This window comes from Diplotaxodon limnothrissa, linkage group LG14 (assembly GCF_057381915.1).
Source record: "Diplotaxodon limnothrissa isolate DT_005_m linkage group LG14, D_limnothrissa_male_GT1.1, whole genome shotgun sequence".
NCBI lineage: Eukaryota > Metazoa > Chordata > Actinopteri > Cichliformes > Cichlidae > Diplotaxodon > Diplotaxodon limnothrissa.
The window spans coordinates 40,257,124-40,329,212 of record NC_140609.1 but is presented as its reverse complement, the minus strand read 5'-3'; the positions used below and the strand labels follow the sequence as shown (position 1 = coordinate 40,329,212).

The following is a 72,089-nucleotide window of genomic DNA, read 5'->3' as shown; positions in this document are numbered from 1 at the left end:
CATACTACTGAAAACTATGAATGAAGAGAAACCTGTCTGTACTCATGTAGTGTCAGGCTTGGAGGTCAGTAGTTTATCTGGTGACGACTTTATTGATCTGCCAGATGTCTTCACACAAAGGACAATACCTGTAGGAAAAGAAAACATACCCCTACAGAAAGATCTCGAAAAGTGGCCTTACCTTAAAGAAGTAAAACTGCCTCGAATTGAGACTGACATTGGATTGCTTATAGGAGCAAATGTACCTAAAGCAATGGAGCCATGGGAGGTTGTAAGCAGTGTAGGTAATGGACCGTATGCTGTAAGAACCAAGCTAGGTTGGACTGTGAATGGACCTTTGAGAGAAACTGGCTGTCATGCGGACAAGAGAAACCCAGCCAAGGCTAATGCAAACCGCATATCAGTGAGCCGTTTAGAGAACCTGTGGCTTCAACAGTTCATGGTGGATTTTCCAGAGGGAAGAAAACATGATGAAGTGGAAATGTCAAGAGAGGACCATCAGTTTATGGACATGGCCATGGAATCTGCAAAACTGATGGATGGCCACTATACAATATGTCTACCTCTGAAGAACAGATTGGTCAACATGCCAAATAATCGCTCAGTCGCTGAACAACGAGCACGTAACTTGAGGCTTAAATTTCTCAGGAATGACTGCTTCCGACAAGAGTACACAGACTTCATGGAAGACCTTCTTAAAAAGGGCTATGCAGTACAACTGTCAAATGATGAACTGGCGCACAAAGAAGGAAAAGTGTGGTATATACCCCATCACGCCGTGTACCACCCTGTGAAGCAGAAATTAAGAGTTGTGTTCGACTGTGCAGCATCCTATCAGGGCACATCCCTGAATGATCAACTTCTTCAGGGTCCAGATTTGACCAGCAGTCTCATTGGTGTTGTCATACGATTTAGACAGGAACCTGTTGCAATTATGGCAGACGTTGAAGCAATGTTTCACCAGGTGAAGGTGCCTGACGGTGACTCTGACTTACTTAGGTTCCTCTGGTGGACAGGTGGCGACTGCAATCAAGCTTTGACTGAGCACAAGATGACTGTGCATTTGTTTGGGGCCACATCCTCACCCAGTTGTGCCAATTTCGCTTTGAGGAAGTGTGCTGAAGACCAGAGTAGGCAGTTCAGAGCTGAAGTTGTTCAAACAGTATTGCAGAACTTTTACGTTGATGACTGTCTCAAGTCTGTCGCTACGGAGGAGGCAGCTATATCAATGTGTCAAGATCTAATGAAAATCTGTGCCAACGGAGGTTTCCGTCTCAACAAATGGGTGAGCAACCGAAGGAAGGTGCTTGACTCCATCCCAAAGTCTGAACTGGCAGCAGAAATGAAAAGCCTGGACCTGGATCATGGCAAACTTCCACTTGAGAGGGCCCTTGGTCTCAATTGGTGTGTTGAGTCAGACACATTCAGATTTAAGATCAACATCAAAGATCGCCCATTCACAAGAAGAGGACTTCTTTCTGTCATTGGATCAGTGTATGACCCATTAGGCATTTTGGCGCCAGCAGTCTTGCCAGCAAAGATTATCCTGCAGGAATTGTGCAGATTGAAGATCGGGTGGGATGACGACTTACCTGAGCACATAAAGAGGCGGTGGACTGACTGGTTAACCAGCCTTCCTGCTTTGGAACACTTCTCAGTTGCAAGATGTTTCAAGCCCAAAGATTTTGGAAATGATGTATTTGCACAACTACATCACTTTGCAGATGCAAGTGAGGATGCATATGGCTCAGTCAGCTACCTACTCATGCGTAACACGAGCAATGAGACACAATGTGCATTTATGATGGGCAAGTCCAGAGTGGCACCTCTCAGGCCTCCTACCATACCCCGTCTGGAATTGACTGCTGCTACAGTAGCCATTAGGATGGATAGTGTCCTGAGAAGAGAGCTACAACTGAACCTTGCAGAATCAGTTTTTTGGACAGACAGTACGGTGGTGCTCCAGTATCTCCGGAATGAGACCACGCGTTTTCGTACGTTTGTGGCAAACAGAGTTGCAGCTATTCTGAAAGGCTCTGATGTGGAACAGTGGAAACACATCAGCACAGACAAGAATCCTGCTGACTGCGCCTCAAGAGGGCAAAGAGTAGATGAATTTATGAAGAACAGAACGTGGGTGTCTGGGCCAGATTTTCTTCGCAGTCCAGTAGAGTTTTGGCCTAACACTCCATTGAATTGTCCGGAAATCACTTCTGGTGATCCTGAGATCAAGAAGGCCACAGTAAACAAAATAGAGGTGGAAGAAAATGTTGCCCCATTCAAGAGACTGATAAATTACTTCTCATCATGGACAAAGTTGAAAAGAGCGGTGGCGTGGTTCCTGAAACTTAAAGCCTTACTTTGGAGTCTCTGTCAAAAACGTAAAGAGCTATGCGTAACCAGCGTGGAGAATAGCTTTGACAATGATCGACAGCTGAGGCAAAGTCAGATTGACAGTTTCAGGACAAGCTTTAAGCCTACACAAATTTCAGTGGAAGACCTGAATCAAGCAGAGCTCGATATAATCAGATTTTGCCAAAAGGAGAAATTCTCGGAAGAGGTTTCAGCTCTTCACAAGGGACAAAGTGTGAAGCGCAACAGCCATTTATACAAACTGAACCCTGTACTACAGGAAGATCTGTTGAGAGTTGGTGGAAGATTGAGCTGGGCAGCTATGCCGGAAATCGCTAAGCAGCCTATTATCCTGTCTAGAGACTTTCACATTTCTGACTTAGTCCTCCAACAGATACATGAAGAAACTGGGCATGGAGGGCGCAATCACATGCTCTCTGAATTGCGACAGAAGTTTTGGATCCCAAGTGCCAACACAGCCATTAGAAAGATCATCGCAAAGTGTGTGACATGTCGTCGCCTGCATGGGAGAGTTGGGAAACAACTGATGGCTGATCTTCCACAAGAGCGAGTGTTGCCAGATGATCCACCCTTCACCCGGGTTGGTGTAGACTACTTTGGCCCATTCGAAGTAAGACGTGGAAGAACCATCTTAAAAAGATACGGTGTTATATTCACTTGTTTAGCGGTTCGTGCAGTACACATAGAGCTGGCCTCATCATTAGACACAGATTCATGCATAAATGCAATCCGGCGCTTCATAGCACGGAGAGGACAAGTGAAGGCGATTCGCTCAGATAATGGGACAAATTTTGTTGCTGCCAATCGTGAGCTGAAGGAAGCAATCGCTGACTGGAACACTTCACCGTTTCAGCATCTATTTCAACAGCATGGAATTAAGTGGACATTTAACCCTCCCACTGCTTCACATCATGGCGGAGCATGGGAGAGGTTGATAAGATCAATACGAAAAGTGCTGAATTCTACTGTGAGAGAACAAGTTCTGGAAGAAGAATGCCTTCATACAGTCTTATGCGAGGCAGAGTCGATCATCAACAGCCGACCAATCACCAGGGCATCAAGCGACCCAAATGATTTGGAGGCTCTGACACCTAATCATCTTTTGTTGTTGAAAACAAAATCTTCATTGCCTCCAGGATTGTTTGACCAGAATGACCTCTACTCACGACGTAGATGGAAACAGGTGCAATATATGTCCAATCTATTTTGGAAGAGATGGACTAAAGAATACCTACCTCAACTTCAGGAACGTCAGCGGTGGGCCACAGCATCAAGAAACTTTGCAGAAGGAGATGTTGTTCTTCTTGTGGACGACTGTGCACCACGAAATTCATGGATTATGGGAAAGATCATCAAAACAGTTCCAGACAAGAAGGGTCTCGTTCGCCGAGTACGGATAAAGACAAAGACTAATGTTTTGGACAGACCCATCACCAAGATTTGTCTGCTTGTGGAATCTGAATGGGCTAGTGGTAAAGACTAAGCCCCTACGATGAGCCATGTGCTAGCAACCTCTGGCTCTTTCCTTCTTTCTCTCTTTCCTTCTTTTCTTTCTTATTCTTTTTCACCTGTTCTTTTGGAAATGGACAGAAACCAGCCTTAATATACTTTGCAAAGCTGATTGGCAAAGTATTGGACAATTCATTTGTCTATAAATAATATTTTGTCATGTGTTTAAACATTGGATATGTCTAAACGTGGTTCATATTAAGTTTGTAAAGTTAAAAAATGTGGTAATTGTTCTAAGGCAATACATTATTAGAACAATTAGGGGCCGGTAATGTAGGCGCCAGACGTCTGCTTTGTATTTTATTTACGATTGAGTTCATGTTTGTTTTATTATTCATAGATTCATTACATAAGTGCAGTAGTAGCATGAAACCCTGTGTGAGAGGGAAGGGGAGGAGCATGGACAGAGAGGTTAGGAGTCTCACGGTTTTCTGACCGTGTACACAGCTAGTATTGGATAACTGCTATTTTTTGGAATTTTCATGCCTTTTTTTTGGAAGGAGTTCATTGTTACATGCTCAGTTTGTAATAAATAAAACAGTCTTCAAACCATAATGCAACTGGAAGCATTTCTTTGGGAAACCAGGAACACGCGTCAGCCATAGACTCCCCTTTTTTGAACTTGGTTTATTGGAAATTACCCTACAAAATGGCCAAATGACCTCCTCAACATGTCTTGAAGTTCTCCAGAGGCCTGGTAATGAACTAATCATTTGATTCAGGTATTTTGACCCAGGATCTAAAACCTGCAGGACACCGGGCCTGGAGTTTCCCACTTTTGGTGTAAGCCATTCCCTCCAGCTTATAAACCTCTGTAGCCCGACTCATCATTGGCGCTAACCACAACCGTTAACTATAACAGGCAAAAACAACAATAGTATGAGTGGGTTTTTTTGTTTTGTTTGTTTGTTTTTGTTTGTTTGTTTCCTGACTGCCAAGATTCAGGAGAAGAATTTAATAAAGAATAAAATGACACATTCTGAGTGCTCAGTGTTAGTTTAGGGTTGGGTCTCACAAGGTTAATGAAGAATGGTATTATATTTCTAAGATAGAGCGAGCCTTGAATACCTGTACAGATGTGCCTTTAACCTGCTAACAGCAGGCAGGTTCTGACCTGTCCAGGGTTAGCCAAATGCTGAAATGGCAGTTTTTATACAGCTGAAGATGTGACCATTTAAATAAAGTCACGCACATTAACTTTGGCCTTACAGTTGACTTTAGATTTCAGTGTTTGAAACAGGCAGAAATAATATTAAAAGGGGGAGGAGCTTAACTTGGTTCAATCCAGAACCTTTCCTGGGTGGCTGTTGGTCAGGTTAAAGGTGAGCTCAGTCATCCATCAAAAGGGACGTGTCTTCTTTCTTTATTCACAGCTCATGACCAAAGGTAGGGAGTGAAACTGTAGACTTAAATGTCCTTTTTTTCTTATTAGACCCACTTTCACATCGGGTCAAAGGTCAAGATCTTTGGTAGTAGTAGCCTTCTGATTTCCATTTGTAGTCTGAGTGGAGTCCAAGTCCACCAAAGCAGAGTGGGCTTTGGTTTCATGTTTGAGTTTGGAGAGCAAGCGAAGGACTGAGTTACAGCAGATTACCTACATTCATAAACAATAACTGGAACCCGGACTTGAGGTCTTGGTGTGGATCTTTGTCATGTTGCTGCAGTTAAGCAAACACACATACATGATGTTCATGGCTGTTTTTCTTTCATACAAACATGAAATATGAAGTTATTTTCTTCCTTTCTGTTGAAATTATGCTTCTCTATCAGGATAATATACCCAGTCTCCAACTGTGAAGCAGTCATAACTGTAATGAGATTAAAGTGATAATGCAGCACATTCCTACCAAAATTAAACCCAAGACAAGAACACATCACTATAAAAATGATTGCCAGGTTTCTTAATATTCTGCACAAAACCCAAATATGAGTTTCTGCTATTTTATTATGCTTGCAGCATAAGAATTTTCCAGACAAAACAAGAAAAGGGCAAACTAAATAAACTCAGTTCTTATTTTCTGTCTGCAGCCGTCCTGACCCTGTTTGTCCTCCTGCTGCTGCTGAGGTTTCAGGGCTGTTTGGGGATGTGACCCAAAGAGGTGAAAGACAGCAGACAGCACTAGTCAGCACAGATAACACTCACACACACACGGGCTGAGCAGCCAGTAGGACTTGTGTTTGAGTGCTACCAGCCTGACTGTCATGTCAGCCCCTGCAGCTCTGCCATGAATCAGCAACACAGAGACAGACGGAAACAGGCCACCGAGACACAGAGAAGGACAAACGCTTCATGGGGGGTAAATTTTGTACCAAATCTGGTATTTAACCCTTTATAAGATTTATTTTCATGTTCAAATTCTATTTAAAAATCCATCCATCTATTCAACCATCATCCATCTTTTCATCCATCCATCATGCATCCATCCACCCATCTATTCAACCATCATCCATCCATCCATGCATCCATTATGCATCCATCCATCTATTCAACCATCAATTTATATAGCACTTACAGAAAACTCCCAACTGAAAACAAAGTGCCATACACTGCGATACATTTAATACATGCATCCATGCATGCATCCATCCATACTTACGCTTATCCAATTCAGGGTCCTGGGGGGGGCCTACCCCCCGTGCCACAGGTTGAGAGGCAGGGTTCGCCCTGAACAGGTTGCTAGTCTGACACAGGACTTGGTTAAAAAGTGAAATGTTTTGAAGACATAAACATCGGCATCAGCTGCAGGTATTGAGCTCATTAGCACACTGATACAGCAAACTACAGCTGTGTCTAAAATCATGTACATACTCACATGCTAACTATTCTGAGGGCATGCGTGTCTTCACACCATCGACTACTACCTCATAAAGGGCTCTAAGAGTATGTGACAGGTCAAAAAGCTGGATGCTCACCATCTTGGCTTCGGAGAGGAAACAGAAAGATCACAAAACATTTTTCAGCCAGTGGAAGCAAGAAATGAGGATGTCAAAGAATCCAGCGTGAATGGGGCTCTGTGAAATGTAGACTTTGTGGGGAAAACACTTTTCTTCTGGAAATTTTCATCACATTTTTGACAGAAGGGGCTGAGATAACAGATATAGTGGAATTTTTAGATTGTTTTCGACTGGTTTCTGTTATAGTAAAATACCTTTCTGTGAGTATCAGGAATGTTTGAGCACCACGAGCCGAAGCATTTGGTGAGCAGCAGAAGATTTTTAGCTGCAGCCTCCTGATGGTATCCTCTCCAACCACCACGACCAGCTGCTTCTACACACATGGAAGCTCCTGCTGGGCTTTAATTGCACCTTAACGTGTTCTGGTTATTAAAGTAAAACCTTACCTGGTCAGTACTTATTTTTCACAAAGTTGTCTAATAATTTTTAACTATGGTTTGTTCAGAAGTTGGCATCAACTCATAAACATATAAAAGATGGACCAATCCACTTTGACATCACCCACTGGTGAGTGAATTCACAATGATCCACCTTTCTAACACAATGGCCAAAATGTATTTTAAAAAAATGCTTCATGTTTCATTCAGTAAGACCTGAAACTCGTGACTGAGACCATGAACCCATCAGGGAGGTGTTGACAGGCGTCACGGCTCATGGTTGTTTGTCACACACACGTCTATAGGACTGGAAATCTTTTGCAGCCACAGCTGGTAGTTTCACTTATTTGATTCTGCAGTTTTATGCTGGATGCTCTTCCTCACACAAACCCAAAGGAGATTTAAAAATGTTTAGTAGACATCAAGATCAAACCTCGCCTTTGTTTCAGAAGGTCAAAATAATACCACATTTGACTGACATCTGGGGAGATACGCCGAAATTCGATGTTCTTGTGATGAGTACACACACACACGTATGTAAAACTTTGAACTTTGTGTGTTCACCATTGGTGTGCTTGTGCTCGGGTCAGTTAGGTAAAAATAGGCCAAACGTTGTGCTGAGCTGCAAACTTGATGTTGAATCAAGTGACACTAATCTCAAACTCACTCCTTTATCCAGGTTAAGGCTTAAGTAGAGGTTATTTGATGCCTCCAGCAAGCAGCTGGTGGCTCCTTACTCCTTTCATCTCAGCTCCACCTGGACTGAACTTTGGGTTTTTTTGTAAAGATGATAGAGCGAACAAACCCGAATTCCAGGATTCACGGCATCCCCTCAGCTTTTCCCTACAGTCTGCAGGATTTAGAGATGTTACAGATAAACAGCTCTCTGCTTCTACTTACAACAGCACAAGCTGATGCATTTATGGAGGCCAATAAGCAGATACTCACATGGAGGATTTTCCTCATCCCTTCATATTTTCCACTATTATGGTAAAATAACAGTACAATGTCACTAAGCTTGGTGTGAGCATCTCTATTCTTCAGCATAGCTTGAAGTCTCTTCTTGTTCTGGTCCCTGTCCGGATGATCCCACACCGCTCCAGTAATGTTGAGGTTCGGGCTCCAGGGACACCGATTCATGACTGATAGTGATCACCTTGTGAAAACTGCCACCTGAGCATACCCGAGACCATTTCTGATGAGTGAACAGTAGATGGATCAGATGCATCTCTCAGGTCCTGTGTCAGGTCTTTGCTGGATGTTTTCCTGGTTCTTAACGACGTGACTTTCAGATCCTGTTTATCTGCTGTGGATAGTTTTTTAGGCCCTACACTTTGGTCCTCCACTCGTCCAGTTTCCTCAGCTCCTGCACACCACGCTGAGATATGTTTTCAGATAACAAGTCTTTAAGAATGGTGCAGAAATGCTATTTTATGTCTGTCAAACGGTCTTATCCTCGATAAAGGAAATGTGACAGGCCATTAGTAACAAAGCGCCTAAATGTAGGCAATTTGTTAAATGATGTGTTATGTGTGAGTCTCTTTTTCATGCCTGAATGATTCATAGGTCAGTATTAAGTGGCTCAACAAACAAATGACTCCTCTGAAAGCAGTCAGATACAACGACTGGAGTGAAAAAGCAGCCAATGTCAAAAGAAAAAGGAGAACTGTTGCTCAAGACTACTTTAAAACATCGCAAGAAAGCCTTTGATTCAAGATCAGCACTAGACTTCAACCAGAACATGGCTTATCAGGTAACTTCCTGCTGACTTATTCAGTTAACCCTCTTGGATGCCCGGCCACACTGATTGGTTATCACAGCTGAAAGAATTTGGACTGTTTTTAACTCTCAGGGGAGCCTGGACGTTTGTCTGAGGGAGCGTTTGGACCTGGTAATGGATAATGACGTCAGACTTAACGAGCAGATAGGTAGCGCATTGGTTTGTCATTATCATGTTAGCAAGGTGACATTAGTGTTCGACCCAGTGCAGCTTTGTAGAGCTGTGACTGCGGGCTTGTAGTCTTGTTCCTTGTTTCTATCCACCATGAATAATTAAACTCAGTCCTTCCAGGTTCTGTGTGAACGGGGCTCCAGAGATTTAGCCAGGAAAAAGAGAAGCTGGAGTTTGTAGAAAAGCGGAGGAAAAAGGAAGCGAATGATGCAGACAGAAAAACAAGAGAAGATACAGAGAGGGAACGAATGAGTAGGAAAGGTAATGGAGTAAAATTAAGAGAGAAGAGGAGGAAATGTAGAGGAAGAAGAAAAGGAAACAGAAGAGGAAGGCCAAGGAAAAAGATAAGAGGAGGAAAGGAGGTAAAACAAGCTTCGAACCTAATTACACAGATTAATGTGGCGTGGAGAGAGCAGTTACCCAAATGGACTAAAAAGACAGAATGAGAGAGAGAGAGCGGGTGAGAGAGAGAGACTATTAGACTCCATGATGCTCCAGACTCTAATGTTAATAGATGACTTCCCAGCTCGCTCGCTCTCTCCGCTTCCTATACCTTTCACCCTCTCTCGCTCGTTCTCGTTAGACAGCATGTGTCAGCACTATACTTTATAATCTCCCTCACTTTTTCTAATTTCTCCTCTCCCTCTTTGTCACTTCACTTCAATTCGATGGGTTTAGTGAAATAAAGCGCAGTTCAGCGTGTGGCATGGCCGAACAAAATAACACCTCGTGGAAATGACTGAGCCCGTCCCGAGTGGGCAGATTTTCAGTGGCTTTTAAGGACAGATTAACACGTTTCCATTACACCGTTTCTGAAACAAATCACTGACATCACCAAGAATTGGAACTAATGAAATTCGAGATCCAGAGAGTCCCGTTTGATGGATTGATGTGTGAGTTTGAAGGCTGCACAGAAACAGTTTTACAACTCCGGAGAGTTATCACAGCGACGGCTGCTTTATCGTCTGTCTCACTAATTCTGAGGTAAACAGTAAATTTGGGAGGTTTCCGCCTCCGCTGCTGCAATTTTCACCATTCTTTTACAATCCCTCAACTTTATGTTTATATAAAGTGCAACATTAAATCATTGCAGAACTTTCTGAAAAAACTTTTTCCAGTATTTTCTTATTGTTGACAGACAGCAAACACTGAGGAGGGGCTCCACAGACAGAACAGCTGTTCTTTCAACATCAGTAAACTTACAACGTCTGCACAATATGATCATCTTATTAACCTGTTGGCCTGAACACATCATTTATAGTGCATCAACAGGTTATAGTGCAGAACTGGAAACTGCTTATTTTCTGGCACCTTTCCTAACTATATGGTTAAGGAAAGGTGAAGGCGGTTACCCAGGCAACTTATTTCAGGTAGTACATTTGGACTGGGCTAACACCTCATAGAAATAGTCCTGAGTGGCCTGATTTATGGACAGATTAACTCACTTCTATTACCCTCTATATTAAACATTTTTTTCTGTTTAAGTTTATTTATATAATGCCAATTTACAACAATATTCACTTTAAAAAAAGGGCTTTATGGTGTGAGGTACAGTATTGGAGAAAACCTCCTTCCAACATTCAGACAACCCCCTGTGGGCAAGCACTTTTAGATGGTGGGAAGAGAAAACTCCCTTTTAACAGGAAGACACCTCTGATAGCACAAAGCTCAGGAGGGAGGAGCATCCATCTGTCATGACCAGCTGGACGTGAGGGGAAATTACAGACATTAAGAACTGGAACTAAAACCTCCTCGGTTATGTTTAAGTAACAAAACTATTTGATGAGCTTTAGATCAGTGATGGAATATTCCAGATTACTTTGGTTGTGATGATGTGAATTCGTGGTTCTAAAACATCAGGTGGAGTTGTGACCATCATAGCATAAAAAATGTAGCCTGATCTTTTTGAAATCCTATCCGATGAGTCAAAGCCAAACGTCAGGGTGAACCAGAGTGTCCTGGGTAAAACTCTTAACCAATGAGTTTCATTCTTTGTTTGGTGTTACTGTACACTTCCGTCATGGTGTTTTTCACTGTATGGTTGAGTTTAGGCACCAAAGCTGCAGAGTTAGTTTTACAATAGCAAGTGTTTCAAATCCTGGTCAACTAAATCCCAGAAAGATGATTCTGTTTGTCTAGATGGAGAAAAGACTCCGCTGGCTGAAGGGTTCCCCAACCCTATGAAAGTACATCTGTATGATGACCTGCAATCCGTTTATAAGTGATGACGTATGAACAGTGTTGGGAAGGTTACTTTTAAAATGTATTCCACTACAGGTAACAGATTACATGCCCCAAAATGTATTTTGTAACGTATTCCGTTACGTTACTCAATGAGAGTAACGTATTCTGAATACTTTGGATTACTTAATATATTATCATGCTTTTTACAACTACATGAATGTGATTTATTACTATTACTGAAGGTCCGCGGCACAGAACCGTACTAAAGGGACCTCTGGCTAATACGTCGGGTTCGTGTTGGCTCGTAGCCGAAAATTAGCTTTACTTTGTTGTCTGGGTCAACTTTGAGACAGAGAGAGGCGTTGAAAGGCTGCTCCAACGGAACTTATTGTTTCAGAGGGAAACACGAACACTGTACAGTCGAGTCTTAATAGCTTACTTACAACTGGGCTCATCAGGCTCTCTTCTTGGCTGCAGTGGTTATTATTATGTTTAGACCTTAGTGCAGCATTCGATACTGTCGACCATAATATCCTATTAGAGCGATTAGAACATGCTGTAGGTATTACAGGTACTGCACTGCAGTGGTTTGTATCATATCTATCTAATAGACTCCAATTTGTTCATGTAAATGGAGAGTCCTCTTCACACACTGAGGTTAATTATGGAGTTCCACAGGGTTCAGTGCTAGGACCAATTCTGTTTACATTATACATGCTTCCCTTAGGCAGCATCATTAGTGCCCGTGGCACTGACCTCCCACATCATGAAGACCCTGGAAAGGCTCATCCTGGACCAGCTGCGACCCATAGTAAGACCACATCTGGATCCCCTTCAGTTCGCTTATCAGCCTCGTCTCGGAACAGAGGACGCCATCATCTACCTGCTCAATCGTGTCTACACCCATCTGGACCAGCCGGCGAGCACTGTGAGGGTCATGTTTTTTGACTTTTCCAGTGCTTTCAACACCATCAGGCCGACCCTCCTGGGTGATAAGTTAGCAGCGATGCAGGTGGATGCTTCTCTGGTGTCCTGGATTGTTGATTATCTGACAGGAAGACCACAATATGTACGTCTCCCACAGTGTGTGTCTGACAAGGTGATTAGCAACACAGGGGCACCACAGGGGACTGTCCTCTCCCCCTTCCTCTTCACCCTCTACACCACAGACTTCAGCCACTGCACAGAGACCTGCCATCTTCAGAAGTTTTCTGATGACTCTGCAGTGGTTGGATGCATCAGCAGGGATGATGAGACAGAGTACCGGGCTGTGGTCGACTCCTTTGTCACGTGGTGTGAGCAGAATCATCTGCAGCTCAACGTGGCAAAGACCAAGGAACTGATCGTGGACTTCAGGAAGACCAGGAAACACTTGACCCCTGTTTCAATCCAGGGGGTCAGTGTTGACATTGTGGAGGACTATAAATACCTTGGAGTACACATTGACAATAAACTGGACTGGGCTAAAAACACCACAGCACTTTACAGGAAGGGCCAGAGTCGTCTCTATTTTTTGAGGCGACTGAGGTCCTTCAACATCTGCCAGAAAATGCTGAGGATTTTCTATGAGTCTGTTGTGGCCAGTGCGATCCTCTATGCTGTTGCATGCTGGGGGAGCAGGCTGAGGGTCGCAGATGCCAACAGACTTAATAAACTGATCCGTAAGGCCAGCAATGTTGTGGGGATGGAGCTGGACTCCCTCAAGGTGGTGTCAGAGAGGCGGATGCTGTCCAAGATAAAGACAATGTTGGATAACACCTCCCACCCACTCCATGACATGTTGGTCAGTCACAGGAGCTCGTTCAGTGAGAGACTGAGATTACCGAAAAGCACCACTGAACGACACAGGAAATCATTCCTGCCTGTGGCCATCTCCCTGTACAACGCATCCACTTAACACACTGTTTGCTGCTACAGCTACACATGTTTCTTTTCCAACTATTTATTTATAAGTGACTTATGTATGTATGTATGTATATATATGTATATATTGTACTATTCTTAGTTAGCGTATTGTCTGTCTTGTCTTAATGTTGGTTTAAAATGGAGCACTGTAACAAAAAATAATTTCCCCCAGGGATCAATAAAGTATTCTGATTCTGATTCTGATAGAAGACATAGCATACATTTTCACTGCTATGCTGATGACACCCAGCTCTATCTGTCCATGAAGCCAGATAACACACACCAATGAGTTAAACTGCAGGAATGTCTTAAAGACATAAAGACCTGGATGGCCGCTAACTTTCTGCTTCTTAATTCAGATCAAACTGAGGTTATTGTACTCGGCCCTGAAGAGCCTAGAAATATGGTATCTAACCAGATTCTTACTCTGGATGGCATTACCTTGGCCTCCAGTAACGCTGTGAGGAACCTTGGAGTCATTTTTGACCAGGACATGTGCTTCAACGCACATATTAAAAAAATATGTAAGACTGCGTTCTTCCATTTGTGCAACATCTCTAAAATTAGAAATATCCTGTCTCAGAGTGACGCTGAAAAACTAGTTCATGCATTTATTACTTCCAGGCTGGACGACTGTAATTCATTATTATCAGGAAGTCCTAAAAACTCCCTGAAAAGCCTTCAGCTAATCCAAAATGCTGCAGCAAGAGTCCTGACAGGGACTAGAAAGAGAGAGCAGATTTCTCCTGTTTTGGCTTCCTGTTAAATCCAGAATCAAATTCAAAATCCTGCTCCTCACATACAAGGTCTTAAATAATCAGGCCCCATCTTATCTTAATGACCTTGTAGTACCATATCACCCTATTAGAGCACTTCGCTCTCGCTCTGCAGGCCTACTTGTTGTTCCTAGAGTATTTAAAAGTAGAATGGGAGGCAGAGCCTTCAGTTTTCAGGCCCCTCTTCTGTGGAACCAGCTTCCAGTTTGGATTCAGGAGACAGACACTATCTCTACTTTCAAGATTAGGCTTCAAACTTTCCTTTTTGCTAAAGCATATAGTTAGGGCTGGACCAGGTGACCCTGAATCCTCCCTTAGTTATGCTGCAATAGATGTAGGCTGCCGGGGGATTCCCATGATGCATTGAGTTTTTCCTTTCCAGTCACCTTTCTCGCTCACTATGTATTAACAGACCTCTCTGCACTGAATCATATCTGTTATTAACCTCTGTCTCTCTTCCACAGCATGTCTTTTATCCTGCCTTCCTTCTCTCACCCCAACCGGTCGCAGCAGATGGCCCCGCCCCTCCCTGAGCCTGGTTCTGCTGGAGGTTTCTTCCTGTTAAAAGGGAGTTTTTCCTTCCCACTGTTGCCAAAGTGCTTGCTCATAGGGGGTCATATGATTGTTGGGTTTTTCTCTGTATCTATGAAGCGCCTTGAGGCGACTTATGTTGTGATTTGGCGCTATATAAATAAAATTGAATTGAATTGAATTGAATTTACATGCTTCCAGCTCCCGTTTTTGCTCGATGACAGCTCGTACTTTTCCACTCTCATTTTTCTACCTCCTCGCGCTCACAGACACATAACGGGTATGGCAGTCCATTCTCCCTGCAGCACGGACTACACTGCCCATGAGGCTACATTCTTTAGTGTTATGCCTGTAGCATTCTGCCTATTAGCTTAGCACAACAACAACAACAAAAAGGCGCTCTCTCACCCAGGAAACACACAGTCGCAGTTTGTTCCGTTTACAGCATCCTGCCATACGACTGCATTTGTCCGTAACCATCAGGAACCCTCACGTTAACTTTTATCAAGTGGAAAAAAAGTTCGCGTTCATCCTCCAGCTTTACTGTGTTTATGCTACGCTAACATAGCTGTGTAGCTAGCCACCACATAGCACATCATTATATACCAGCTAGCCCAACTTCAGTAACCCTACAAACATCACTGCTGTTTAGTTTTCTGCTGTTTAGTTTTTCTGTCTTCATTTATGATTTATGATAGCAGAGCTGTACGTTTGAATTTTTCATGAATCCCTCAATCTTTAGATGGAAACTAGCGAGCTAACTTCCTGCTAACTTCTAATGCCGTTAAATTTAATAAATTCTGTTTTCATGGATGCCTGGATGTTAAACTTAATTGTTACACCTGGTAGAGCAGAACGCTGATCATTTTATTAAAGATGAAAGAATTTAGACAGTTTGTAGCTCTCAGACTTTGACTTTGGGACCTAAAGCGGAGTTTGGAACGGAAAACGGCTAATGACATCAGACTTAAAGAGCGGACGGTTGCAGCAATTCCCCAGCTCTCTGTGAATGCAGTCATGGTCATTGATGAGTCTTCACTACAGTTTGCATGTTAATGATCATGAAACTGACCTCACAGCTGAAGGTTACTCAGTGGTGCCAGTTTTGAATCAACTTTTTGAGACTTTCCTTACCTGGATCATTGAGTGCGATCAAAACACAGACCGACTAAACTTATTCCATGTTGTGCCGTGAGATGCGGTAAGTCTTAAGTGATAACTCTATAGTGCACGTTGTGTGGAGCTAACAGTTCAAAAACTGGTTTACTGCACTATCAGCAAAAACACTCACACTTTACATTTAGCACCTACACATTTGTGCACACAATTTCACACACAGTTAATGAAGCCTTGAGAAAAATGGTTTTATTTTTCACGGTTTTACTAATATCACAAGTTCACAAAGCCCTCTCCATCTGCTGTTCCAGCCCCCAGCCTCTCATTCATTTCATTTTGCTGCCATTACCTCACCTCTGTGTGAGCGTGTGTGTGTGATGAGTCATACTTTTATTTTGTGGCGGTCTTTAGTTCCAGCCGATGGCTTGGACCGCTCAGGGTGACAATGACACACACACACAGCCTTTAATTCATGTGAATGGGGGGGTTGTGGGATATTTGGGGGCGGAGGACGCTGACATGCATCAACGCACAGCCACTGAAAGGAGACCAGCTCCTCCTCATTTTCTTCCTTCGTACCCCCTTCTCTTCTACTCCCTTTCCCATGTCCTCCACCTCTTCCCCCTTCCTGCTTCCCTCTTCTTCTCACTGTTATGCTACCAGTCAACATTGATTAGATATTGAAGTTAATCTCGGCTAAACTCCTACACTTACAGCCTGCACGTTTCAACCAGTCAGAGACCAGCTTGCTGCTGACTGGAAATCTAAACTGCATCCGTATTGGTCCGCAACAGCTGCATCCTGCTGCACGTGCGCGCCGCATATCTGAAAATAAGCGAGCATGATAAGCGAGCGGGAAATTAATTTGACGGGTAGCACAAAGAGCTTGATGACACACACACACCCCAACCCTCGACGTATACATGAGCTCACTGATGAGTGCACAGACATGTAGCCGAGCGTGAAGAGGCCATAGGTTTATAATGTACGCTCTCACCGACAGCTCGGTCTCACAGCTGAAAACCTGTTTGCTCATCTCCACAAACACAAATTAAGTGTAACAATGTTTCCGTTACTTTTTCTTAGGACGCATCACCACACCAAGCCAGAAAATACAAAGGTCTGAAAAAGTTTCTGTTATATTTTCACCTAAACTGTGATCTCTGTCTATCGCTGAACTTAGTTTTGATTGATTAACCTGACAGGGAAGTTTTTATTGTCTAAAGCTTCTTCTTCTTGTTTCGGCTGCTCCCTTTAGGGTTCACTACAGCGGATCATGCTCCTCCATTTCACCCTATCCTCTTTGGTCACATCGACCCTTTCCGTGTCCTCCTTCACTTTGAGGTCTTCCTCTTTTCCTCCTGCCTGGCAGCCCCTCTCCCTCCTCTGTCCAAACCATCTCAGCCTTGTCCTTCTAACTTTGTCTCCACACCGCTCAGCCTGAGCTGTTCCTCTGGTGTCCTCATCTCTAGTCCTGTCCATCACTCAGGGTAAAGATCTTCAGTTCAGCTTCCTCCCCTTTTGTTGGTTCCTGTTATGGAAATCTGAAATAGTAGTCCACGCATAGAAAATCCAGAAAGGGTCAACCCTCTTGTCTCTCAACGGTGTGAGATTAGAGGCTGGAAAGCCAGCCTTCCAGGACGATCAGTCACCACCATGTAACCTCTCTTCTACCTGCTTCCTGCTCTCACTGGTCAAGCAAATAGTTTATCTGCCTAAACTTAACTAAGTAGTTATTACCTAAAGCTAACCAATAGCTGGTATCTATTAATGCAACAAGAACCAGACTTTCTCATGAGGTCTCTGTGGTCTTCCTCTTAGTCCCAGTGTTTAAAGTTCCTCCTCTCACTTCCACACTCTGGTGTTCCTTCTCTCTCGTTGCCTCCTAACACACCTTCCTCTTCTCCTCTTCCTTTGTCTTTGGTCATCAGCAGCACAGTTTCCACCCTGCTGGCCACCAGTGAACCCGGGCGGGTGGTTCTGGAATGGAAATCTCACTCTTGATGATCCACATCATTGAACTGGCAAAGATTTTATGCATTTCGCCCTCTCTGACCCAATCCTAGGTTCACCTTGCTTCGTGCCCCCTCTTTTAGTTTGGGACGTGGCGTGTCAGTGCACCTTAAATCTTTTAGATAAACATCAGTGAACAAATCTTGAAACCAAATGTCACTGAAATCACGCCAAAGTGCAGAATTATATCCATCAAAAGATTTGAAGGTTTGCAAGATACTGCATAACTGTTGCTTTTTGCCACCAGTTCAGCTCCACCCACATGACGTGTCATCTCAGCTTGTAAACATAAAAAAGCTCTACGCCAGAACAGTGTGGTGGGAGGGGCTTATCCAATTACTTTTCCTAACAGTTTGCCATCCCTAGGACCACTGACCGTCCCTAACACCGTTTATCAAGCCTGTCTGTCTCTGTGTCTGTCTGTCTGTCTCTCTGCTGTATCCATTTCTTTCCTGACATCCCAATGACTGTTATTTATTACCCGGCAGTGTCGGCTTTACCCGAGCATGCCAAAGCTGGTCGCTCTGTCCTCAGGCAAACTCTCTCCCTCTTTCATTACCCATCTTTCTCACTTTATCGATGCCTCCCTCTCTCCCTCTCTCTCGTTTTATGCCACTGTCTGGCACATTCTGCATCTCATTTCTTCTTCCTCTGTCTTGCCGTCTGTCTGTTGTTATTCGCCTGTCGTGCTCCATCCTCTGTTTGTGTTTTTTCCCCCTCCATTGGCATCACTGTTTGCACACATACAGACACAGACTGCTGTCACCAGAGGCAGGAGGCTCTCTCCAGACACCTCTCTGTCTGGTGACATCCAGACGACATTGGATTGTGTGTGTTTGCTACGGGTGTGTGTTCACCCCCCTCTCTTTATTGAGATAGATAGATAGATAGATAGATAGATAGATAGATAGATAGATAGATAGATAGATAGATAGATAGATAGATAGATAGATAGATAGATAGATAGATAGATAGATAGATAGATAGATAGATAGATAGAGATGGTATGTGGTGATGAAGAAATCAAAGAATGGAGTCAGGAGGTGGTGAGTGAGGGGAAGCGAGATGAAGTTCATGAAAGGGGGGATGAATGTGGAGGTGTGTGTAGAGGGGGGGATGAGGGCAAGTAAAAGAGAGAGAGAGAGACTTGAGATGGAATTAAAGATGAAACCATGTTGGCATGTTTGTCAACTTTACCCTAAAGCTGTGTATGAGTGTGTGTACAATTACAGCCACTTACAGCTGTGCAGCCCTAATTAGCCCTCAACACACACTCATTAGTCTACAGTGGAAGACCAAAAGAAGGATAATGTGGGCCAAAGTGGGATGGTCCCCTCACAATCACAAGGTCAAAGTGGGAAAGTCTATTCTCCTCTAGAGGGGAACATCCTAACGAATGTAGCTTCAATTAGGGAGACTTTCAGTTACGGTGTGCCAACCAATCCAGACACATCAAACATCATCCAGAGGCTTCAGGCTTGACCAAAGGGAAGCTGAATTATTAGGATAACAAGACACTTTTTCCTAAAATCATCTGTTACAACACCAAAATCAGACAACTGCTTGAGGATGACATGAAAAGGACCAAAAGCATCAGCCTTTCAGCCAAAAACCAAAAACTGGTTTCAGTCATTATGCAAATGTACTGTTTATAAGGTTGAAACCTGCAGTCAGCTGAGACTGAAGACGTCACCTGGATGAGTGACGAAACGTTTCTCTCACAAAACGCTACGTCCAGATGAACAGAATCAACTTTTGGAAAAACCGCAGTTCCTCTAATGTCCACATGAGGCTCCATAAATGTCATTCATCATTGCAAATATTCACCACAGTTTTAATCTTCGTTTGTAAGTTGTTCTCCTTCCAGCCCACAATAATACAAGCCCAAACCTCAACAAACCAACTTCATTACAAATACATAAACACCTCGGGGACTTTCTTCGCCCTGAAGTCATTTTCTCAAACACAGTGGAGTGCCAGACTGTGTGTCTCCTCCAGCAAGTTCCAATTTAGCTCTCACCTTATTTACTTTTCTTACCGAACCCCTTTATCGATTGATTTGGCTTCTTGGGAGCCAAAGCATGAAACCACCCAAAAATGTTGATTATTTAAAGTCATTATTTAAGAAATAATCTAATTCTATTTTTTTTCTTTTGCTTTGACATACACTTGAAATCTTCCTGCCGCTACTATAATTGTAAGAACCTTACCTGCGCACCAGTGAGCTTGTTGTGATCATAGACATAATGTACTTTACACAGTAAAGGATTCCCTGTTTTTTTTGTCTATTTAAACACTAATGGAGACCATAACTGAAAACAAAAACATCATGTTGTATTTAATAGGGCTTTAAAATATACACATACCCATGAAGGAAGTGTTTGCTAATGGAATAAATCAGATGAGTTGTTGGGTAATATTTTTTACAGGCTCCTATACATTTTTTTAAACAAGCAGAGGAGTCACCCCCTATTAAAACTCTTAAGAGTAGTTTTAGTTTACTAGTTTTAATACTTAAACTTAAAACCACAGTAGAACAAAAGGCAAAGTCAAAAACAAGAGCAATTAAAAATTCAAATAAGTAAAAAGAAGTGGTCCAGGTGAGAGCTTGAATTCATGCGATTGTGAATTCTTCCACCCAACTTATCTTTTAGTGCTGACACTTTTAGATTATTGTTGTTCCTCACAATTAAAAATCAGCGATGAAAAGACACAAACGCACTTTTTGAAACCAAAGAAGTCGTCCCCTGCTGACCATTACTGAGAAAGGATGTTAACGGTGCTTCTAGCTTGGCTGCATTTTTCAGACCAGAAGCCATCTTAGCCTTTGTACTCAGAGTTTGCTTTTAATGCATATTTTAATTATGAAGCGATGTTTTTGTAATTTTAGTGTCTAAATGTAACCAGACAGACAGAAAATGAAAAATGGTACGTTATAGCCAAAGGAAGATACGATAAAAGGTCATACAAAAAAGGTGATTAGTGATTAGTTTTACTTTGAAGGTTATGTGACACAACCAGCTCTTAACATGTAGATTTTGTTGTGGCTCACATGAGAAATTAATTAAATTCAATTTAATTTTATTTATATAGTGCCAAATCACAACAACAGTTGCCTCAATGTGCTTTGTATTGTAAGGTAAAGACAAGCTTAAGGCTCTGCCTCCAACTGTACTTTTAAAGACCCCAGGAACCACAAGTAAACCTGCAGTCTGAGAGCAGTGCTCTGTTGGGTGATCTATGAGGACTTTCAGATAAAAATGGCCCTGATTATTCAAGATGTTATGAGAAGGATTTTAAATTTGATTCTTGATTTAACAGGAAGCCAAAACAGGAGAAATCTGCTCTCTCTTTCTAGTCCCTGTCAGGACTCTTGCTGCAGCATTTTGGATCAGCTGAAGGCTTTTCAGGGAGTTTTTAGGACTTCCTGATAATAATGAATTACAGTCGTCCAGCCTGGAAGTAATAAATGCATGAACTAGTTTTTCAGCGTCACTCTGAGACAGGATATTTCTAACTTTAGAGATGTTGCACAAATGGAAGAAAGCAGTCTTACATATTTGTTTAATATGTGCGTTGAAGCACATGTCCTGGTCAAAAATGACTCCAAGGTTCCTCACAGTGTTACTGGAGGCCAAGGTAATGCCATCCAGAGGAAGAATCTGGTTAGATACCATATTTCTAGGCTTTTCAGGGCCGAGTACAATAACCTCAGTTTGATCTGAATTAAGAAGCAGAAAGTTAGCAGCCATCCAGGTCTTTATGTCTTTAAGACATTCCTGCAGTTTAACTCATTGGTGTGTGTTATCTGGCTTCATGGACAGATAGAGCTGGGTGTCATCGGCATAGCAGTGTAAATGTATGCTATGTCTTCTAATGATGCTGCCTAAGGGAAGTCAAAGGAGCTTGCAAAGAAAAGCGTCTGGACTTCTTTAAGTTGCTTGAAGACGTTTCACCTCTCATCCGAGAAGCTTCTTCAGTTCTAAGGTCAAATGGTGGAGAGTCCCAGATATAAACCTAGTGGGAGTTTCCCCCCACAGAGGGACAAAAGGACCCCTGATGATCCTCTAATCGCCTGAGCCAAGGTGGGAAACTGGGCGTGGGTCCCAATCAGCCAGAGTTTCGGGTGTGTTCATTGTGAAACCTGGCCCCACCTTATCATGCGAATTCCTGAGATCAGATGGCCCAGGATGTGAGTGGGCGTTAAGGCGTCTGGGAAGGGATCTCAAAACTGGATTATAGATGGCAGAGAGTTGGTGTCGTAAACCCCGCCTCTGTTCAAAGATGGTCGCTCACAGTGGACATAGATGGCTTCTTTCACTCCTCTTTCAAACCATCTGTCCTCTCTGTCCAAAATGTGAACATTGGCATCCTCGAAAGAGTGTCCTTTATCCTTAAGATGCAGATGGACTGCTGAGTCTTGTCCTGTGGAGGTGGCTCTTCCAGACGCTTTTCTTTGCAAGCTCCTTTGACTACGATGACCTGGATGACTGAGAACCTTCACAGACATACTGCCTAAGGGAAGCATGTATAATGTAAACAGAATTGGTCCTAGCACTGAACCCTGTGGAACTCCATAATTAACCTCAGTGTGTGAAGAGGACTCTCCATTTACATGTACAAACTGGAGTCTGTAGCCACTTTTCCATAAGTACCTAGTCACAACACTCGAGTTGGATCGACTGGTTTTCCATTACAATCTGGTACTACCTAACATGTGTGGTTGTCATCATAGCAATGTGTCCAAGCATCATGCAACACGAACGCTACAAAACAGGTGGATGTCGAAGCAAGAATATACCTGCTGCTCGGTCTGTGGCTTTTCATTACACTCGGGGAAAACGGCGTTGTTTCTTGTTCGCCGGGTTTCGAAATGGCCGTTTTAATTTTCATGAATGAGAAACTCTCATGAGTAGTGAAGCTACTGACCAGCCAGTCGGTGGCATGCAGTCTGGCAACATCACATTTTAGTACCTGCTTGGATCGCCTGGAATCCTGGGCGGGTACTAAAAAAGTACCTGGTACCAGGAACTGTGACCTAATGGAAAACTGTGGCCAACTGTGCTGAGTCGATCCGAGTAGGTACTTATGGAAAAGGGGCTTGTTAGACAGATATAATTCTAACCACTGCAGGGCAGTGCCTTTGATACCTACAGGATGTTCAGATCACTGTAATAAAATATTATGGTCTGGTTGCCGTTAGACCGACTGCAGATTTCAGTTGCTTGCTTTGCGTTTTACTTCCCCAAACATAAGACACAAAATCTGTCAGCCCGACACACAGAATCAGACTCTCAGATTTTAAACCAGGTAGACATTTCTGCCATAAACTGTACACGTATAAGTAGGACCTCCACACGTGAAACGTAACGAGCCCATCCCTCTGCTCTGAGGAATCCCACGGAGCAGCTGTGAATGGAATTACACGCTTACCTGAAAGCATCAATGCATATTTATGTGTGTGTCAGTGCTCCTGGTCTCAAAGGCTCATTAGGTGAGCATATGGAGTGATGAGTGAAAAAGGTCTGCCGGTGATGGGGAACAGAAACAAGCCTGACTCAGCACTCCGGCTGCTGAATTACAGCTCGACGGTTTTACCTCTCTGCTTTTAATACACCGCGCTGAGTAGAACACACTAAAACTCGCACGACTTACCTTCGAATATCCGAGATTTGTTTTATTGGTCCGCAGAGATTTTATGCAGTCTTTAAAAAGGTAGAAAATGATTTTAATTTGCCTTTTAACCTTTTTTTTTAATATACAGACAGGAAGTGTCCTCTGAGAGGGACGGACCTGTTACTGCTGTGCAGGAGCAGTCAGGTGAAAATGATTTTTCCTCGGTTCAGTCGGGGATTTCAGCATGCTGTGACCCTGCAGGCAGTCTGAACCACTGGTAATAAAATGGAGACACATTAATTCCTGAAATGTTTCGAGATATCAGAGCGTGCAGTAGAACATCAATATATCATTACCACTTAAATGTCGAGACAGCAGTGTAATTACTGCAGACGAGAAAGCTGCCAGCCTCTATCAGTTCAGGAGATGTTTATATTCCCTCATGAAGATGCAGGATACTGAGAATGTGCTGCACATTTTAACCCCTTAAATCCAGCCACCGCTGATGATACTGAACCTGTTGTAGAGGTTCTGGACTCCAGATTTGATGCAACAAAAAACAACAATATTGCAAATGTTCCAGTCACAGCGGTGTTAGGTGGTAGAGTGTGCCTCACAGATTAGCTTTTTTGTTTCCTGTCAGGCTATTTGACCGGTAAACCAACATCACACTAATGACTTTCTCATCGGTACACACTAATAAGACAGTGTGTCACTTTGACTGCGAGGTTTATTTCTTGTTAGCCGACATATGAGCCAAAGGAAAAGGCAGCTAACATGATGAGTTGGCTAAACTTTAAAAATGTAAACCAAACTTGCCGATGTAGCTGCCATCACCAGTGTGTGAATGTGTGTGTGAATGGGTGGATGACTGGATATGTAAAGCGCTTTGGGGTCCTTAGGGACTAGAAAAGCGCTATATAAATACAGGCCATTTACCTTTTTTTTTTTACCAAACTTGCTACCTCAAAAAAGACTGACTGTGTAGGACTTCAAATGGATACGTTAAATACACTTAATATAATGATAATATAATATAATGAATACAAAACGTTACCTGATGAATCGTGCTTTATGCTGAGACATTCAGAATTTGGTGATGTTGTCATGTCAGTATGGACTAAAAAGTTTACTTTGTTAGTCTTTTTCTGAATAATTAAGAACACATCAGATACACTTCATCTCCATCTATCTATCTATCTATCTATCTATCTATCTATCTATCTATCTATCTATCTATCTATCTATCTATCTATCTATCTATCTATCTATCTATCTATCTATCTGTTAACTTATGTAACATTTTTTTAGTAAATAAACTCAGAAATTCACATGATTAAATGTTTTCTATAAACCTAAGCCTGTGAGTCCACAGTATTTAAATTATGTTCTAACTCTCTATGATCTCACACTTTGCCTCATTCACATGCCCCATAACACCACAGTTACAGAAACACTACTTTTAATTAACATTTAATCATTAACCCTGAACACGAGCACTGTTGCTGGTGGCCTGTTGCTGCTCTCGCTCCAAAAAACACTGGAAAGCACTTCTCATCCACTGGAATGACCAGTTAAACACATAAACATGACTAAACTAAGGCAGGTAAATATGAGTATTCTGTACTTTGAAAAACCAAGTACGAGTCACTGACTCAATATGAGTATAAATAAAGTTAAAGGCAGTCCACTGTGTGCATTTACAGTGTGAGGTCCTGTTTGCTCTGCCGGACTTTATATTGCTCACATTATGGCATGTTTGGCATCGTTAAAAAGACTGTCACGTTTTTTATGGTCAGAAGATGTTGTTGTGGGCTGAGACATCTGCAGTCATGTTTTAAGTCTCATTGCTGCCAACGTCCAAAAACTTGGAACATTTTTTAGAACATCTTATCAAAATGGCCAGATGTGCACCCCAGAAAACGGGGCTAGATCAGATTTTATGAGGGATACAATTCATGTGGAAATGTGCAGTCAAATAATACGTCTTCATCTGGTGACTTTTCTTAAACTATGAAAAAACAAGTTTGATTTCATCCACTAGGATCCTCTGTTGAATCTCCTTTGTTCTCTCCTTGGCTCTCCTCCTTTGCCCATCCACTCCTTCCCCATGTCTCCTCTCCTCAGAGGCACAGAGGGGGGATGAGGGCAGAGCAGAGGTAAAGGAGGAGCAGGAGAAAAGGAGGCTGCTGGCTGTCATGTCAAATCATCATCAGCATCAGACTGCAGAGTCAACGGCACGCTGAGTGACACATCCCTTTTCTGCTCGCTCACTCTCTCGTCTTCTTCGTGTCTCTTTTAAGATCCTTTAAGGGGTCGGCGTTGGACCGCGCTGTGTCTGCACGCGACAATTAACCCAGTCCCAGATGCTTTAGGCTTCAGAATAAAACAGCTACATTTCTTCTTTGCTCTTTAATGATCTGCAAACGAATGCACTGCAGTGTTGGGCAGTGGAGCAGACGTTTGTTTTTAAACTGGACTTATTTTTCTCATTTCCAGCTCCTCATTTCAGAGTAGCTTTGCATGATCTTCTGTGGAAAGCAACCCATGTGAAATCTTTTTAGAATGAGCATGAGCGTTTCTGGTGGGTCAATAGAAACTCTAAAAATTCATGCAGGGAAATTAAAAATCTTAACTGACACACAGCAGGGTCACTGAGTTGGGATAAATGGGATCAGTTGTAGTCAGTTCCAGCTCTATATTTTCATGCTCCTGCTAATAGATTTGCTTTGCATGATTCACAGTTCAAAATGATCCTTATTTGAATATACTGGGCCTTGGTGCAGCCCCTCAGTTTCTCAGCTGTCTGAAATAAACCGTTTTAGCCCCTCCCACTTTAAGCCAACAGCTTTTTTAATTGGCTGTCCCGCATAAACAACAAGTTTAAACAACAGGTGGGTGGAGCTTTGTGAGATGATCAGATTATGGATGGTCTCACTTTGTGATATCATCCAGAGCTAAGAGCAAAAAAACAAATAAACATAAATCTGTGTTTAGAGCAATGTCCAACAATATTCAGTTATATCTGTTAAGATCCAATGAATGCAGCTTATTGAACAGTTGGCATGGAGTGAATGTTTAGCAGAGACTGTGATTTGGTTTGGTCTGTGCAGAAATTCAGAGTTGTGTTATCAGTTAAGTCTGTGAAGCAGCTTTCTTATGACTCTCCTACATAAAATAAAGCTGGTGTGTCACACTACTGCAGTAGTTACAAGGAGTAAAGTGCAGTTGCTGTTTATTGCTCTACAAACACACTTGAAATGCTGTAAAACCAACCGTATCATCCGTTGCTGCTGGACACTCCCCCAAAATGTCACATCAGGACAGCTTCTTCAGAAGCAGAGCGCAGTTAAAGGATGAAGATTATTAGACTGTGGTTGTGCCAAGTCTGTTCAGGTACATTAAAAACTAGAAATTTCGTGCCCAGAAACAGAAATGTGAATCTTTTGTCCTGTCTTGCTCCCCTAAACCCCAACTGCTGAGGATTCTTCCTGGTAAAGGGGAGTTTTTCCTTCCCACTGTCGCCAAGTTTTTGCTCATGGGGGTCATTTTTCAGTTTTCTACCTTTACTGCTGTTTACTGTAGATGCGATTAACCGCTATCTAAATAAAACTGAACTGCCTTGGATTAGTAAATTAACACTTGTGAATATTTTACAAACTGCTGTGAGACTGTTATTATCATAGTACAGCCAAATATTTTTGACACTGCCCCCTTATGACAGCAGATCCTCTCTGCAGTCCGTAGCTTCCAGCGAGCTACCAATGAGCTGCCTCCACTGAGCTATCATTTCCCCTTAAAGTGGACCTCAGAGCAACTGCAGTTCTGCAGGTTTCCAGTTGTGCTGAAAGAAAAACTGCAGCCATAATGTACACACAGTGAAGATGCAGTGTGGACACAAAAGGAGGAAATCCAGAGAAGATCTGAGCTTTTTGTGCATATTTCAAATTTAGGAGGAAGGGGCCACCTCGCCCTGCACCCTTCTCTCTTTTTCTTCTTTTCTTGCATTGATGCTTTGCCCCCATTGTTCTCCGGCCTACACACACACACACACACACACACACACACACACACACACACACACACACACACACACACACACACACACACACACACACAAAGATGGAAAACAATGCGTGAAGCGTGAATGGAGCAGCCACCACAGGGAGAGTTGTAAGCTGCTGGCGCACAGAGGAGCGCCGCTGACTATCTCACTCCATCTGCTCCCTTTGTCTCTCACTCATCTCTCTCTCTTTTAATTCAAAGTTTGCACGCGCATCCCTCGCACGAGGGATGGAGAGAAAAATCATTTTCACATTTTCTCAGAAACATTTTTTTTTGGGCAGTCTAAGGAGGTGGAGTCGGGTGAAGTGATGGTGGTGAGGGTGGAGATGATGGGGCTCCTGGACAAGGGGCGCAGAAGGGGTGGTTGCTAGGGGCAACCAAATAACGTTGAGAGGTGAACGGTGCGTGTGTGTGTGTGAGAGAGAGAGAGAGAGAGAGAGAGAGAAGAACCTGCCAACGTCCCGCTGCTCAACCCCTCGCGCCAATTTCATCTCACACAATTGGCTGAGCGAGAGAGAGAGAGAGCGACGACGCAGGCAGACGCGCGAGCGAGCAACAGAGAGAGAGAGGGGATGGCTGGTAGGATTTAGCCCCGGCAGCGTCTTTTCCCGTCCAACACAACAAGCTTATTACCTTTCTGTCCACGCGCCTGGAAACGGATTTACGCACACGAAAGGAGGTTTGTTTGCCTCTTTTATTTCTGCATTTCTCCACTCTGACCATCACTCTGCCGAGTGGCACATCTCTGGCGTCTTATTCATGTTTTCCTGCTCACCTCTTAATGAGCGGAGGCTTTTAATTCGGCTGCAGTTGGAGGCTACAGGTCGCAGGAGTGTGTTTAATGGCGATTAGCCGGCGGGTAATTAGCCTTTAACGGTCATATTAACCTGGTAGTAGTAGTGGTGGAGGTGGTGGTGGTGGCGTGCGGGGCAGTGAGGGTGTGCTGATCTGGGGTCCTCGTGCGAGGGCTTGTTTTTGTCGGCGGTGACGGTTGCGGAGGGGGACAATGAGCGGGGGCTGTTGTTTGGCGACGTCGCGCGCGCTAGTGCCCAAAAAGCCTTTGATCCAATTGCGTCTGTTTGCAAAGAGACACGTTTATATATATTTATTTCCATAGATTTTTTTTTCTTTAATTGAGTTGGGGGGGGGGGGGGGGTGGAACACAGGATGGTTGCCGTGTTTTTGTGACGTTATGGAGCCTCACAGGAGCTGTGTGTGATAGGTGATGATACTCGCGCGGGGCTTGCGGTTGATACTTTGATGTCACACGGAGCTGTTAATGTCTCTCCGTGCTTCCACGCGGCTCCAAGGGGCGTTTGACGGACGGTTAGGTCGGTCCCTGTGGCTCTGACATGTGTATCTGTCATCACCTACTTGCGCGCGCGCCTGTGTGTATTTCTGTTTTGAGCGCGTGCAGTCTGGAGAATATCCTACCACAAAAATAAAATCAGTGAATTAGAACAAATAATAATAATTTAAAAAACAACCCGTCGAGGCGCGTGAGGTTGTTTACGCGCCCGGGCAGCAGCGAGCGCAATAAACACAGAATCTCAGTCTGAATGCGCGCGCAGGAAGAAAAGAGACTGGAAAGGGGGCGGGGAGGGGAGAGGGCGCGTGAGGGTCTTTAAGCCATTTTCGATGAAGCGCGTGTTTAAAAAAAAAAATGGTGCGCACAAGGCGACAGACAGAATCACATCACAATCAGAGCCCAGCGTGCACGTGAGAAACGTAAACGAGGTCAGCGCGAGGAAAGCGGGAAAACTCGTGTATGTAGTGTCACTATCGGCTGTTTCCCGTCCTGTTGGCCCTGATGTGTCGAGGCTGGGGGTTAAAAGTGAGAAGTATGCCACTCTTTTCTTCCTCCAACAATAGACAACGACGTGCTTGTTGGGAATCTGGCGCTTCACTTGTTTTGCTCAGTGATGGATTCTCTGCGAGCCCCCCTCTCTCTGTTGTTGTTGATCGTAAAGCCATGAACCCCTCACTCATTTGCTGCTTATCTTGATTATGATTAAACTACCAGGTGGTGATTAATCGATCATTTAGCGGTTGTTTTGGGGGCCCATGTGCCGTCCATTGTTCCCTGTATAAAGCTTTTCATAAAGACACATTGAACTGTGTCGAGTTGGAGCTGAATGCGAATGTTTGCGCTGATATTTTTCTGTCCTTCTTGCATCGATGTGAAGTGTGTCTGCAGCAGGTGTAGTAAACACTGAAGTCTGCTGACCTTCTGCATCATCATGTTTTATCGCTTTGTTCATATTTCTGCAGTGTTTCAGCTCTGATTTGGATTTTTTTACTACATAACTTACAGAATTATCCTTTAAAACTGCAACATGGTGGTAGGATTTTAAGCGTTTTCCCCTCCTTTGGTGTGTTTGGGAGGAAAGACGAAGGGGCACACGATTTAAAAACATGTCGCCATATTAGAAGCTTTTTTTGCCCCCCAAAATGGAGGGGGGAGGAGGCTCAGAGAGGAGCTCATTAGCAATGCAAATTAGTTTTTTTTCCCCTCTTCATCGGGGGCTCGGGCACCTGCTGTCTCGAGCATGCGCGCGGCTGGCTGGCTGGCTGGCTTCCTCCCCTCGTCGTCCTCCTCGGGCCTCGTGTGCGCGCCTCCCTCCCTCCTTCCCTCTGCCTCCTTCTCATTAGACTTATGTTCCATTTTCCACTGCGCGCACACGCTGCAGGAGCTTTGACGGATAAAGAATAAATAAATAAAATAAGAAGGAGGAGGAGAGCTCGTGCACTCCTCTCTCTCTCATGCAGCTTCTAGCAGAACATGGTGGAAATAAACGGAGGAAAAGAGGGGAAATAAAAATGTGGGAGGACGGTTAGGGTTCAAGTTAAACTAGAAAGGGAAGAAGGACACAGAGCTAGGAGAAAGGAAAAAAGGAAGGAAAAGTGAAGAATGAGAGGTCACCTTATTTTAACTCAAATTTCACATTCACACAGGATAAAATATAGATAGTTGTGGTCTAACGCACATGTAGGGTTGTTTTATCTGCTTGGAAAGTCTGACGTCATACATTTACAGGTCCAAACGCTCCTTCAGGTTCTAAAATCAAACCAACCCTGAGACAGCACTCCAAATCCTTTCAGCTCCCTCTGACTGAAAGATGCTAAAAAAGAAGAAATTAAAGCATACAGCTGTGCTACAACAGTATTTTTATGTGATATAACACTGTTGCCTATTGTTACACCCATTTTTATGTATTTTGGGGTGCCATCAGGTGGTCTGGTGCACTGCTCCTTGCTAAATGGCGCTAGGAGAGCCAAGCGTCTCCTCGTTCAGACGGCTCATGTCTGAAATGACTGATTTGTCACAGCAGCAGATTAAATTTAGAGTTTGGTGTTTAGACTCCGGGCTTGCTGTTTTTTAATGATGGATGTAAACATTGGTGCATGATGAGTAAACGTCTGCCTGGAGGCTACAGGTGGATGCTGGGGTGGTGGAGGGGTTGAAACAAGTCAGAGGAAACTTTCAGTGTGAGTGTTTTTGGAGTTGTGATCAAAGTGAAGTGTGTTGTGACACAGGGCAGTATTTTTTATGTATTTTGTACTAAATTTAGCTTCCATAAGTTTATTAAGTACATTCAGTTTTAGTTTAGTTTTTAATAGATTATTAGAATATATATTGGTATTTATCAGGGAAAAAAATGTAGTAGTTACTTTAGTCTGAATATTAGTCATAAACTGAATTCTCACATAGTTTCTCCTGTTTCTGTTATATTTTTCTTTATATTTCTTATTTAATTTAAATGATACTCTTCTTATGACACATTGTTTAGTTTTATTTTGTTCACCTTTAGTTTAGTTTCAGTTAAATAGATTAATCTTCCTCACACAAATGCGTCAGTATATCCGTCCAACATCTATAGATTTATTGATTTTAGCGCCTGATATTTACCTGATGTTGCCTGGATTTTGTGGCTTTATAATATTTGCACATTACATAAAGAAAGAAGTAGAAGTGGAAAAACTAGAAAACCAAAATAAACATTAAAAATAATCAGAACTCAACAGTCAAAGTTAAAATATCAGCATCCAACCCAAACTCACAGTGTTTACATTTTACAAACAGGTTTAGTTTGCTTTTGCCGATGGGAGGAAACTGTTGTACATACCAGTATGAATAAATCTGCAGAATATTTGTATGTTTGCTGATATGGTTAAAGAATAAAACTGATGTCAGAATCTGACATTTATCACATAAATTTTTCATGAGATAAATGTTTAAAGATCTGAAAAAGCTAAAAGGCTGCAGTTTTTACATAACGATCAAAGGGAGGAAAAATGTCGCCATTAGCTTTGGTTGTTTTAAACATCGATGCTGGGGCAGAATTCATAGTAAACACTGATTCATTGACGCACAGAAGATGGAAATCTGGACTAGAGCCCCGTGTTTTGATCGGTATTGGCCTTGTCCACTGACATCGGCACAGAATAAAACGGCATTTACTGAAGTCAGAGCCGATGTCAGTTGCGTTACATAAGTTTTTCACCAAATTAATGGCATTTAGTAAATATTTATGATTAAGATTTCTCTGTTTGTCTGCAGGAAAGGGGGATAAATAATAATCACTAATAGAGAGAGAGATGTCAGCTATTGGTCCAGTTGTGATGTCACACCCAGTTCTGATTTTTCTTACAAAAATCTGTGTATAACATGTCGAACGTTTAGTTTGACCTTTGACCCTAGGCTGCTCATCGTTGCACAGTCAGTATAACGTTTAAAAACATATTTCAAGTTTTGACTCAGTACCAAGACGATATGGTCACCTTCAGCACACACGCAGTCCCAGCTTGTGTCAGAAAGAAGACTAATTAGCTGATAAGCAAAGGTTAATGGGCTGAATGATGAATGGGAGATAAATGAACGAACGCAGGAGACGAGAAGACGGGACGACGAAGATGAACGATAGACAAAAATGACAAATTATTGTTGGGGTTAAAATGGCGAAAGTAAGAAGAGAAATGGGCAGGAAGCAATGACGAGGAGCAAAAGGATGGATGATGGCTTATACGTGGAGGAACATGCATAAAGGAAAGGAGAGAGCGATGCAGAGGATGGCACGGCAAATTAAAGAGACAGAAAAAGAAGAAAAGGGTAAGAATGAGGAGAAGAAATGAGGTTAAGAAGGAGAAAGAAGGCACAAAAGGAAACAGGAAGATGTTAACAATGAAAGATGGAGCAGAAGGATATTAGGAGCCAAAGAGACAGTGAGGAAAGGAGTGAAGAAATAAGAGAAGGGTAATAAATGGAAGGAAGGGAGGAATGAGAAGTGGTGAAGGAGGTCTCATTTAGAGGAAGATTAAAGGAGACAAAATAGTTGAGGGTGATAATGATCAATCAGTGAGTGAAATATAAATGACAGAAGTTTTGTGGGAACCCAGGACGCTGTGTTCAGCATCACGTATCGCAGCTAACCGCGAACAATCAGCGAGGAAAATGGATCTATAGATGCCGAACGCGGCGAGCACAGAGGAGGGGATTGTTTCCTCTGGTCACGCGTGGATCATGTGGTTGTTTTAAATTCAGTGAAATGCACAACATGTGCAAAGTCTTCGCTTTACTGTCATGCAAGACTACGATGGATCCACGAGTTTCTCCGTATACGCTCATCTTTACCATTAAAAGGTCACCTGTTTAGCATCGATGGGAAATCATTGGGATACGGCTAAACCCTGATTTCTGATTAGCTTAGTCATGCTCATTTTTTAAACTTCTCACCTTACAGCGTATTCTTTTTCAGTATGTTTGATTTATGTAATGCTCTGCATGTCTGCAGCGATGTATCTGCAGCATCGCTCTGGTAGGTCAGGAACAGAGTTTAGGATGTGAAGTGTCTGACCAGCGCTGCGTTTCTGGGTCGGATGCTGATTGATTGATATATTAGCTTATGCATTGCTCATTTTTTGGTATTAGCATTGTGATTGCGAGCTAGTTGGCACATCACATACTCCCCCTGAAAGTGTGACATGATGACAGCTTTCGTCAGACATCACCTGTGGCTTAGCAAAGGTGCCAGCTGACACAGTAGCGTTGGATGCAGGGAGACCTGCAAGGTGCACACTGGAAAGCTGTAGTAGTGGTGAGGAAGTTTTGGCTCTAAAAACTGCCTGGTCAGGTGGAGGAAACAGTACTGGGTTAGATTGTAATGTTGTAGGCTGCATATAAGAATTGGACATAAACATTAGAGGACCTGCATTAGCTTCATTTTTCAGTCAAAAAGGTTGCTGTTTGATTCAGATCTGTCCCTTTGATGAAAAATGATGAGTTTGGAATGACCGCCCTGTCACCTTAACTCCCCAGAACGAGAACGGGCTGGTTAGCAACTTAAGGTGAAGACGCAGCTCGACTCACTGTCGTCTGAGCTGCAGATTCCAGCGTGTGCTGCAGATAAGTTAAAGAGTTAAAAACACTGAAGTGAATGGACGTGGATGTGACAGCGCCATTTTTAAAGCACCCCAGTCATAAGGGTTTTATATTGGCACATACTGGATGACACAGACACTCAGGTGTCTGGATTTGGGCTATAAATAAACTGGATTTTCAAAGCTGAAGAATATATGAGTAAGGAAATATTTAACTTAATTTAACTAAAGTCCAAACACGATGTCTTTAAGGAATGCTCTGCTGCATTTTGTTCACATTCCTCTGAGAATTTAACATTTTAAGAAGAGTTAAAATCTTTTGAAGAGATAACATTAGAAAAGGTGCAGAATTAACCAGAAAAACTCAAACTTTCTTTTAATAATCACCCCCTTGTTTCTTTGAATATTTGTGGTTGTTGAGACTGTTCATCCAACAAAACAAGTGATTTGGGGAAGTTTTGAGATGTTCCAGAACAAACTGGGAATAACTAAAAACAACAGTTGATGCTGAATGGCTGATATGAAGAGATTATTTGACCAGAAAATAAAATGTGGCGGAAAAAAAGAAAACCTCTGCTGGAAAGACTTAAGAGATAACATCAAATCGGTATTAAGCTACGCAGACAGATAGCGCTGCCATGGATAAAATATTTAGCTGGATTTCCAAATCAGCCTTTCCCCCCCACATTACTCTGAGAGTGTGTGTGTGTCTCCCCCCAAATCCTACCCAGCATGCCTGCGGAAAACAGGGTCAGGCCGGAGAAAAAAGAGAACGAGAGCGAGCACATGATGGGCAGATAAAGGCTCGTCTGTGTCAGAGGGAGAAGAGAGCAAGGAGGAGGAGGAGGGCAGGACGATGAAGGGGCCTCTCTGTTGAAGGAGGGAGTTCAGGCTCTATAGAAATCTCCCATGGCGGACAGAAACAAGGCATTTAGTCTGTGAGTCGGCCTCTGGAACGCCATAATAGGCTCTTATAATGATGCCACTATGGACAGGGACGAGAAAACACAGAATGTCCCTTTAAACTGACCTTTTGGTGAGAAATGCCTGTAGTGTGAAGGAGGTGGATGAGCTGTTGGAGGGCCTGCAGTAACATGGACTCTCTGTTAAAGTCGACTTATCCTACTTTTCCTTACTTCATGGGCAAAGTTTTGAATACTGAGGTCAGAGTATGTACACGTAATCCCTGAAACCGAAGGTCAGACTTCTCTCTGCTCCCAGTGCTCAGTGTTTTACTCTTAGATGTCACAGACAGCAGATTTCCTCAATATGGTCATTCACGCAGAGAAGCCACGCCCACCTGCAGTATAGACTTGCTTACGAGGGGCAGCCAATGAAAGGAAAATATGACAGATTTTTCTCCCAGGATTCAAAGTTTAAAAAAATATGTGAGTTATTAATTATGGGTGCCTAATGAATGGGTTTTAAGAATGCATGGTGAGTAAAAAGTGGATTGAAAGAAATTGATTAAAATCCCCAAAGAGGATACAGTCTGAGGAAAAACATAAATCTACCCAGATTAAATTTATCTGTAAGTGTATCAAAGATTAATTTCATGAGTTGTGCTGAAATAACACTGAGCAAAGAAAAGAAAATCTTCCACTGTGACTATTAAATCATTAAATAGACCGAATATGCTTTTCTCTGTGATTTTTGTGAGGCACAGCCAATCAGAAGACAATCGGCTTAAAGGAGGAGGAGCTAAAACAGCTTGTTTTAAATAGAATGAACTGAGTTCCCTCAGAACTGAGAAGGATTATTTTGAGTTGTGAATCATGCAAAGCTACTCTATTAGGACTTCCAAGCATTGTTTGGGGAATTTGGTTAATGCTCACACGTGAGTTCTCGTATATTCACTTAATGAGCAACTGGTCTCTTTGGAAGAGAACTTAATTGGAAGTTAATAAGTGTTAACTGGAAATGTTATAGGTTTGCAAAAATTACATATTAAGTTTGGATTCCTGTGTTGAACCTTGAATATAAATCATTCTGTCGTTAAAGAAGAGAAGCAGGGCTGATGGTTGGAGAAACTTGCCTATTGTTCAGATAATGTGGGAAGTAGTTTCACAGTTGGAATTACAGTGGATGTTTTTCATTGTCCACGATGCATCTGTGCTTCCAGTCGCCCACGCTTCCTTCACGCCAAGCTTCAAACAGAAGATGCTGTCGTTTTGGTCTTTTCTGCAGCTTCGAATTTGAACGTAAAATAAAAGGCTGACTTCTGAGAGAACGTCACATCTGTACAGCCTGGATTTCATTTTGACTTCTATAAAGAAAAACCTTTATTCTTCTCAGACTGTCAACAAATATCTGACCAGATAGAGGAAAATTCCTTCTTCCCAACTAGTGAATGATATGTTTTATTAGGACGAGCAGACAGCAGCTTCAGATCCAGGTATCCATTTAAATGAAGTCAGGAAATATACCGACTTATTATCAGTCACGTATTTCATATGTGAAATATCGTCAACACTTTTCACAGGATTCTACATTAAATGTGTGTTTGTAACATGGTGAAAAGCTGTTTTCCTATTTAATTCAATTCAGTTCGGTTTAATTTACACGGCACCAAATCACAACAACAGTCGCCTCAAGGCACTTTACATTGTGAGGTAGACCCTACAATAACACATACAGAGAAAAACCCAACAATCATATGACCCCCTATGAGCAAGCACTTCCAGGTGTGCCTCAAGATTTTATGACATATTCATTATAATGCATTTTAAAGATAATGATATATGTATAGAAAACATTGTTTAAATCACTTCTGTCAGAGGGAAGTTTGGTCTGTTGGTTCACTGGTGGATGGTGGGAATTATGGGAGGGTAACACACATGCTCTGAACCACAAATAAGGTGCAGATGATCCACTGCCTAAAGAATAGAAAGGAAGTAAGTCCACTAAAGTGGAATATTAATGCTTTGATTGGACATTTGAATGGGATATCAGTCCGATCCTGTCTTAAAAAGTTGGTTCAATTGACATTATTTGATTTCGTCACCTCGGATCAGCTCCACAACGTGTCTGTGAGGAGCAGTAAAGGAAGATAAACTCCGAGTCAGAGGAGGAAAGTCAATAACAGCAGTTTCCTAATGACTCTCAAAGTTGAAATCAAACTATCAAATTTGTTGAATAACATTAAAATATTTTTGTTCCTAGTCTCTGCTTGACAGTCGGGGTTACAGCTTTTTAATTTGACACCATTATTACAGAACCCAGCATGAGCAGATACCAGAAGCAAAGGTATCAGTATTGGACCTGGAAAAAAATTGGATTGGTGCATACCTAACTTGGACACCAAACACCCTTTCTATTCATAGGAGGGCTGAATCTGAACCGGACACAGGAAGATTGTTAATTAGACTGTGTCAGAGTGTGAGGTGATGCAGGCAAAGAGGAAGGCATCAAATCTGAATTTTGCATATGTGAGTACTGGTGTGATATGGTCAGAAAAGGTTTCACCTTTGTTGTGTTTAAAATATTGACAAATGATTAACAGCAAAGACGGAAAACACCGGGTCCAAATTCCAAGAGGGTCCATGCAGAGTGTTTGAGTCGGCCTTTCAGCTCTCCTGTGAAGGACTTCATCAGCTTCTAAAGCTGAAGATGCCGTTCAGATGAAACTTTTGCAGAGGACATAAGTTTGTCCAGTTTGTCTTGAGTCAAGCATATTAGCCCATCGTGACCTGCATGGACCTACACACATATGTCTACAAGGAGAACCTCACACAGCTCTAACAGATCAATACAAACAATGAGCCGACAGCTCTGTTTCTTTTTTGTCTCCCAGATTGTGTGTTCATACTCTCCGGGTGTGGTGCAGATAAAATAAAACTCCTGATTTCAGCTTGTAAGAGAACCAGGAAGTAAAAACAGACCTTAAACTCTGACTTCACTGTGCATGGACAGTTTGGCCTCTGAGACTTCCTCCACTTGGCTAAATTAATGAATAACTTTCTCAAACAGAAACCGTCACTGTAGTTCTTCAGTTAAAATGTAAACCGTGCTGTTAATCAAGCTGCAAGTGAAACAGCAGAGTCCAAAGTTACAGCAGTGCCCCGGAGATATAAATTAATCTTAAATACTGTCCTTACTCCTTGCTTGGCATCAGCCCAAATTAGTCTGGATTAGGACTGCTGTCTCCATCCTTCTTAAGATGGTGTGACAGAGACTTCCCCCTTTTAGGTTTTACTGGCTGTCAGAAGATTTTAGTGAGTTCAGACTCTAATGTCTGTGCCGTCTCCAAAAACTGCATTTTTCTTTTAGTGGGTGCATAACAGTAAAGGTAATTATTCAGTTAGCTTTACTGGTATTCAGTTATTCAATTCCATATTTTTATTCATGGACTGTATCAGAGCAGCTTTGCATTATTCACTGTTCAAAATAATCCTTGTGTGTCTTGTACTCGGTCTAAGTGCAACCACTCAATTCATCTTCTGTCTGACAGAAGTTGTTCTAGTCCCTCCCCCTTTTGGGATAACTTTTTTTCTGATGGGCGGTTCCATTCATATCTACATACCTGCCAGTCCAGACGATAGAGTGGTTGAGCTGATGTATCAGTATGTCCCGACAGCTAACATACAACAAAAAGTCATTATGTCCGCTTTTCTTCATCGAGTTCTTCGCCTTTCTCAACAGAACTCCATCTGGAACTGATTTAAACACAGAATGACTACAAGTTGCAGCTTTTTAACCTCTAGTGTCGAATCACTGCAAAACGTAAACGCAGCACGACACAGATTTCTGTGCCATGGGTCTGAGTCTGGACACTGGTGACATTAGTTTGACTCCACTGTGGCCTTTTCTGCTGCTACCAGGGTCACAGCTGCCACAGAGGACTTCACGTTCGTGTCCTCTGAAAGTTTCTGGCAAAGCGAAAATGATCCATCGAGGTTTTTAAAGATGGTGAAACACGATTAAACAAAAGGCATTTTAGTGTTGTCCGCTTTGAAGATGAGCCCCTTCTCACCAACTTTTAACCAACCCGCAGGCCCGAAAAAGCCAACACTGAAGTGCAGTTTCTCTAATGACCACTAGAGGCTGCCTCCAAATCTTCAAAATGCTACCCTTCAGCCTTCTAGTAGTTGCACCTGTGGTATCAATTGAAAGTCCTTGGTAACCTTAACACAGCTGAAGTGCTAAAGTTCAAAGTAATCCTTATTTACTGTCACATTAAAGGCTTTAATGGACCTTCATGAACTGCTGTGAGAGTTTGTTGGAATGAACCTGCTGCACAAATGTTCAAGAAAGCTGAGCAAGGGTCACATGTCAGATGATTTTCGGATACATTTTGGATCAATTGTGTTTGTTAGACTTGATTTTGATTAAACCAGCAGAAACTGCTGGTTCTGCTGCAAATCCATTTAAACAAGTTTTTATGTCAACACTGAAGATGTGTGAGGGAAGTCCTTCACAGGCAAACCCGTGTGAGGACACTGTGTGGTCTCTGCTGCTCCTGCAGATGGATCTAACATGCTTAAAGCATGTGCCGTGTCATTTGAAACTTTATGGCTCAGCGAAATCGTCCTGTCTCTTGACCCTCTGCACTCTGTGGTCAGAGATGAAGGTTAGTGTCAGAGCCAGACACCTGCCTGGAGTTGAACTGTTTTACCTTCGGCAGACAGGGTGAAGGTGACGGTGGTCCCGCGGCCCCACCGTGCATCAGGGTAGCATTTTAGATCAGAGAGCTTGTTTCATGGTTTTAATTTTAACGGCAATAAGGTCTGCGCTCAGTGGCTGTAAGGCCGGTGGTGGGGTATAAGAATAAGTGTGTCCTTTCTACTTCAGGTTCACCGGAGGCTTTAAAAAAGATGGTGGTCTGGGTTAAAACAAACCCCGTGTCACAAACCAAATCGTCCATCTGTATACGTGTGGTTACACATGTGCAAAACAGCACTAGTGTAGCTTTTTAAGAGCCAGTGTGCTTCATAGACGTTTCAGTTCAGTTTTATTTACATAGCACCAAATCACAGCAGCAGTCACCTCACGGTGCTTTACACTGTAAGGTAAAGAACCTGCGATAATGCCTTTTAACGGGATACACCTCTGACTGAGGGACTCATCTGCTGCGGGACAAAGGACACTAAACATATTCTCTCATATCTTCATTTTCTTTGGTAAAACATTGGCTCTGCTGTGCAAAACTGGCCCTGCCTTCCTGGATTTGATTATTTCTCACTGAGAGGCGTTGCTATCAAATCCAACAACCTTGAGTTTCAGGGCAAACTGTTTAACATGTCAGCATTCGGGGGATATTTACCCTCTTTTGTGGGCTCTTTTAAACTGAAGGATGAATCAGGAGGACAGCGGTGTCTTGTCTTTCTCTGCTCTTGTAGTGGTTGAATGGGTTGCTGTGTTGTTATTGCATTTCTGCAGATGTCACGGCCCTGTGGAGACTTAACACTGTACGTGTGATCTGTTTTTAATCCACAGTAGTAATGTGTTTTCCCCCCTCTCTCTCTTTATCTGCCTTGTAGCTACTCTCCTTTTTGCAGCTCTTTGGCAGATTGAGCTGAATTGAAGGGTTTTTGATTCAGCATTGTGCCCTCATTACCATGCAGACCTATATTTTCAAAATACAATTCCCTAATTATCCGTGCTGTCGTAGTTCTGCATCAGGAGCAGGAGGGGTGCTCTGAAAAGGCTTTCATGTGCAGCGCAGTGAGGGTCCCGTTATTCTCAACTCCTTCATCAAAAAAGAAAGAAAGATTTGTGTGTGCTGGTTCAGATGAGAGCGTTTGTTCCTGGTTATTCAGGGAAAGAAAGGGCAGGAAGTCTTGCATTTTTGGGAGGATTGTTGAAGAACTGCAGCTGTTTGGTTTTTTTTAAAGGACCACCTATGAAAGTACAAATGAACAAGGGCCCAGCCAGTGGTGCATTACATGGATGGATGGCACTAAAAATTGATATTTAGGTTCAAACGATTAACTCATTGGCCAAGCTTCTTCTTCTGTAAATGCAACACCCTGAGAACTTTCTCATTTTCCTGACACAGGTGGATGCAAGGCTAGAAGATGAGCAGCCAACTGTCCTGCATGGTGGTGTGACCCTTTAAAGTTTACCCAGAATGCATTTTTTGAGGTGAAAACAGATTGAATTGGGTGACAATGCTTGTTTCTATTCCTTTGCAGACATTAGGGGCCAGATTTACTAAACGGGGCAAAGTATCACAAAAAGCCCAAATAGTTGTGATTTTATGGGGGATTTAAAGAAATTGTGCCGTTGTCTAAATCCAGGTACTGTTAGTTCACTTCAAAATCAACAAATAAGTATTTAAATCAGTCTGCACACTGGATTTAAATATTCTTCCCCTGATATTTCGCAGCTTGAGAAAGGAAGTCCCAGAAACACACATCCAATAGGGTCAGCTGCAGAAAGCTCTGAATTCTCAGCTCTTACAGTCTTGTAGCTGCGCTGTCTTTGTAAATACAAACTTCTGCTTTTTGTCCTGGCACAGTACGCTAGGAAATCCTAAACATTGTTCTTGTTTAACTGTGTTGTATAGCACTAAATTTTGAAAGACCAAAACCAACAGTGTGCTCCTCTGGTATTCACAGGAGAAAGCCCTGCAGGTTTTCCTGTTGCTTTTCATTCTTGCTGTTGAATTTACAGACAGGACGTCACCACACATATCCTTACAGTCAAATATTCAAAAACAAAGGGGAGATAAAGACATAAATGGAGGCAACTCTCAGACAGCAGCAGAGAGACTGTGTGGTCCCATGGGCTGAATCCAGTTTAAATTGGCTGCTTTCCTCGCTCAGGATTAGACCTGGGCTTAATACCTTTACACTAAAAGGCCTTTCCGTTCTCTCCGAGGGCAATCTGCTGCAGGAACACACCCGGCTTTTAATCCACAACAACAACAACAACAAGTGCGTGGCTGAAGCTGGCGGAGGCGGATCGCACCACGACGAGCTCAAAGTCTAGTTTAAAAAATAACAGAAATCTGGGAAATTATTAGACAGAGTAAATCGGTTCTTATGCAAACGAGGAAGCGGTTTCTGTTTCTGGCAGCCATCTTTGTTTTGGTCAAGGAAGGTGCAGCTTATGGGGAGCTTTCAAGTTCTTTAACAACAACCGGACACGGGAGACTGGTGCCAATTAGATAAGTTCATTGACACAGATTGAATCAAGAACTGGTCTAAAAGCAGATTATTTCTTCTTCTATGGTTCTTTAATGTGAAGGTGCTGTTTTCCTCGCTGGTAACCGGAGTATCTTTGGATTTTGGTTGGATAAAATGGAGAATCTGAAGACTCCAGTTTGTTTTTATTTGACTTTATGATTGTGTCATGCAAAAACACCACCATGTCCAACTGTAAACCCCCCAAGACACAATCAAGAAGAAACTGCAGCCATGCTATGAATATTACAGAGTACTCACACAACCTGCATGTTTGTAAATCTGATGATTTTATGGGTAAGAGGAAGGATTCCTGTTACAGACCATTATCTTATTAACAGCTTGCCGTAACGTCATGTTCATGGCTGAAGTTTTACTTGATCCAAGTACGTTTGTTATGTTGTTAAAAAATATTTCAACAAGTTCTCTTAAAACAAGTCAATAACTTTATCCTAATTATGTTTCATTTTAAATTATTAACACACTGTAGCAGAGCAGTAATGTTGCTGCGATTCACGCTCAGCTCCCAGGCGACCTGTGAATCCTCCAAAAAAATAAAGACTTGCTGTTTTTAAATGTTCATATTCATACAGTCGTGGGCAGCAGCCTGCAGTTAATTGCATTAGTGACTAGTGACGTGAACTAGCCTTCGAAACATTTCAGAATTGGTACGAAGCAAGCGAGCTCTGCTGAGCTTAAGTCCGAGTACCGGAGGAAGCAGTGCAGTAAAGCTGCAGCAGTGCAAACTGAAATATGACTGAATTTTTATGTTTTCATTTGATAACTCAGAAAATGCATATTTACACTTTTCTGTTTGGTCCTAATTGGCTGTTAAGCCTGTTTGAACATGGGTTGGAAAATGTGTTTGTCTCTTTCTTGTCCGTTTATCGCAGAGAATATTGAAGCTGCATTTCACGTTGAGCTTGATCTTCTCCATCTTCAGGCTGTCGTCCGAATCGCAGCAACTGAGCTGGTTTTTTGCTGTCATAATTTTAGTGGTTATGATGTCTGTGAAGCGGGCAGCACTCAGTTATTTTGCAGGTGAGCAAAATGATGTGACGTCCTGCTGTTATGTGAGCGTGCTCAGAGCCTGAGGCCCGGGTTAGCAAAGGAAGCCGATGCTCATGTTTGGGGTGCCGTCATCTCTGACTGGGTTTTAGATTTCAGCAGCAAACCAGTGTTTGAAATTATTACTGAATATATTACCAAAATTATTCAGACTAATTATCATAAACAAATAGTTTCAAATGTATTAAATTAACCAGTAATGCTAATCCAACCAAAGCACCTTCAGACAGCAGAGGCAGGGTTCACTTTCTGTTCAGACTCACAGGAAACACCTCTGAGGAGCCTCCTTACCTGTCCTTAAACCCTCCCACTGTGAAATCAGCTCCTGGCTTTACAATCAATCAAAATGTGCTGCTTTGCGTTTTGCTTTGATCTGATTGGTTCACAGTCTCACAGTATGGTGGCCAGCAGGGACAAACTTTACAACCAGCAAGGAACAAAGAAGTAATTAGTCTCAATCAAGTAATCAAGGCGATCAGAGCAGCTGATTGAATTTAAATTCTTCTGTCATGTGTTGGGACGCTGTGTGGGATTTTTGGGCTCTGATTAATCCACCAAATGCTCTGATGTTACCTGCCGGCACACGAAACGAGGCAAAATGAACTCCTGAGGTAAAGTCCATGTTTTTGTTCAAATAATCCATTCGAGATTTTGGTTTCAGTTTCCCTGGTTCTGTTGAAATATGGCTCAAGTGTTTGGGTGCAACAGTAAGCTGCGTATTTGTGAAGTGTGATACGTTTGCTGCTCTGAAGCCAGAAATGAAATGACCACATGTGTGCCGGAGCCGGTTTTATACACACTGAAGACGGCCGCTGGTTTAAGCCCAGGTAGCTTCGCTCTGTGGTAGCTTTCAGTCGTTGTGGACTACTTCTATATTTTCTCTCTTGTTTAACAAGTGGACAAAACAACACTTTTATTCTGTTTAATATAATAACAATGAAAAAGAGTTTTCAGTTCTTTATCTGTGGTGAAAACACAGAACAGTTTCTTTCTTCCACGTGATCCCAGCATCTTCCTCCGTCACACCAACCCTCAGCACGTCCTTCATCACTACATCCATCAGTCTTCTCTGAGGTCTTCCTCTTCCCTCCTGGCTAGCTGGAGTCCAGTATATCCTCTCTCCCTCCTCCGCACATATCCAAGCCATCTCAGCCTCTCCGACTTTGAGCCGTCCCTGTGATGGACTCATTTCTGATCCCGTCCATCGTGGTCATTCCTAATAAAAATCTGGACATCTTCAGCGCTGCCTCCTGTCTTTCTGTCAGCGCCGCCATCTCCAAACCTTCCCTTTCCTTTTCTCGCTGCCAGTCACAAATCACCCGCTCCACCCTGCCTGCATGCTCTTCTTATCTGAATTTAAAAATTCAGTTTTCCATTATTTAATATTTTATCTACAATGAAAACAGAGGAAACTGTCTGGTGTTTGATGGATGCGTGGTTAAAAACGTACACCTTTTTATTTAATGGAATACTAATACCATTAAATCCCACCTTATCCTTGGGTTTTTAATGGTATGCGTGGAGTGAAAATACAAACCTATACATGCCTGTGACGATACGAGGTTTTTGCATGAGGGACAAATCCACAGCCTTTAATTTTGACTTTACATGTTCCCTCTGTAATCTGTCATCCTCAGGCTGTTGATTCAGCAGGCGCCGGAATCTGTTGTCAAATGAGGTTGAATTGGTTTTGTCTGTACAGCGTTCAGCATATTAAAGACAGAGTTTTCTGTTATGTTATCAAGGTTAGTTCCTGATTTTTGCCACTTTCAATGCATCACGCTGTGTAAAGGCTGCTGTCCTGGGAAACCTGATCATCTCTCTGTTGTCGTCGTCCAGCTGTTTGTCTGAAGGCAGTTAAATTGTGAATGCTTTTGCCTTCGTCTCAGCTGCTCGGCCTCCGTCTCAAAGGTCACAGGTTCAATTCCCTCGGCAGCTACTGTGTCCTGGAGGAAGATTTTGGCTCGTTATCGCTGTACTTCTGTCAGCTCTGTAAAGTGGACCTTTTCCTGCAGGCCTGGTTTCATTTAATGGTTTTTATTACAAAGCGCTGCAGACTGCTGGAGTTCAGGGCTCGATATTTCATGAGTGTAACCTCACATCACCTGGAATGTCACCTGATAACTTAGACAGTGGATTTTACTAATATGGTCATCTGAGACCCAGAAGCCCCGCCCACCTGTTTTCAGACTGGACAGCCAATCAGAAGAAAGCTAGCTTTCACTAAGGGCATGTTTTATAAGAAGCCTCTGCTTTGTTTTTATCAGAAAGTTTATTTTTCTACCCCAACACATCCACTGGACAGTAACGAGTCTGCACCACGTGATTCTGAAATGTTTTCCAATGAAGTCACTCTGCTGGCGTCAAACTGAGTAAGCAGAGGTTTTTACTTCTAAGTGTGTGCTAACGTCGCGCTGTCAGACTGGGCTTTTGTCACTTTGGACTGAATAGTGTGGTGTTTGTGAGCAGCAGGAATTGTGGCCTTCAGCTGTTGGAGATGTTTGTGTGTTGGACATTTTGCTTCACATGCAGCTTAAACCAAATTAGAGTAATTTAATTTGCTGTAAAACCAGAAATAAAATGAGGTCGGGGTAAAATCTACTCAATTACTAACGGAATTATGTAAATTAGCAGTGTGACGGGTAAAATGGTGGCACATCTTATTTTTGCTGTTGTTGTGCTTCCCTTTAACAACAACTAACCTCCACAAAAGCTTCCAGGTAAAGCGGCGACTGCTGAGTCAGTTATTGGACAGGAACCTGTGTTTCCATGTCATCTGTGACTTACTAAATAGATTACCCACAAATCCTCTCTGATCAGGCGTTGAGCTGTGGACCATCTTTGTCACCGATAACTAAACAATAACCAGACAAATAAGAGCGCGAGCGACGAGCACCTGTATAAATATATTTAAAAATCAAAGTTAGGTTGTAAAGTCTTCAATGATCAGCATGTTATTTGTTGAGATTATACTTTAGAGATTTCCAACATAATGTCCCAGGGACAGAAAATGAATGAATAAAACATTACTTTATGTTAGGGCTGCAGCCTTCAACTATTACAGTAATTCAGTATTATTTATTCTATCAATGAATGAGAAAGCAATAATAACTATTAAAAAGAGAAACACAAGCCTTTTAACATCAATTAAATAGTTTAACTGCACATAATAGATGTTAAAAGCAACTAAACCTTTTGTTGTTACTTAATATTTTTGAAAGGGAACATTTTCATAAATGCAAAAATAATGACAAATGCAGTAAAATGAAATGGCCATTACTTTGTCTTCTTGGAGAGCTTTCTTACTAATGCAGGAAACCATGATGTAGCTCATCAATGGGCTGTGTGTGTGTGTGTGTGTGTGTGTGTCATGAATATTTTATATTAATCTAAAAATTGCAAATAATGTTACTAAAGCCTTGAAATGAATCCAGTGCCCCCCGTGCCCCCCTTTAGATGCTCCCCTGATTATTGGAGGTATGACAGCGATGGAAAGTGGGACGGCTGCTGATTTAAACACATAACAGTTCATCTACATACATGCACTTATATTCTACTGTAGGTTTACTGTAGAGTTTTCACTGTGTAAAACAAACAGTAACGTGTACACAGACTCAGCCTCGACATTAAACTAGTTACAAGGTGACAACTGAGTCGTTTGCATCAAGTTTTTAAAAAAATTTTTTTTAAAATAGCTGAGTAATTCAAGTCACACGACGAGTCATTGGAGCCTTTTTTATATACTCAGCTTTATGTATAACATTACAACATACTGTAGATTTATGTCGCCTGTTTAATCTGTGACACAGCTTTATAATAAATGTGAAGGCTACACCGCGCCCTCTTTAGAGTCCCTGCTGCATGCTGCTGTCTTCTAGAAAAAGAGAGGAAGGACATCTGTATTCTTACGTTTACAAAAAATAAGATCAACTTAAACTAAACCAGCAGTTTATCTGAATAAGCAGAAGTTTAGTTTCAAGTTTTACTTCAGGTTTGCCGTCTCTATAAAAGAAAGCAGTGCTGAATGTGAAGCGGCTCCACCAGAAGCTTCATCTGCACTGCTGCTGTGTTTTCAACCTTTCTGTTGAGCAAAACAAAGACTGCTTGAATCTTAGGATACGTCCTGGTCACACATGTGCCCCTCAATACATGTAACGGTCCATCTGGTTCAAATGTGAGCGACATGCTGTACGGCCCTGAATCATCAGCATCGGCTTCCTGCTGTGTTTTCTGCTTCACTAAGAACAGTCTCTTTATTTCATTAACCTCAGGCATTTCCTTTAATGTGACAGCAGGAAAAATCTACTTGTTAACAATGAAACTCTACTTAAACTTAACGTTGAATTTAAATTTTATATAGTGCCAAATTAGGACAACAGTCACCTTATATTGTAGTGAAAGGTACAGACTAGGTTATGCTGACAAATCAAATCATAATCAGCAATCAAACGACTAAACATTTGGCGACAGTGGGAAGGAAAAAACTCCCTTTTAACAGGAAGCAACCTTTGGCAGAACCAGGCACAGTGGGCGGAGCCATCTCCTGCAACAGGGTGGGTGTGGACTGAGATTGCTATGCCTACTTAGGCGTTGCAGGTTGGAAAATGTCTTGAAAGTAAAAGCTGGTTTAGTCTTTGTGGGCAGTATTTGTGTTGTTGATCATGTTCATACAGATCAGAACAGAATCGGAGTGAATAGCAGCTGCAGTGAACCATACTTTTGTCGTTACTGGAAGTAAAAGTATCCACGAGCGCTTCAGTTCCTCAGAAGGTTTAAATGTGGAGCTTGACAGTGCGTGTGAAACCTGCGAAGGGTTAGGTGAGGAAGCTGAGTGCTGTATTTGTGTGTGGATGCAGCACTGAGTGTTTTTATGTGTCCATGTTGGTATCAGGAAGGTGTGAAGAGGAGGGCTATTATCGCAGTGTGAAGTGGAAAACTGTGATTGGCCATTCTGACGCTTCCCCATTGACCCCCATTATAGCTGCATTAACGGGCGTCCTGCAGGATTAGATTGCCATCACAGAGAGTGAAAACACATGCAGCTGGAAATGCACCCGAGAGACGCCGAAGGCCCTCGCATGATGACAAAGTTATCTGCGCCAGCGACGGTTTACCTCCAGAACTTTCAAACTTTCTAATATGAACAGAGTAAATCTCTGCAGACAGGTGAGAAGGGAGACGATGGTGTTCACTGTAGGGCTGCCACAAACGATTATTTTGATAGTCGACTAGTCACCGATTATTTTTGCGATTAGTCGACTAATCAGATCATCATCCATTGGACGTAAAACTACAGCTTATTGCACCAGCAGCATCTGCTCTTATATAACTATCATTAGCTTACAGCTTTAAGTCTTTAAGGTCTGTGCTAACTAAAAATAAAGACAAGATGATGGTTTATTAAACTTCACCGAAACAATCTGCAAATTTCATTAAAATTTAATAAACTCCTTGCTATCTAAAATATAACAGGACACCGGAGTATATTCTCCAGCGTCTCACACTTCTGATAATCAGCTGTCTGCTTGAAGTTTATTCAGCTGTGTAAAACCTATAACTTTAATCTCAGCCAAACAGATTTACTCAGGAACAAATAAAATACTGAAAAAAGCCAAACAATAACAGTTTTAAGTTATCTAAGTGACTCATATATCATGTTTAACCTGAGTAGCGAAAGACGGCGGTGGGTTTGAAAACGATTAGTCGGGAGTCCGGTGTTCTCACGGCTCTAGTGAGCCTTGCCCCCGGCTAGCTATCGAGCTAGTGGGTAACAGACGTCTCCGAAAACGTCGGAGCGCTTTTGAAAATATGCGGTGTCCTGATAAACTGAGCAGATATTTGAGGTTTACACAGCTACATTCTCGCCTGAAAATATGTTAAACGTTTATTTTGTGACCCAGAAAGAATAATAAGAGTAACATTAAAACTAACTAGCTGCCGCCATTGTTGGAAACTGCGCTGGGCTGCGCTATGAATTCTGGGACACAGTTTCTTCTTCTTCGGGGTTTAACGGCAGCTGGCATCCTTGTACATGCAGTGCTGCCATCTTCTGTTCCAGTCCGTTATTACACTCTTAAATCCTGCTACTTATTCCTGCGTCTTTTGTGATCTTACAAAGCTTCAAACGACGCGTCGACTATTAAATCAGTCGTCGACGATTTTGATAGTCGATGTAATCGTGACTAGTCGACAAATCGTGGCAGCCCTAATTCACTGGTACATAAATATTAGATTTCTGCTTCAGTTGGCGTAGATGATGGATTAAATGTTCCCTTTCTGTCAGGTAATCTACAAAATGTACATACTGAACATTGACAGAGCCACTGATTAGTAAAGTCCAACCTCTGACTCCTTAACTGAGCATTTTCACAGCCGCCATGTTTGTTTTGTGGTAATCTAAACCAAAATGTGTAAAATGAGGATCATGTTGTTTTAAATAAGACTTGAAACCATAAACCAGGCTTTACATAAACCTTTGGATTATTCATTGATTGGTTAGCGTGAGCGTCTTACTGCTTTCAGTTCGAGTCACATGGTTTTCTCCTTTCCTGCTCTCAGTCTCACTGCGAGCACACCTCCGTGCACAAAGAGTGGAGCAGATTTTAATCACAGTGCAAGAAAAGCTGTTAGCATGTTAGTGTGAAATGCTTTCTAACTGCTGATGCTTTGCTGTTAGCTTCCGTCATGCAGTGTTAGCTCTCCTCTCACCTACAGCATAATCATATAAAGCTACAGAGGCAAAATTGATTCCACTTTTGTGTGGACACGTGTTTAAATGTTGCGTCCAGCTATCTTACCTTAACTGTGCATCGAGTTGGCTCTGAAATAATAAAGATGTTTGTTGCAAGTTGCCAAAGACTGATGGAAAACAAATCAAGTAAATTGCTAGTGAACACTACGCAGCTTTCAGATGTATTCATTAAAATGTTTTCTCATTACGTTGATAAAAATGAATTCATTACATCCTCCCAAACTGTATTTGCTGTTCCAAATTGGTAGTTCATGAATTAGAAATATGCTTCAGCTCGCAGCAGTGTTGCTGTGTTTACAGTTACGATACAAAGAGGTTTCGAGTCTCATGCGTCTCACTCAGTCAGTGTTGTGCTTTGACTCCACATATTACACACGTCCTAAGCTCTGACTGTGCAGCTGTGCTTTTGCTTTCCATTGGAATTGAAGTGCAGTTGTGTGCTTTCGATCTTTTGCATGAAGTTAAACTTTGACTCCCGGCCGTACGGTGCTCACAGACAGACTGCATCATAGTGAGTCTGTACCAGCCCGGCACAGAAGGTGACTCATCCCAGCTGCTTCGTGTGCCTAAAATGTATTATTATCGACAACGCTCAACTTAACTCACAGCTGCACAAACGCAACACATCTTGTTGGTCCTTTGAGTCTTCACTTGACCTTGACAAACTACACCACATCCACTCCCTTCGTTTAAACCTTTCCAAGATGCCGGCGTCACGATAGCGGTCGTTGCTCATGTTAAACGAAGATGGTCGTTTTCTCGTACCAGTCAGGAGCAGTGTAATCAAAAGAGATTTTATTTTTTCATATTTCCCCAAGACCTCAGAGCAGAACGAGGCAATGACGGCAGATATGATATTTATAAAGTCAGGAACAATATTTTAAAAAGGGAGGCTGGGGTGAGGTGGGCTGCACAGCTGGTTGCAGATGTGACTGTAGGTTAAATTAACATAAATAGATCCCAACTGTAGCAGGTCTGAACCAACACTGTGGTCGATTCCATTCTCTTTACTTCATTAGACCAAATTTTAATTATTTCTTCAAATACTTTCAGGAGACTCGAGCTTCAGGACTTTTCTCAGTTTCCAGAACTTGTGGTGTTGAGTTTTTACGCAGTAGTGTGGTGGTGGATTGCCAAGCGGCTTGCAGAAGCAAATGTAGGTGGTCTTAAACATCTTGGCTCAGTGTCCTTTATGATATTTGCCATTGATATGTCTAGAAGGAAGTCTGCTAAACCACCAGATGATGTGGGCTGAAACCAGATGAGCTGATCTGCCGAGCTTGACTTCATGACCTACCTGAGTGAAGGTTATGCTTGATTGAATCAATTAGATTTTAAATGTTGCTGAAATGTGTGGCTGACTCCTACTTCCTGTGGCAAACATTGAGGACATCAGCATTTAAATGTATCATTTGACTAGTTATGGGGACATGTGCTCTGTTACAATAAATAAAAATGGTGAATTTGGGTCTAACAATCAGAAAGATGAATATAAAGCTGATAAACCGGGAGAGATGAAGACTGACAAACAGGTTGGAGGAAAAAGATCAAGTCAGAGATGGAGAGACATGGGAAGGTGAACGAGAACAAACGTGATACAAAAGATGCCGAAAGAAGAAGCTGGCATCGCAAAAGACATGAAGGCAAAAACGAGACGGTGACGGCAGGAGAGACGGAAAGAGTGAAATAAATAACTGAATGTGGCTGAGAGGAAAAAGGAAGGAGGATGAATTAAAGTGAAAAGGAAGAGACAGAAGAGAACACAGCATGAAAGGAGAGGCAAAAACACCCAAAGACAAAGATTTAATGAGAGGGAGAGAATAAAGACGAGTGCAAGAGAGAGGAAAACAAACGAGAACGAAAGAGACGGACGAGAAAAAACCAGACAGACGGAGGTGAATGGTAAGAGGCAAACGAACAGAAAGAGCGGATTCACAATCAGCCCATGTCTGCGCCACTCCTCCTCCTCCCCTTCCTCGCTCCCTCCCTCCATTTTGTCGTCGTCCTCTGTCTGATGCTGTTCCAACACCTCGGGGCTTCAGCCTCACATCCACTATCCAACACGCTAATGCTCCTCTGCTGCAGCGTAATCAGACGCCAGCAAGAAACACAACAAAAACACAATCCATCCAAAATAAAGAGCGACTGAAACAAAGCCCCAGCTCGTCTCGTGTGGGCGAACGTGCCTCAAACATCGAGGTAGAACCCAGCAGAAAGTTGGATCAACTGATGCTAATAACGTCTGTTTAAAGCTGCAGTGATGAGGATTTCTATTCTCCTGTGTCGCCGTGTGATTAATCCTTAAATCCCGTTTAATGAATCCGTGGTTGAGATGATCAGTCACCTCTAATTCACAGCAGAGCAACTTTTTCTCACCGGTCCTGTTTTATTTGAAGCACTTGTCCACTCTCTGACGGCCTTGGCTCAATGCTGATGTTCAGTGTTCTTTGAATCAGTTTATTAAAAATGTAAAGAACGGTCTGTTAGGTTATGTCAGTTTTGAAGCTCAGCGTTACGGCAAATGAGGAGCGTGAGACGAGTTTCAGACTTTGTTAGAAGCTTTAAAGACGGGATTGAAACGGCTTTCAGATGCAGACATGAAGGGTTAGGGTTACCCCTCTCTGGTCTGCTTAAGCAATCAATAAATAACAATTAATGTGTGGCCCAGGTGTGCCCCACATCTGCATTTCTGGTAAGTATTGAGACCTTTGTGCCAGACCTCCCTCACGCAGGTAGATCCTGTAAAGTCCAGCTCCTGACTTTTTAGGGCTTGTTGGACCCTCGTGATACCTGCTGTATTCCAGCTCATGAAATCTAGGGCAGTGGTCCCCAACCTTTTTTGCGCCACGCACCGGTTTATGCCCAACAATATTTTCATGAACCGGCTTTTAAGGTGTCGTTGATAAATACAAAATAAAGCTAGTACCGGTACCGAAAAAAAGATTTATTCATAACACACGTGAAAAGACCCAGGAAAACCGAGTAAACGATAAAAACGATAACAAAATAACACTAAAAACCGCTAAAACCCCTGAAAACCATACATTTTACACCTGAGCCTCAACTCTCGCAGCCCGGTACCAAACGACTCACGGACCGGTACCGGTCCGAGGCACGGGGGTTGGGCACGGCTGATCTAGGGTAGGGGTACGTACCATAACCTCATGTCACCCGGTAGCCTAGAACACAAAACCAGTGGCTGACACTACTACTCTTTGTTTAAAGTCCAGTGGATTTGATTCGATCCAAAGAACATCCCTAAAATCCCACAGGTCTGATTCTTTGGTAGGTTTTGTAAGACTCACTTAAATGATTAATAATGATCAATATTAAAGTGAAAACAGCCAAAACAAAGCAGCCTGCAATGGAAAAACAGATGGTGGTGCCAGTGTCCATCAGTCTGTACGACTTGTTGTACTTTGGCATCAATCAGCGGCACATCAATGAAATTATTCTATTTTTCATCCTGTAAAAACGGAACTGAAATGACATATCGAAGTAAACCCGAGTCGACGTTTGCTTGGGAAGTATTTTGATGAAACCAAGCCCATCGGCGTCTGAATTATTGATAAGCAGAATATTTGATCAAGAGCTTCTTAATCTCTGTCCAAACTCAGCTGCTAATGTGATGTTTCCAAACAGTCTGAGCGAACGCGTCGCCAGATGAAGGAAAGAGGCAAACAAACCAATTATTGGAAGAACGGGACCAAGATGGCTGATATTTGACAAACCGTGATGAAGTCCAGTGAGCTGGAGTTAAATCAGTCAGCGCCAGCTGGGGGGGGATAGTATAAAGGTGAATGCATGTGCTGAGCGTCATGTGGCTGCTAGCCTAATTTGTGTTTATTTCGGCTAAATGACGCAGTGATTTTAATATTGTGTGATAGTGGCGGTGTATGTGTTTCTATCCCTAGGCTACAACCTTCAGGGGCTCAGAAACCAGCCACATGGTCACATTTATTTCTGCCAATGCTTTTATTTTGTCTCTTGGATTTTAACTCTAATGTTGCTGCTTTTTCCAGTCACTTCATATAATTTGTGTATATTTTTTGTTTTTATTAAATGCTGCCCTTCTTTAAAACGCACCAAATAAATGAATAACAGCCAGTCAGGCCCATTCGTGTGCTTGACATTGGTAAAGGTGAAAAAATATTCACCATTTGAGCTTCCAGATTCAATAACTCAGACATGAAATGATACGAAACCTCTTTCTGACTGCGGTAAAGTCCAGTACAGCATGAAAAACACGAGTAAGAAGTGACCATTGTGGCTAAGGCAGCCACGGCTATAAAAGTATTTATTCAAATATATTTTTGCATAATTCAGGGCAGTATTTATTGCCCGACTGTACGGCCCACAGCTGCGCACACACAGTCTGGTTTCAGGTTTCCTAGCTGGATAATTTTGATGTCGATTGTTACAGCTTGGACATCATAGTCAGACTTCCAGGTCTGAGGCTGGAACAAGGCTGATTGCTCCCTCTTGGTTAAGGAGTTGTTGTCCCAAGCAAGGAGCTGAAGTATCCTGAGTTCTTGTTAATGAGTGATGGGAAGGAAGGTGCAAGACCGACGGACTGACGTGCCATCCAACGTTCGCAGTCAGTATATTTGTGGCAACGAGAGAACTGAGCTGAGCTCACACGACCACCAGCTGTGGGTCGCGGCCAAAAGAGTATAATCTCAGTTAAGAGTGCAAGAAAGGAGCTTCCTCTGAAGGGCGTGAAGGGTGACTCTGATGAAGGAGATGGCGAGAGGAGATCCGGGCATCTCTGCTGAGACTGCTGCAAGCAGCAAAGAAATGATGGAGCACTTCGACGCCGTCCTCTGTCACCACAATCTTTTATTACAACGATTAGTTTGGCAAAAAAAAGGGCTTTTATCACCTGCTCTCACCAAACCTTTGAAGCGTCAACACTGGCAGGCATGAATATATAAATGAGTGAGTCGGTCAGGCCGGGACACAGCAGTTTGGGGCAAAGCCACATAATGTTGGTATCAAATGTCACAGCGAAGGTAGTAAAGATAACACGTCATTTAGATGTGGCACTATGTCGCAGGGAGCTCTTTGCTCTTCCCACAGATTTCCTTTCGTTCGTATTTCCTCCGAGCAATGTCAGCGAGGTCTGTCGCAGGTGTGCAGATGTGCACACATCACTCAGTAACTGCTCTCTGTGATTGCCGTCCATTATATCTGAGAGCCCTCGTGGTTTTTTGCTGCATTGTTTTGTTTCTAGTTATTGTTTCTGCATAATGACGGGGTTTCGCTTTTTGTGTGCGTAGGTATGAAATTGAACTTGATTTGAACTAAAACCAGCAGCAGTTTATGTCATTCACTCCAGAGTAAGATGGTTGTAACAACGTGCAAAGGTAAAAGCAGTGCTGTAAAATTAGTGATTGGGGTGGCCGGGTAAACCAAGCGTCTAACACAAACGCTTCGTATCGTCCTCACCGGGATTTATTTATGCAAATCCAAATCTTTACTACAGAGGTGTTGAACAACAAATCAGACGGCCCGTAAATCTGCCTCTCGCGCCGCTCAGCCATCACGGGATAATGAGCGCAAATCATCCGTCCCATCAGCAAGCCAGAAAGACAGGCAGTCGACCAGTAAGCCATCCAGTTGGCCGGTCAGTCAGTTGTGGCAACAGCATAGTGTGAGATTATCTGGAGCATGTGATGTATGTGTTTACACCTCGCTCCCTCCGTCTGCCTCTCCTCTGTGTGATTGTCTCTCCACCCGAGTGCCTCTCCATCGGCGTCTGACTCACTCTTTTCACCTTCTCCTCTGAGAGTGTGCGACTGTGCACACTAAACGTCTGGACTCTCAGAGCTGAAAATTACTCTGCGTCGGCACTCGTGTGTGTGTGTGTGTGTGTGTGTGTGTGTGAGTCATTGATCTGCTGATTCATTCATTAAACTGTCAAAATGTGTTACAACCGAGGAATGTTTGGAAGCAGCAGTCTGGTCGTGTTTTATAGTTTTCCTCAATGAAAACAAACCACACCAGCAGCACACTGATCTCACCAGCAGGTGTTTTATGTGCGTCTCTCAGAACAAGACGGACAGTGTCTAATTGGTGCCACGTACCAAACATATAAAATACACGATGATTACCCAAAATGTACTTTTGCTGAGTCAGTGCTTGTGTTCTTATACATCATAAAGAACACAATTGGTGTCAATATATGATTGAAGCTAACATCCCGTCCCACTCTCCTGTGATACTGATGGAGTTGTAAAGAAAAAATAAATCGTGCTGAACGACAACAAGCAAAGCAACAAATGCTTTACAAGATCCTGTGAGCGCGACACCGAGGCCTTCCACTTCTGTGTAGGTTTTGCATTTCATCCTTTTCAAGGTGTGTTGCGTGTATTTATATCTTTGTGTGGACCAAAAATTGCAAGTTTACTGTACTTATAGGGACCAAAATCCAAGTCGCACAAGTTGAAGGAATTTTAGAGACAAAATATGTGGTTTTAGTGTCAGGGTTACAGTTAGGCTATGTTTAGGGTAAGGTTAGTGCGTGTGCGTGTGATTAGGAAACATGCCTGTATTTTGTGTCCTGCTGAGATTCCTTATCATGTTACACTTCATTCCTCATTCGGTGCAGACCAGACCAGACTCATTGAGCGCCTATGGTGTTGCTTCAGACTATTAACCATCTGTCTCTCGCTCTCTCTCCCTTTTTTTTCCTCCTGCAGGAGTTTGGAGGTCTAGTAGGATGCTGAGTATCTTTCCTCCTCGCCACTGCTCTCAACCCTGCTCTCCATGACCTGAGAGTGCCACCACAGCGGGAGGAACGAAACACTAGAGAGAGAGAGAGAGAGGAAGAGGAGGACAGAAGGCCAGGGAAGAAAGGCAGGCCGGAAGGAAGAGACGTTTTTTGTTGTTATTGTTTGGTTTCCCTTTCTGAGATGGCGGCAACGGAGGCCAGCACAGCACCAGTGCTCCAGGAAGATGGAAAAAGCACCGAAAATAAGCCAGCAGAGGTGGAGCAAGCGGCCAAAAACGCCAACACGAGCTCAGAGACTGTCAACGACGAGGCTGTCGATAAAGACGGCACAGCCATCAACAGCGAGGTTGTCGAAAACAAAGAGACTGTGAATAACGACACAGCGGTGGCGGACACAGTGGGAACTGAGGAGGGGGGAGCCACGGCGGCAGGCGAGGATGCGCCGCCGCCTCAGAGCTGCGAAAACACCACTTCCTCTGAACCCAAGACCTCGTTCCTGGACTCCTTCCTCAACAAGAGTGGCCTGGGAAAGGTGATGGGTGGAAGGAAGAAGAAAGAGCAGAGCGCCCCTGCAGCTGGAGGCGAGGAGGGCGCGGCTGAAGGAGGGGAGAAGGAGGCCGATAAAGGAGGGGAGGAAGCTGCAGCAGCAGCAGCGGAGGGAGGAGCAGAAGAAGGAGGTGCAGAAGGTGAGGCGGCGACAGAGAAGGCTGCGGAAAATGGAGAGAAGGAAGACGAGAAGAAAGCGGAGAAGGGCAAACCAGCGGAGGTGAAATCCACAGTTCGAGATTTGATCAGGAAGCCTGTGGCGAGAATCTTCTCCCATCGCAGCACTGAGAAGAAGGAGGGCGCCGCTGCAGAGCCCCAGAAACCAGTAAAGGTCCGGTCCAAGTCTCTGGACCGGCTGGAAGATCCCGAAGCACTTAACACCACTGCAGACTCCATCATAGAAGAAGGAGGAGCAGCGGGAGGTGCAGAAGGGGAACAGAAAGCCTCGGCCTCTTCAGCAACCACTAAGCACATGAAGCGCTGGCACTCCTTCAAGAAGCTCATGGCTCAGAAGGCACACAAGAAGACTGGAGGAGGTGAGGATGGGAAAGAGGAAGGAGCAGAGGGAGAAGGAGGTGGCGGAGACTCCTCCACACTTGACTCCAAAGAGTCAGGCCAGAAGAGGTGGAAGCTCAAACGCTCCTGGACCTTCCAGGGCTTGAAGAGGGACACCTCCATGTCCGGCATCAGCGGCAAGGCCAAGGGCTCCGACAAAGACTCCGCTGAAAACGCCAAGCCCGAGGAGCCTGCAGGAGGAGCTGAGGGAGGAGAGGAAGCAGCTAAGGCAGAGGGAGGAGCAGAGGAGGGCAAGACAGAGGGAGGGGAGGAGAAGGAGAAAGCAGAGGGAGGTGAGGAGGAGAAGGCGGCGGCAGCAGGTGGAACGGTGACACAACACGCCAACGAGATCTGGACCTCCTTCAAGAAGCGGGTCATCCCCAAGAGCAAACGCACCAACACGGAGTGCCACCCCGGAGGCGAGGAGGAGGCGCCTGCGGCCTCGGGTGAGTCAGCGCAGAGTCGAGCGCGCGAACATAACTGGTCTTTACGAAGTCTTCATCTGACCTCAGTCACCCTGACGTCAGCCAGCCAAAGCAGTTGCAACCGTCTTTATCCAGGCTGTCAGTGAAGCATGTGCAGGTCCAGTGGCTGCAGGTGTGTAACCGCATTCTGCAGGTATGTGGGCGTTAATGTGGGAGGAGCCAAGGCTGATAATGTTAGCCACACTCGGCAGACTCTTGCTTTAATTTAGGCTTGTTTTACTCATAAATGCAGCCTTTTAACGGCTTCAACTCTGCACATCAAGATGTTCTTCTAAAGGACAGGGTGTGGGCATCCGTGCGTGACGAGTGACCGTGTTGGTGTTACGCTCATCAACTCTTGAAACTTTAGAGGTTCCTCTTTAAAATCCCTCCATCCATCCATTCGCTTCTGCTCATCCAGTTTTTAAAATTATAACCAAATGAAACTCATTTAATATCTCGCCAGTTATCACATGACCTGCACTGGGGGTTTGGCCTTTAGATTGAGAATCGCTGCACTTTGGGCGTCGTCATTTCCAGGTTTCTGCTTCATGATCTTTTGGAGGAAGTTAAAGCGAGCAGAGATGTATTAAGAGTCTGACTGCAGGTCTTAAGCGTTGCTGTGTTTTTGTCAGCGCCACAGTTGGACACCGTTTAAAAATTCAGCTTCTGAAGCCGGCAGCTTGTTTGCACTCGTTTCAGTCTGTCGCTCTCCACCAAGGACACGCAGGAGTTAAAGGCTTGCTAACTCTGGGGGAGGTAATGTAATTGAACATTGTCCCAAATAAAATATTCAACGGGTGATGTGAAATTCAAATTACAGCATAACTTAGGTCAACAGAAGAGACTAAATTAAGCTTTACTTTCTGCTCTTTCTTCACAAGAACACAGCAGAGTGAAAATGAGAGATTTGTTTCTTTAATGGCTGAGAAAATATTCCACCTTCTTTGGTTCAGAGTTGAAATTTCATGTTTTAATTTTAAAAATAAAAGTTTGTTCTTGTTTTTTTGCTTTAAGATAAGAAAAACTTTATTCATTGGGAAACATGGCAGCTCAAATATTCACCACAACCTGAAAAAAACTTAAATAACATGATGTCATTGTTATCCAAAAGGGCTTATTCCTGTTCCTGCCTTTCACAATAAAAGACCTCAACAGAAACAGTGTAATGATCCTTGGATGATCTGATATCGTCGTGTTTGTGTTCCCAGATCATCATGAAAATGTTGTTCCAGGATCAACATTGCAAGTGACCAATCACATTGTTGTGACGTTATTCTTTTGCGCACCAAGCCATTCGTTCATTTATGAAATTCCAAATTTTGCAAGTACAATATCAGTTCTGCTTACCGTTTACCGTTTATTAAAGGGTTAGGGTCAGGGTCCGTTGATCGGCGGACAGAAGCGGTTTCTCGCAGCTTAAGTACAGTTTTTTGTTTTACGGCAGTTTTTCCCGAAGTCGCAAAAGTATGACGTCACAACATTCTGATTGGTCACTTGCAATGTTGATCCTGGAACAACATTTAATATGATGATCTGGGAACAACACCAACACGACGATATCAGATCGTGCAATGATCCTTAACGTAGAAGAAGGAAAATCTTAAAAAAGAAACCAAACTACAGAAATATGAGAAGCACTTTACAAAATAGACTCGACAGCTTGTCTTTGGTTTTACAACTTATCAACTGTTTTCTTAAAAAGGAAATGAACATTTGTCTTTTTGTTTGAAGAACCTGATTGAATGAATTTCATGAATGTTTGCCAAGTGTAAGAAAGGACCACATTAGCAAAATTAATGAAATCATAAAACAAGAAGAAAGAGAAAACAGGGATGTATTTGATAAGACGTGATATGATAAGGACTTACAGTCTTCAGTGTAATTAGATTAAATGTTGGCACCGCGCTGGGTGAGCAGCGGCGTGAATACGATAACGTGAGAATGAGGATTTTTACATTGATGCCATAGGTGGAGCTACTAAAAATATCAGACAAGTTAGAAGCTTAGAGATCTGGACCTCAAGGACGAGGTCAGACTCTAATATTTTTAATCAATAAATTTGTTTTTAGTAATATAAATATTTGCTAACACTTGATGAACACTTCTTCCACTCACCCGCTGTAATCCTGTGCGACTAATTGATGCACACCCTGATGAACTTTAACCTCAAATGCTTTTTTCCACTCCAGGTGAGGAAGGCGCCACAGAGGACGGCAAAGACGGAAAGTCGGCCAAAGCCAAGCGCTCACATTTTGGCCGTGCGGTTTCCCTGAAGAACTTCATCATGCGGAAGGGCAAGTCCACCAGTGTGGACACGGGCGAGGGCGCCAAGGAGGAGGAGGCCACAGAGGGAGGAGAGGCAGCGGCGGCGACAGAGGAGGGAGGTGCTGACGGCGAAGCTGCCGCAGCGATCGCAGAGGCCAACGACAAAGATGCAGCGACGGCAGCTGAGAAGACACCAGCGGAGGAGAGTGGAGCGGAGGTGGCGAAGGAGCCGGAGAAGGAGCCGGAGAAGGAGCCGGAGAAGACGACGGCCGAAGCTCCGGTGACCAACGGGGAGAACGGCTGCTCCAACGGCACAGAGGAGGAGAACGCCACACATAATCACCAGGAGGAGGAGGAGGAGAAGACGACGGGGAGCAGCCCCATGAAGAAGAGCAAGGAGGCGGGAGGGGTGAAAGATGAGGCCAACGCCAAGATCATCAACGCCACGGCGGCCGTGAACAGCGGTGAGTTAGAGCACGCCGACCGGGACTCTGACGAGCCTCAGAACAGCAGCAGCAGCAAAGATGGAGAAGCTAACGGCAAACGGCAAGAAGCGCTAATAAACGATAGCAATAAACGCGCCGCACACAGGGACCGCCAGACGCAGATAGCATTAGCTGTTAGCGGGGAGAAGGGGGAAGGGCAGGGGGTGGCGGAGTCTCCGCAGAATGGAGGTTGTCACGATGCTGAAGATTCACATGACCAGAGAGAGGGTGAGGAGGAGGAAATGAGGAAGAGGGATCTAAGAGAGGCGGCCGTGGTCATTGTTCAAAACGTGATGTCAGCAGCAACCGACCAATTAGAGAAGGAGCTGTGTGTGGACAATGGGTTAAACGGGTGCTATGATGCTGATGCCAGATACTAGGAACACACGCACGTGATGCAGTGAAATGTGACAATGTAAAGTAACACACACGTTAGCACAGATTAGCACAGACGTGGTGATCATGGAGCTCTGAGGGGAGGAGCCTATCTTTGTGCAACGACTGAAAGCAGGAGGAGGAGCAGTCTCCTCAAATGTCACAAATACAAAAAAATCTGATTCAGAATGAAAACAAATGAAAAGCAGGAAAACAGCTGACGCCTGCAGGCGCTCCAGAGTTTAGCACTGAGATGTAAACTGAACTTTGTCTGCGGCCGAGGTGACTTAACAAACATGCAGTTACTGAATTTGAAACAGGATTTCCTTTGAACTTTGAAATTCAATAAGAAGACACGATTTGAAAGAATTGAATCTAATTTATTTAGTTTAAGTAATACATTTTTTGGTGATTAGACTCAGATGAAGCTCCACAGCAGGTCAGAGTCCTGGTGAAAGATTGGCCTGGAGCAGAGTCATGAAGACTTGGCTGAGTTTAATAGTGTGGTCAGAAGAGACGATGTATAGTCTAGCAGCCCAAACACCTGAGAGCGCAGGTAGATGAGTGAATACAGATGTTTCTTACTGAACCTGTACAATAAGAGGTTAAAGAGCTGAAGGTGGCTGTTTGAAGCCCCAATCCAAGCAGCTGCTGGCCTCCGTGGTGACAGAGACCTGCACCGCAGCCGGGGTAAAATCTAGCTTATGGTCACCGTTTGCGTTACACTCTGATATCACCACAGCCCTGTAACACTGGCGCTCGACTCACTGCAGTCTCCTGCTGAAATACAGGTGCGACGGCAAACTCGAGCTGCTGGGACTGATGGTTCAAAGCTGTTTGAAAGGTTACAGTTTCACCCCGCCTGCATTCAGTCGTTAAGCTAAGCTAGGCTAACCGTGACCAGCTCCATATTCAGCCCACGCACTGACTGACGCTGTTTACTTGTACGTTGAAAGGTGCACGCACAGAACCACGCACTGTATTTATAGGCATGCCAGCTTTTCTGGGCGATCGCTCGGTAAACATAACGCAGTTCTTCCTGAATCCCTTTAAGTAAGTCGTAGAGTAGATGTTTGCTCAGCAGCGAATCACCTGCGAGTGTTCAGCAGAGAGAGAGAGAGTTCATGCACAGATGAGCAGCAAAAAGCCATCAACGGTGACCGGGACTCAGGTGGCGAGCGCGGGAGGAAGCCGGCTGCTCGTGGACTTGTATGAAAATGTAAATATCAGATCATCTGCTCTGCGGCACATCCCGTTAGAGCTAATTTGATGTTGAAGTCGCTTTGGTAGGTTTTGACCCACACACGAGAGGATCGAGGACAGGCACGAGGAAGTGTGACGATGGAGGTGAAATTTAGCATCTCCTGACATTTGGAGCCTTTTCTCTTCTTTACGTGGGGGCGGTCTGCTCCGTGGACTTGCTCTTTTCCTTCCTGTTCCCACCACTTCCCCCGTTCCCACCAGGGAGCCGGCAGGAGCTGCTGGACGCTGATCAGTAGGAGGTGAAGTGCCTGCGAACCAGAAGGTGCTCTGTTTCCTCCTCCATTATTTATCACTTCCAGCCTCCTCTTCATTCAAGCGCTACGTGAGGCTCGGTGTCCAGCGAGCGCCTCGCTTTGATCTCTTGCAGCCCGGCAGATGCTCGCAGAGAGGATCGCAGCTCCTCCTGCTGCTGCTGTGCCGTTCACGGGGAGTCTCTTTGAAGCTCCAAGTCTTTTGCTAAAATGAGCTCGGTTTAACGCCCAGCGTTTAGGACAGTGTGCCGAGCTGTCTGCGACACCAGCAGCTGGGCTCTGCTGAAACGCTCAGTAAAGGGTTTTTATTTGGTGGCACAAAGAACCAGCATGGAAATAAATGCCATACCAAAACAGATGAAAATTTCAGCTCTGATAATTAGTTTAGATTTTTGGATGAAGCATCTAAAATTTCACTCAGCAAAACTGGAGCTCAGACTTCATGGACCGTCTGCTAGCATGAATGACCTCACAGCAGCCGTATTATTGGTCACATGATGCCATTAAAAATACTCCAAAAGGCTCAAACATCACAAACGCAACCCAGAGGTCCAGTTCAGGGACTCCAGTTAGCTGAGGTGAAGCCTAGCAGACCACTAGCACCTACAGCCACCTGTGTCACCGTCCACCTGTCAGTCAAAGAGGCCACGCCCCTAACCCCTAATTGGTGGTGAGACCAGTGTCTGTATCAGGCTGTAAACGTGCTTCTTTCTGATGTAAAGTTGCACATTTTAACACCGACTCTGTTTTTGGCACTTCGGCGTTGTGCTTTCAGTTTCCAGCCCTCTAACTGGCTGCTTGGTTGACATACTGGTGGAGCTTCCAACTGAAAATGCTGCAGCAATTTGGCAGCTTTTTAAGGCTCAGTGTGTGATGAGCAGAGAAGGTGAGAGGTTTGGAAACCAAATAAATGATGTGGCACAGCTCTTAGAGAAAGACTCAGATGTCTTTACATCTGTAGTAACAGAATTACCATGTTTGTGCATTTAAACCTCCTTTCTTCTCCGGCCAGTACAGAGTTGGCTTCTGTTATTTCCCATATGGATGCTGTGCAAGTCCAAACTGCCTTCGATAACGCAGGAAGATTAATTTGTGGAAACTCTCAAGTTCAGTGCATGAAGTGTTATTGTAACCGTCACTGCATTGATAATATAAAAACGCATCTTTTGGGTCTGAAGTGAAGCCAGTGCACAAGTGCCTTAAAGCTGCGTTCTTTCTGCAGGGAGCTGCAGCTCACACTTTGGGAATCAGTGATGCAGAAATGTTTTAAAAGCCTTTTAATGTTGGCAAAATAAAGCAAGGAGTTAATTTAGTAAATTACGGCCATGTTGGACTCAGAAAAGGATGTTAATCCAATGAGCTTGCAGTGTGCTTCAGTTTGTGTGCTCACGCATCACATCCGGTCTCAAAACGCAGAGGTGGCGACGGTGAAAAACGTCTCGAGGCGTTAAACAGGACTTGATGTGCTGAGTCCGTCTTTCGGACGTGTGCTGGATTCGGATCAGATTGGATACCGTGCTGACTCGCGGCTCCATCTTGTGGTTCAAACTGGAATTACGTGAAAACGCAGCTCCGTGATCGCACAAGCTCCTGTGCTTCCTGCTGCTAGTTTTACACGAATCACGTTTAAGGCACCGGTTTTGTCACAGCGCTTCGACCTCTGACCTCGATCCTCAGTGGCTTCTAGCTCTCACTAGCTGTAGCTGAGACAGCAACGGGAGAGAAAAGCTGGGTCTGGACAGACTCTCCTCCCTCACTCGCTCTCGGAGGGTTTTCTGTGTGAGCGAGGCAAAGACAGGCTGCAGTGGGTGGTCGGGTTTATTTACTAGAGGGCAAATCTCCTCCTCAAGGTCAAGAGCACAAAGAGCACAAGCACAGGTAGAGTAGCTGTCACGTGATCCTCCATGATGTGACGACTCATTGTTGTCCTCGTCAGCTGTCGTTGTGTTGTGTTGTTCTGCTCTGTGTGCGTCCTGTAAGACCAACCTCCTCGTACTAAACCACTGAACACACGTGCAGCATTTAACCCTTTTATGTGACTGTTGCTTCTTCTTTTTTCCAATTTTTTAATCCTTTTTTTCGATCTCTTCTGTTATCATTTACCAGACAAAAAGGCGGGAAACGTGTGAGGCCACACAAAGAGGATTAGAACTGCCCGGGATTCGCTGAGCAAGGAGCTCTGAGCCCCACCCCCACTCCCCAACTCCTCCACTTTCTTGTCCTCTTATTTCCTCCCCGTCCTCCTCCTCTCTCCCTTCATCCCTCCCAATAAATGGAGTAATCACGTGTTATCAAACCAACATGAGAGACGGAGAGAAAGATGCAATTCATGTAGATGAGAAGAAAAATGATTACTCGGAAAGCAATAATTCAAGCCCTTCTTTTTGTCCATCCATCCGTCATCCATCCATCCTTCATCCATCCACCCCCTCTGTCCGATACAAACATCCAGTCTTTTTCTTTTCTTAATCCTTTCTTTGCTTGTCTGTGAGATTTTATATTGTCTACGAGAGAAAATGAAGAATAAAAAATGAAAATCGAGACATTCCACTTTCCTCCCCCTTCTCTTCCCGAAGCTCTGCCGACTCCTGATTGGTGGATTACATTAAAAAAAAAAAGAGAGAGAGAAAAAGACTGTTAGTTTTATATCGACGGCCATTTTGGTTTGTAGTCCCCCCTCTCCTCCTCCTCTTCCTCCTCCTCTTCTTCTTCCTCCCCATCTTTGCCCCCCGTAGATATTTGACAGTACAGCAGGACCATGTTGCTTCCATATATAAACCGCCCCAAGGACTGCCACTTCCCCACCAACACTGCAATGTCTTCAGCTCTGTGTGTTTAATGTTTTTAGACTGTTATATTGTGTACATGAATTTAAAACAAAGGAAAAAAAAAAAAAAAAAGAAAATCCATCATTGAATATTAAAGTCAAACTGTTTCTTTTTGTTTGTTTTGTTCCCGTTTGGTTTCAATTCTTCTTTTGTTTTTATTTTTTAAAAACATCTTCTCACTATTACCGACGATTATGCTGTAATTAAAATAATAATAATAATAATGATGTTTTGTTGGTCCAAGTTTTCACATGTCCGCTAGCAAATTGTCAAGAAAAGAAATAGTACAATAAAGACTAAAATCTAACAACTAAACTGCAGGTTTCTATTTTTATCTGCACGCCTGAAGGCTCCTATGGTTTGAGGGGAGGGCGGGGCGATATGCTGAAATATGATTGGGCGCTCGTTAATCTGCATATCGATAATCTCATCCTTTTACGTAACGGGTGGAATAATACGAGATTTCTTTGTATTAAAGTAGATCTGCGTGTATTATCTGGCAGCAGGCGGCTGCTGCTCCCTGCGGACGGTCCAGGACGTCCGTATGCCGGACGCTGGTGTCGCACAGGTGGCTCAAAACTTTATAAAGGACTCGGCGACCTCTGCAACATCTTCATTTTAAATAAAGCATCATGTTTGTGCAAGTAGAGTGAAAGCAGTCCATGCTGTCAGTAGCCATTTAGCATATTCATTTTAGTTCTAGTTAATGAAGTTGGGCAAAGTTTAACTGTCACGTTCCCTCAGTTACACAGAAGGGCCTCATAGTGGCTGAAATCCAGGAACAACACACATCAAAGACGCAGGATGAAGCAAGAATGCAGATCATAAAATGTTTGTTCATGAACAACAGAAGCAGAATGAATGTGTTTTATATAAACTCATCAGGTACCTACACAACAGGTGAGGGCTTGCAGGACCTGATACCATCACACAACAGGAAACAGGCTAGTTCATGATCCTATCATTTGGGGCTTGATACCCATTCTCAGGGTGGGGGTGATGGCGTCTCCCCCCTGACCTGCCGTCCTGGCTCCTCCTTGCCGTAGCGTGATGTCCCTCATCAATCTCTAGCCGTGAGAGTGGTCCCCTCCTCCACACAGCTGGAATTGAACTTGCAACTCCCACTCCAAAGGCATGTAGTCTTACTACTACACTATCCAGTAGGATCCAATCGGTTCACTCTGAGGGAAAACTAAAGGACATAAATGTAATTTTCCATGGCTGATAACTGCAATAAAATGCAGGCTTTGGTGTTTTAAAACAGGAAATCATTTTAGCTCCATTCACTCTCATCATCGAGGATTTGGTCCTGCTGAGTTTCAGCCAATATCTGAGCAACATTTATAAAAGAAAGTGGAATGTCGGAGCAGCAGTATAGATCCCCTTTGTAAGAAAAGCATTTGACTTGCCTGATGTTGTTACTCCTAAATCAAATAGGTCTCAAAGGGTGGAGGGGAGGGGCTAAGAGACAAGGGCCGTGCAGCAGAAAATCGTGTGCTGTATATATGTAGAAGGTTTACTGGTGGAGATTAGAGAGTCGAGCTTCCAGTGTCCGGGTGAAGGTCCGCGGGCCAAACGTTGACGCTCACGGCAGCAGTAATAACACATGTCTCGCCGTCTGTGAAGTGTGTGATGATGATAATTCCCCGCTGTCAGTTAAAATCGGCAGCATACTGTCTCGCTGTCAGGCCAAATCTCTGGGATTATGTTATTATAATGTGGGAGTACAGTAGCCGAGCGTGCGCACACACACACGGAAACACCCTGAGGAAAACTGCTGCTTTGTCATTTAAAGACATCTTAATGGACGGCGTGTGATAATACCGCTCATGTTGGGAACAGCTCTGAATAGCAGATGGAGACGATGTCGGAATAACAGCTCGGTGGTTAAAGTCGTCTTTTTCTGAGTTCAGGTCAAAGATGGAAAAAAACAGGCCGAACAGACGGATTACAAATCGGGATTATAACGCAGAGACACCAGCTGCTAATTACAGAGCAACACCTACATGAACGGGGCCCACAGGCCTCTGCTTTTAGGATTAAAGTAACACCAGCGCACAGACTAACATCCAGGCTCCAGCAGCCGTCCTCAAGTTTGGATGAATTCTATTCTTCATTTCATTAAAGACAGATAACGTAACCCAAATTTGAATGTTTTATTTAAAGAAACCCTTTCTGCTCATGCTCAGTGCCAGTTTTTCATGCTTGGAGTCTGGAGCAGCTTTGCATGATTCACAGTTTGAAACTAATTGAGGCTTTACTGGCTTTTTAAAAGTGTACTTGGACACAAATTCTTTAGCTTTCTTAGTTCAGACTCTGCTAGAGCAGCTTTGCATAAGTCCTTGTTCAAAATAAACCATCTTATTCTGAGGCTCGGTGTAACTTTTTAGTTCATCGTCCAGGTTCTCTGCGCCAACTGTGCCAGAATAAAACAGAAATAGCAGACAGCAGGAATAAATGACATACAGTGTAAATATATACAATCAAGGAGGAAACAAAATAGTTGTACTTGGAGGCGAATAGAGTCTGAGTGGCCTGAGTGATGATTCGTGGGTGGGTGGAGAGGGGTGGGGTTTGTTAGCAGTCTGATGGCCCAGGGGAGGAAGCTGTTAGTGAGTCTGGAGGTGTGGATCTGACTGACCTCAGGTGCATCGGGTCAAACAGGCGGTGGGCGGGGATGCCAGGGCTCTGTGATGGGCCTGCTTTACCTGAAACAGGAAGATGGCAATGGTCCAGGTTAGAGCAGGGGGACATGGCCAAAAATATTTATCAGAATCAGAATCAGAATACTTTATTGATCCCTGGGGGAAATTATTTTTTGTTACAGTGCTCCATTTTAAACCAACATTAAGACAAGACAGACAATACGCTAACTAAGAATAGTACAATATATACATATATATACATACATACATACATAAGTCACTTATAAATAAATAGTTGGAAAAGAAACATGTGTAGTTGTAGCAGCAAACAGTGTGTTAAGTGGATGCGTTGTACAGGGAGATGGCCACAGGCAGGAATGATTTCCTGTGTCGTTCAGTGGTGCTTTTCGGTAATCTCAGTCTCTCACTGAACGAGCTCCTGTGACTGACCAGCATGTCATGGAGTGGGTGGGAGGTGTTATCCAACATTGTCTTTATCTTGGACAGCATCCGCCTCTCCGACACCACCTTGAGGGAGTCCAGCTCCATCCCCACAACATTGCTGGCCTTACGGATCAGTTTATTAAGTCTGTTGGCATCTGCGACCCTCAGCCTGCTCCCCCAGCATGCAACAGCATAGAGGATCGCACTGGCCACAACAGACTCATAGAAAATCCTCAGCATTTTCTGGCAGATGTTGAAGGACCTCAGTCGCCTCAAAAAATAGAGACGACTCTGGCCCTTCCTGTAAAGTGCTGTGGTGTTTTTAGCCCAGTCCAGTTTATTGTCAATGTGTATTCCAAGGTATTTATAGTCCTCCACAATGTCAACACTGACCCCCTGGATTGAAACAGGGGTCAAGTGTTTCCTGGTCTTCCTGAAGTCCACGATCAGTTCCTTGGTCTTTGCCACGTTGAGCTGCAGATGATTCTGCTCACACCACGTGACAAAGGAGTCGACCACAGCCCGGTACTCTGTCTCATCATCCCTGCTGATGCATCCAACCACCGCAGAGTCATCAGAAAACTTCTGAAGATGGCAGGTCTCTGTGCAGTGGCTGAAGTCTGTGGTGTAGAGGGTGAAGAGGAAGGGGGAGAGGACAGTCCCCTGTGGTGCCCCTGTGTTGCTAATCACCTTGTCAGACACACACTGTGGGAGACGTACATATTGTGGTCTTCCTGTCAGGTAATCAACAATCCAGGACACCAGAGAAGCATCCACCTGCATCGCTGCTAACTTATCACCCAGGAGGGTCGGCCTGATGGTGTTGAAAGCACTGGAAAAGTCAAAAAACATGACCCTCACAGTGCTCGCCGGCTGGTCCAGATGGGTGTAGACACGATTGAGCAGGTAGATGATGGCGTCCTCTGTTCCGAGACGAGGCTGATAAGCGAACTGAAGGGGATCCAGATGTGGTCTTACTATGGGTCGCAGCTGGTCCAGGATGAGCCTTTCCAGGGTCTTCATGATGTGGGAGGTCAGTGCCACGGGCCTGTAATCCTGGGGGCCACTGGGACGAGGCGTCTTTGGTACAGGGACGAGGCATGATGTCTTCCACATCACCGGGACCCTCTGCAGACTCAGACTCAGCATAAACAGTTTATGAAAGACTCCACACAGCTGGGGGGCACAGGTCTTGAGGACAAGGGGACTCACTCCGTCTGGTCCAGCAGACTTGCCTGAGTGAAGTCTCCTCATTTGCATCTCAACCTGGTATTGAGTGAAGGTGATGGGTGGGGGAGGGGTGTCAGGAATCTCACAGGAGGCAACATGTGAAGAGAGAGGCTGGCACAGTGGTGTGGCTCTGGATTCCAGGCTGACTGCAGGTGAGGTTGTGGGGGTGGGAGCAGACACTGTGGTGTCGAATCTATTGAAAAACAGATTCAACTCGTCGGCTCTATTCTCACCTCCCTCAGCTCCCCTGCTGTTGGTTGGCCTGAATCCAGTGATGGTCTTCATGCCCCTCCACACCTCTCTCATGCTGTTCTGCTGGAGTTTCCACTCCAGCTTCCTCCTGTAATTGTCCTTAGCCTCTCTGATCTTGTCCTTTAGTAACACCTGGATCTTCCTCACCTCCTCTTTGTTGCCCCCTCTGAAAGCCCTCTTCTTGTTGTTGAGGAGGGCTTTGATGTCCTTAGTCACCCACGGCTTGTTATTTGGGTAACAATGAACAGTCTGAGCTGGAACAATGGAGTCGGTGCAGAAAGTTATGTAGTCTGTGATACACTCAGTAAGCCCATTGATGTCCTCGGCGTGAGGCTCACAGAGTGTTTCCCAGTCGGTCACCTCGAAACAGCCCTGTAGTTCCGCTATTGCCTCCTCTGACCACCTCCTAACAGTCCTGGTGGTCACAGGTTCCCTCCTCACAATTGGCACATAGCGGGGGGTGAGGTGAATCAGGTTATGATCTGACCTACCAAGTGGGGGGAGGGAGGAGGAGCTGTATGCATCCTTGACGTTAGCATACAGTAAGTCTAAAGTTTTCTCTCCCCTGGTGGGACAGTCCACATATTGTTTGAATGTTGGTAGTGTATTGTCCAGTGATACATGGTTGAAGTCACCCGAGATCACAATAAAGGCACTCGGGTGCTGAGTCTGTAGCCGAGCTATGGCAGAGTGGATAGTGTCACATGCAGCTGTGGGGTTAGCAGAGGGGGGAACATAAACAGCCACCAAGATGACGTGAGAGAATTCCCTGGGTAAATAATACGGCCTGAGTCCAACAGCACACAGTTCAGTGTCCGGGCAACAAATCCTTTCTTTGATTGTTATGTTGGCAGGGTTACACCACCGGTTGTTAACTAAAACAGCAAGCCCACCTCCTTTACGCTTACCGCTAGCGATGCTGTCCCTGTCCGCCCGAACAGTGTGGAAGCCTTCCACGGAAGCATTCTCATCGGGAATGACCTGGTGCAGCCATGATTCGGTGAAACACATCAGGCTACACTCTCGGTATTCCCTCTGACTCCGTACCAGTGCTGAGAGCTCGTCGATTTTACTTGCCAACGATCGCACATTTCCCATCACGATAGACGGCAGACACGGTTTAAACCTCCTCCTCGCTTCGAGCCTCCGCTGTCTCACCGTCACCTTTTTTCTTCTCTTCTGTCCTTGACCTCTGCATCCCCGATGTGTTTTCCTCCAAATTTCAGCTGGTACTTCTGCGGGCACTTCTGCGGGCCTGGCCAGCGAGCCGGCCGGCATCAGGGCGATCAGCTGATCTCTGGAGTAAACAGTCCGTGCGTGTAGGAGATGTGCCGCGGTCCCGTTCCATGATAAAAGTAACAGTTCCACGGCCACCAGAAGAACAAAAACTCTCTCAATCCACATGATTGAGTAAGAGATAGAAAACGGAGGAAAATACAAGTCAGAAAAAAAAAGAATACGTAAGAAAAAAGAGCTAAACTAAGAGAAAAGCAGGAGCGACTGTAACAGGCTGCACGCTGGTTGGCGCATGCGCACTATATTTATATCACGTATATCACGATATACATTTGAAAATTTGCGATAACGATATAACTGACACGAGACAAAATACTTTACAACGCCACAACTTTATTAGTGCAAAAAAAAACATCAGTGTATTTTCACTTAAACAAGCAGCTGTTTTTTATCTGCATTAAAGTTATATAAAAACATAACAGTGCAAATGCAAACTCCTCGCTGACAGTTTAACCAAAAGGCATTTCCAGTGGAAACTGGCCGACATGTCCTCAGCATAACCATGTATCATATCCACAAAACTTAAAAAGAGGTTATACACACACAATATGGTAATATCAGGGGTCGGCAACCCCGGGCACGCTGCAGCTGGCACACAAAGGGTTAACTGATGGCACGACCATAGCTGGACTGTGATTTTTCGTTTTTATGGGTCAATGATTTTTTTTATTTTATTTTATTTTTGTAACGGTATAAACAGTGAGAGGTGGTGGATTGGCCAGATGCTGGTCGATGTGTAACAATAACTCCGTTGTTTGGT

General features: G+C 43.7%; 1 protein-coding gene across 1 annotated transcript; it reads left to right on the top strand.

Moving 5' to 3' along the window:
- The first annotated feature begins 27,978 nt into the window (after positions 1-27,978).
- Positions 27,979-65,463, top strand: LOC146619507 (uncharacterized). The gene is made up of 4 exons (XM_085370998.1): positions 27,979-28,050; positions 56,396-57,974; positions 60,185-60,724; positions 64,741-65,463. The coding sequence occupies exons 2-4, from the start codon at positions 56,609-56,611 to the stop codon at positions 64,761-64,763; spliced, it is 1,929 nt and encodes a 642-aa protein (XP_085227124.1). The 5' UTR covers positions 27,979-28,050; positions 56,396-56,608; the 3' UTR covers positions 64,764-65,463.
- Positions 65,464-72,089: the final 6,626 nt, after the last annotated feature.

Excerpts from the sequence above, each read along its gene's own strand:
- LOC146619507 (XM_085370998.1), top strand. The coding sequence starts at position 56,609 with ATGGCGGCAACGGAGGCCAGCACAGCACCAGTGCTCCAGGAAGATGGA. Across the intron at positions 57,975-60,184 it reads GGAGGCGCCTGCGGCCTCGG|GTGAGGAAGGCGCCACAGAG; the intron begins GTGAGTCAGCGC and ends TTTCCACTCCAG. Across the intron at positions 60,725-64,740 it reads CACGGCGGCCGTGAACAGCG|ACAAAAAGGCGGGAAACGTG; the intron begins GTGAGTTAGAGC and ends ATCATTTACCAG.